The following is a 72,089-nucleotide window of genomic DNA, read 5'->3' as shown; positions in this document are numbered from 1 at the left end:
AGTTGTCGAATCATAATTACTTCATTTTAGTTCTATTCATATAGGAGCTTTCTTCTTTCTTACACATTCAACTACCCAAGTAAATGGGGTTCGGCATAAACGCTCTCAATGAGAGTTAAGCATACACATTCGACTACCCAAATAATTGGGTTTCGGCATAAACACTCTCAACGAGAGTTAAGCATACACATTCCACTACCCAAATAACTGGGTTTGGCATAAACACTCTCAACGAGAGTTAAGCATACACATTCCACTACCCAAATAACTGGGTTTGGCATAAACACTCTGAACGAGAGTTAAGCATACACATTCCACTACCCAAATAACTGGGTTTTTCGCTTTTAATCATAACTTCTTCTTTCAATCCGTATAACGGATTAAGCTTCTAGCATTCATTAGAGCATTCAAAATCACCCGTTTAAAAAACGGATGGTAGCTTATTCTTATTCGACTTGTTCGCTAGAACCGGTCGACTCGCATAACTTTTCATAACCTTCGTTAGCATAACCAAATCCGCAATGGATTTGCTTTTTCGCATTCGCTACAACATAGGCCCACCTGCTACCCAGTTCTACCGGACATACCTGCAATAATTGCCACGGTCTCACGAACGTCATATGCTTCTTGCGTACTGGCCAGGTGCGCAATTCACACACTAATTTCGTGCCTTCGTGTAATCATCGCCTTATGCCCGAGAAATGGGTTTCAGTTTCGTGCATATTTCTAAAACTTCCCCAAGACCACATCATTGTCTTTCGTTTAATAATTACCCTCCCAAGGAGACCCCTTCCTTTTTCTTTTGACATCGGTACTCATACATGTTAGTAGTGTGTACCTGGGGTTAATTTGCCTATTTGCACCTTTGCCCGCCTTAGCGTTCATCCTATTCTGCATTCACGGATCATCCTCTTCAAACTCTTAAGCTTACCTTGCACATAACATACTATTAGTTTCCTTCAAATACATAATCTAATACATACTTACATTTGCTTTTGCATTTAGGCCTCGATCGAGTCTTGGATTGTACGGGTTCTGGATTACGAGAGCACACCGGTTAGAGTTCAAGCATTTACTTTCTATTACTTGATTCTCTCAAACCAGGGCTCTGATACCAACTTGTTACGCCCTAATTCGTGTTTGTCAAAAGTCACAGCGGGAACACGTACCATAAAATTAACTTTCACTATAAATACCTCAACTTATTTAAGATTTAACTTTAACACAGTTCTTTCTCATAAATCCGTCATCCTCTTATTTACTAGTTAAAAACATAGCTTATGTTTACTACATTATGTACATCAACGTTTCCGTACAATCTCTCTAGTGACTCGATCTTCGATCTCCAATCCTTGGATATCCTCATTACTGGTACTACCTGCGCTCACCACATAAAATTTCACATCATTAGTACGCGTTATAAACATACAAGGTTTGTTCACGTTTACTTCTCGTTTCGTTAACTCTTTACATCCCAGCTTTCCCATCCTGATCACATGATCCGTAGTGAGATTTCTTTGGTATTCCTGCGTTACACTTCGTTCACCAAGCACGCAACTATTACCGTTAGTACTCAATTTCATTAGATGCATGCGTACATACCTTTCATACAAACTGATACATACCTTTACGGTCACAAATAGCAACTGTCCTACATACGTACCTGCATACATACGTACGTACCTACGTACGTGCATACCTAATTACATCCATTCCTACCTACATACATACATACCTACATTCATACATACATACATACATACATACATACATACATACATACATACATACATACATACATACATACATACATACATACATACATACATACATACATACATACATACATGCATACATATATACATACATACATACTTATTACATGCCTTCACACAAACCTACATACGTGCATACCTTCGTGTATGGATCCCCTCGTGAGCCCATATTCATCTAAACGCATACATACGTTCTACCTACCTACACACCAACATACATACATTTAGACGCAAAAGACATTCATACGTATATACCTTTCTTACATCTTTACATCCACGCATATGCTTATGCCTATCTTTATGCATACGTACATGCACCTCTACATACATACATACCCTTCCTACATCGTTACGTACATGCATACACTCGTACATATCTTTATACATGCATACATACACATCTACATACGTACATACTTTAACAAACACGTACTAGATCACGCGTACCTCTTACATAATCATACATCACTAACATGGGTCTTAGACTTAGCTTTATAGCCCATAAATATCTAAGGAACCATCAAAATCATGTTTGGAAAGTCCACCGTAGTCCACGGATATCAAACCGAAGCCCACGGTACATAAATTAACTAAAATAACAAGATTTCAGCTTTTGGGACTTGGGAAGGCCGTCGCCGACGCCCCTAGGGCCGTCGGCGACGGGCCTTGCATTTACCCGTAGCCCAAAAACCCGTAGAGAGGTAATTAACCCGTCAGCACAAAAACTGGTTTTCTAGAGCCCGTCGGCGACGCCCCCATGCCCGTCGGCGACGCCCTCTAGATTTTGCATTTTTCTGCAGCTCCGTTTCGTCGTCCGTACGCACTAAAACGCGCATAACTTTTGAACCGTTTACCCGTTTAACCTCCCGTTTCTTCCTACATGCTTGTAAATTCATATTCTAACATATGAACTTAAAATCCCACATCCGGATTAAGGAAATTCTTATCTTACGCTCTATTGACTTATTGTCATTTCCTAATTATTTGACCCGTTATGGGTATTTGCGCATTAATTGATCTAAGACTAGCAAAACCATACTTTCCACTTCCATACTTGTCCAAAACATTACACTAATCGTATAACTTGTTTCTAAACCACTTATTAAAATCGTTTACCCAAAATACCCATCAAGGGCATTTTGGTCAACTTAATCCCATCCTTTACGACATAAGACTACGGCACATATTTGACCTCAACCATCATGTTTAATTAATCAAAACGCCATATCACCTAACCGAACATAAGAAGTGATTACAGAATCACTTACCTTATACGTCCGTGCTCGTATCCGATTCCTCGCCTTTTCTTGACCCGTTATCCTTTCATGCTTGAGTCCGTCACAACGTGATTCCTATACTTTCATTTCATCGAAACCACGCTCATATTAGCATACTCATTTGTACATGTAACAATCATATCATTCGCATAATTCATACTTAACTTTCCATAGTCATTACTATCACATCAAGGTTAGCATACGTGCTCATTCATACTAACTTTCATTTCCTTCCATTCACACATTACTTGCATTTTTTATTAACCATATACCACATACATAAGGCATAGACCAAAAAGGCGTCTTGTTCCACATTCACGCAACTCAATTATCATCGCATACGACATGTAGATCATCTAGTACATAACACATTACTTCTCCACTATTATAATTTTGTCCGAAAGGCTAACCATGTTATAATTTCTCGGTTGACTTTCAGAAAGTCAACCTTCTAGCATATAACTTCTAACTTTTGAACACGCATTCATGTTGATATATTAGACCATATTAATGACATGATATTCATTTCAAACACAATGTTGTATGACACATACAACTACATGATCGCCTAGTCACATACTCGACATACAAGTTCCAAATGCATAAACTTGACTCACGCATATGTTCAACCCGAATTCTTATACGAGTTCTATCTAGAGCACATTCTTCAAGTTAGTAGACTACTAGTCATATCATTATCATATTCCATTCAAATATGTCAAGCCCTTTCCTACAATCTCACTTGCCAAGTTCACTTAAGCATTTCATCGAACACTTGGTGTGCGTACCACTATCTTAGCACAATGTACAACTAATTTATGCACAGTTCTTCTAAACTCATACATAACCCATCAAAACCAACTACTTATCATCATGTATCATACCAAATGAACATTAAACATAACATCATCATATTCCTATACTTACATCTAACAATAATTCGTCACACCCACATAATACATCATTCTTTCAACAAGAATTAAACATAAATGGTGATTCAAGTCATCATCCTCACCAAAACAAACGGGTTTCACATCTAGACTTCAAATTAACACAAACCATTCATAATTCATGTTCTATATGTTAATTGTAACACATACTCATGCTCAATTTCACTTAAACTCATGGATTAGAACATAACCCGCTTTACACATGATCACAAATCTTAGATTTAAGGCATACCTTATGATCCCCTCATGAAGGTGATCGTTAATCCGTGCTCCTTCTTGAATTTGGGCTTCGATTCACCCCTTTAATTTGATGATTTAGTGGAACTAGGGTTTGGAGCTCTTGAGAGCTCCTGAAGCTTCAAGAACACGCACGTATGTGTGTGTTTGTGTGTGTATTGACCTTTTAATTAGTAGTCAACTTTCATTTGTTCCACTCTAGTCCCTCGGGTTTGCCTTTTAAAACATAACTGACACTACCTTTATTAATCTTAGCTACACCTTTTAACTAGGTTCAATAGCCTAGTTATTTATCTCATGTTATGTCCTATAGGAACATACGACGATATAAACATTTGGGTTTTGGGGCGTTACAATATCCTTTGTTTTATGTTGATTTTATACTTTTCTACACATGCAAAAACCAACTTTGGTATGTCTCTTCAACTTCCTCCTTAAAAACATCACATTGCTTAAAAAAACAAAAGAAAAAAGAAGCGACGTTACAAATATCAACTGAACACACGTGTACACTAATGCATATTCATGCAGAAAGTCGCAATGCCTCTAAAACGAATCAACGCACAGTTTTGACTTTGGGAAAGGACGCAACGGTTCTTTCTCAAAACAGTTTCTTTTTGTTCCTACACATCCAACTTGCAAGTTCACGTCGATCACAACAAGCAACCTTCAAACTCTCGCACCCTCCAATGCAAATTTCACCACCACCACCACATACGGCGCCCGTAACCATAACATCACCATCAATTCAGATGGTTTCATTTTTTCTTCTGTTACCAACCGATCGTACGGAATCAATCAACCGTAATGCGTTCGATGCCAACACAAAACTAACCTACGATCATGTTCACATCAGTCTCTGTTCCTCTGATTTGTAATCCGACAGTCATTCGCGGAATCAGTTTTGAGATTTAGTGTTTGGTTTAGATATGATTTCAACATACCTTCGTTCCGTTCCATCTGTATGAGATTAAGTATGATTTCAACAGTTCCTCAAAACTTTGAAAATGAGTTGTTAGAATTGGATGGAGACAGAAACAGGGGGTAACCCACGATTAATCATTTTCACAAATCCAGTTGCGTTCAAATGTATTACTTGGATCAAAAAATTTGATTAGTCGTTGACTAGAAGATGAATCAATCCCAGTTTTGCTCATGAAGATGTATTCATGAACATTATATAGATGATGATAAATAATTGATATGAATAAAAGGAGTTAAACCACCGCAAAAATTTTGTTATGCATAGGGATGACAGAAATAAATGGACACGAACTGTTAAAGGTGATACCGTAAAGGACGAGGGCGGTTTCATCAAGATTTAATTGGAACAGTCCGATTGAATGTCAATTGTTATTCCATATATTGAAGATAGATATACAACTTCCAATAATTTAATACAATTTCCACTGGGTTTCTATCACGTTATCCGCACGTATTGCTCTCTTTAAGAGGAATTTCCATCGATCGTTTCATGTCGTGGAACACATCACCAATCCATCAAAATCTTTTATGCTTTTCAGATAACTTGTTCATCAATCTGGGTAATAAACATCAAATCCTCTGTTTATAATTTGGATTATTCAAATTGTTCACAAGACATTATCCTTTATATGCTTTATAAACCCACTTCTTCAAAATCATTTTTATTTTTACAATATGGGGTTAACATCATTGGTGTAAAGGAATGATACAGATGCAATATATAACATCGGTTTTTATATGTGGAATTTAGAATATACAAAACAGATTTCCCTATCTAGACTTTTCGAACACAACATTGGGTTTTTTGATCTGCACTTGTAGACACCCAATCAAAGAATAAACGTGTTCTTTTTTCTCACTCGATCAGTGGTTACTGCCGCTCCAATACACAAAAATCCCATAAGACACTAAAGCATAAATAAAAAAACAACTGACCCAGAAACCTTCCTTCCTCCGACGATTTTGCTAAACCTCCAACAAGAACTTGATGTTTTTCTCCATGAACCAGCGGTCACTGCCACCATGAAAACCTTCCTCCGACGCTTGTATTCAACCGCCAACCTGTTGGTGCATCCGTCTGTCGCCTACGTCTTGTATCGAGTCTTGTGTAGAATAGGCTAGATTAGGGCACGGAATCCAAGAAACTGAAATTGTATGTGATTCCGCTCCAAATGACATCTTGTCATTTGGAGCGAAACCTCATTGTTCTGATTACGCCCGAAGTATTAAGTCCTGATTTCGCTCATAATTGTATTTTCCTGATTTCGCTCCTGATGTTCTTGTATGTTCGAGCGAAATTAGAACCACTATATATAGTGGCAGTTGGAGCGAAATCAATATAGTTCTAGGTCATAGTCATTCCGGTTGCCACGAAGTGCTGCCGAAGTGTTGTCAGAGCCTGTAATCAATTCTGTGATCAATATAACAACAGTTAAAAGTGAATATGGCTGAGATTGCACCAAAACACTAGTTTCCGCCTCTTGTTTTGGATAAGAAATCTTCTGATCGACTCATTCAGGGCCGAAAAGGATCCTACAAGTGGTATCAGAGCTCAGGAGGAAGAGTTCTTGCCATTTCAGCTGTGTTTTCTGTCTTTCTACACCTTCTTCTTAAAAAATCAAAATTTTTCATTGTAAAACCGGCTCAATTTCACACACAACACTTGAAATCATGTTTTGATAAACCTGTGAAAGTTTCACAGTTAAAATCGATCTAAAAACTTGAATTTTTGAGGTTCCGCTCTAAATTTATCGTGCAAAGGATGACGTCAGCAGCACTTTTGGCTAATTCCGCTCGAATTGGATTTTGATTCCGCTCCAAAATCTAATTCCGCTCCAAAGTTCTCATTGATTCCGCTCGAGATTGCAACCTGATTCCGCTCAGAGCTTAATTCCGCTCCAAAATTAAAACTGTGATTCCGCTCCAAGCAACTGAGTGATTCCGCTCCAAATCCAATTGTTGATTTCGCTCGAATAGTTTGTAGTGATTCCGCTCCAGTTGAACATTACATCTAATTCCGCTCCAGTTGAACTTTGGGATTTCGCTCCAAACTTGATTTCGCCTGATCTTGAAAATTGTGAACTTTTAGACAATTGAACAATGGACAACGAATTTTATAATGCCTTTGCTAGTCCGATTACAATCACTCAGAATGCATTACTTGAAAATGAAACCGGGCCATCTCAGAAACCGCCTAAGCTCATGGATATTGATGATTACAATGCATGGTCCGAACGGTTTGGAAATTGGGTTGAAGCTTATCACTTGGATGCGTGGGAACATATAGAAGAACCATATGTTAGACCCACAAGAGATGGTATTCAGCAAACGATTAGAGAAATGAGTGCTGAAGAGAAAAAGAAATATAGAGATGAAAAATTGATGGTGAGTCTGCTTCAGCAAGCAATCAAAGAGGACATTTTGATTTTGCTTCAACATGATGGAACTGCTTATTCGATCTGGACTGAATTGGAAGCAAAATTTGTTGGAAGTGATGATATGCTGAAAAACAAAATGTCGCTCATGAAGAAAGAATTTAATTTATTCCGTGGTTTGAAATCTGAAAACACCAAGCAAATTATAGAAAGATATTGTAACTTGGTGAGAAATATGTCAAAACTTGGAATTAAAAAAGATACTGATGAATTGATTGAAAAACTTGCAGATGCTCTACCACATGAAATCTGGGGAACTTTTCTGATGATGCTGAGAAACAACAGAAAAGAATATAAAAAGCTAACACTGGGAGAGTTCATCAAACACCTTGAAGCTCAAGAGATAGAGCAGCGAAAGATGGCCGGGATGAAGAACTACGATGGAGAACAAGACATCAGTCTGTACTTCAAGAGTGGTGTTAGTGAAAAGACAAATTTTTCTCCAAAAGTTGAAACAACTTACAATGCAAAAGATTCTTCTGAAAAACCATCTAAGGGATCAAGCAGCACAACAGGATTCTCTTCATTTCCAACATATGATCCACAGTTCACTACAACAAAGAGCGACAAAGTTCTTCAATGCAACATTGCCTTAAAGCTGGAAAATGATCAGAACTATACTGAGGAAGTTGCTAAAAGCCACATGTCTTTGTTGGTGACCGTGCTTGAATCCTACGGAGGCTTAGTTGCAGGGAGGATCAGAAATCCAATGCTCACGAAAGAGGATTACGATCAAATCGATGCCGAGGAGATGGAATTAATGGATATTAAATGGTGCATGGCTAGTGTGTTGAGACGGGCTGAAAAATTCAAACAAATTACAGGCAGAGATGATTTTCGCAAGGCTCATGTGTCAACTTTAGGTTTTGATAAGTCTAAAGTTACTTGTTTTCGTTGCAGGGAAAAGGGGCATTTCAAGAGGGAGTGCACTAATCGTGAAGCAAGTGGAGCTCAAAACCCTTTTGGAAACAACGACTATCACAAAAAGGCGATTTATCATCAAGTCACAGCACAACCGTATCAACAACAACAAGCACCGCATCAGGCACAAACTGCACATGGAAGAAGTGTGATTGAAGATTCAAAAAGAGCGTATCTAGTTAATCAGGGCATGGATGAAGGTTTCAGCTGGGATGTGTTTGGCAGATCAAGATGATGAAAAGTTGGCTGAAGGATTTAGTTGGGACAATTTCTGCCCAGACCAAGAGTTCATGGCCAAAGAAATGTCAAAAGAGACGTCAAATGTTAAAGCTTTTATTGCTAATGCTTACGATCTGAAATGGGCAGAAAAATGCAGAAAAGTCAGGGAAGCTGCAGAAGAAAAGCAGAGAAAGATTGAAGAAGAGGAAGAATAAGAAGAAGAAGAAGAAGAAGAAGAAAGGTTAAAAGCTGAAGCGGAAGCCGAGAGAAAGAGAAGAAATGAATTTTTCCAATCAAACAGAACAGTCAAAGACGTTCCAGAGTTTGAAATCAAAGTTGATACTGAAGCAGTCAAAGTTCCTGAAAAGTGCCTGAATTGTGATTCTTTGATCAAGCAAAGCAAAACAATGAACTGTTGCACAATATTAACAGATTAAAAGAATCATATGATACAATGAACAGAGAGATCAACAAATACACTGAGTCAAACTGCGAACAAGCTGTAGCAATGAATACACTCAAAGGAGCTTATATAAGACAGCTTGATGATGTTAACTTTTACACAAAGAAATGTGCTGATCTAGAATTGAAGCTGGCAACACAAAGAATAGAAACTGAGAGAGTTAAAAATTTATTGGATAGTTACTCATGTTCTACCTTTGTTGTTGACAGGATTTATCCGATTGTGGAGAGTTTGAAGACTTTTGAAGAAGTAAAGACTTCGAAAGAAAAGAAATCCGTGACGAAAGATGAAGATGAAGTGAAAATTTCTGGTAAGAAACCAAGTGTGGTCTACAATAGATGTCCGCCCCCGATCGAAAATGGATATTCGCCTCGAAATCCAAATTCCGGAAGAGTCAAAAAGGCAATTAACTTACAATGGGAGTTTGGGCTATCAGATAACTTGCCAGAAAATATTGATGTCACGTACACGTCGTCCGACACTGATCATGAGTCCAAATTGATAAAAAGTGTGGTCGATCAGGTGTTGGATAAAGATGATAGTGAGGAGTCAAAAATGGAGTCCAAACCCGAGTCAAAGTCTGAATCCAATGCGTCAAAGCCAACAATCAAAAAGGACAAACGGGTTTATGATACGGAATTTTTGCTATCAAAATCTAATTTGAATGACGAACCGGTCAAAGTAGCATATACTTTGAAAGATTCTGACAAATTATATTCTGATGAACAAGGTTTTCAAAAATTACAGAAATCAATATTTCTGAAATAAAAGATTTAAATCTTTCTGGAAAACCTAAACAATACAATTCAAGAGAACAACAAAGAATCAACAAGAAAATGGGTTACAATTGTGGTTATAGTTTTCAAAAGAAACCAAACCATAATCGTAATTTCAAAAAGAAAGGTCTTGGATTTAATCAAACAAAAAATTATAAAAATGAAAAAGTTTATAAACCAAAAACTGTGTTTGTTTCAGGAAAAACAAAAGAGGTTGAGAAAGAGCAAGCTTTCCGAAAGCAGACGAATCAAGAATTCCTTGCCGAGAAGCAAGAGAAAAAGAAGAAAAGAGTTGCTCAAAAGCCTGCAGAGACGAGAACCTGTTTTCAGTGCAAGACTGTTGGTCATGTTGCTAGGAATTGTCCTAAAACATTCAAACCAAAACAGGAAGTCTCTTGTAAACTAAAAGAGAAAGTTGTTGAGAAAACTGAACTTTCAACCCGAAAATTTACAGGCTTTGAAAATTCAACCTTTGAGGTGGGAGAATGTTCAAAGAATGTTTTAAAAGGAAAAGAAAATGTGAAATATCAGAAATGGGTTGTTAAAGGTTCAGGTAACAGTTCTGGTGATGAATCTGGTTCCACAAAACCAGAGGAGCCACGTGTTGAAAGAAAGGTAGAAAAATCAGTTTTGACAGTGGATGATGAGAATTTTCCACCACTGAATGGTAAAAATTGGAAATCTACAGTTAGGAAAGTTGAAATTTCAAATCAATTTTATTCTGACAAGAATAAGTTTGATGTTGAAAAAGCTTTCAACAGTAATGTGAAAAACATTTTTGGAAAAATGGTCAATGGTAAGGCCAAAGGAGTCAAAGAATTTTATGTTTCCAAAATGAATGTTCACAAGACTGTTAAAAGCAATGATGAAGAAGAGATTGTTACACCCAAGGCTGGTCAGACTTGGGTGGATATATTCTTCAAAGAATAGAAACCTGACTTGCCGGAGCTCCCAGGTTGGTAATCGCGGAGGATGAATCGACATCTTTCTTGAAAATGTTTGTTAAAATTTGTTTTGAGAAGTATGAATTGCCGGAACTCCCAGGTTGGTAAGTGTGGAGTTGGTATCGGCACTTTGAGAATTCAACCAACAAGAGGGTAATTGGTTGAAAAACAGGTTTGAAATGTTTGATTTTTAATCCTACAAGTGGATCACTCATCGTTTATACAAGTGGTTAATCAAGGTCATTAAGTTGAACTTGATTTAACTATCATTCAAAAGATTGGTAAACAATGTGATGAACTGACCCCAAAACCTACTAGTGGTTGATAAACGAACTTATTTTCCGGAAAAACCATTCTGATTAAAACAAACTTAAGTGTTTTAAAATCTTAATGGGAAAATAGTTTGTTGTGAGGAGGAGTTCTGATTGTTTATGCCAAGAGGGTGGAGAATTGAGGCGATTCATATCAGTTGTCATATTTCTGTATAGTTTGTTTTCAATTTCTTTAAATGTTTTTGAATTTTAGGGGGAGTAAATCTGAAAAATCCAAAAACATTAGAAAATCTGAAAAATCCAAAAACATGATAAAATGAAAAATGAGTTTTTGCTGCATAAAAGAGGAAATGATAGTACATCAGTGGACTATCACAACACGCTAAAGATATGTAAAGTCAAAAAGTAATAAACAATCTCACTGCGGATGTGTCAGTAGGTTTTTACACATTTAGTAAATTGTGTCGAGATATAAACCTAAAAATTCAAACTTGCTTATTCTGTGGGTAACAACTTCTTGGATATATAGGTAACCCCTGAAATCTTGTTTGAAAGGTCCCTTATTCTGAGATACTAGGTCTTTATACTCAGTGATATCTGGGGTATTATACCGGGACTTCTGCTGAATGGAAATTCTGACCTAGTCCCCGTATAATACTTTCTACAAAATGCTTGAAATACAGCAAAAGCCCTCAGCAAAAATGATTAAACAATAAAATTGATAATCATTGCTGTTGAAGAAAAGATCCTCTAAAGGGGACACACAAAAAGTCGAAGCCGTCATCTCTCTGCGTATACGGAAGTATCGACCTGAGCTCTCACGGCCCTCGCAATTTAACCCCTTTACAGATATCATCTGTGGTATACTCACCTGTAAGACTGAATAGTGGGATCTGGATACGGGAGTATATTCAAGTAGTGGGACACACGAATAAGTTTAAGTAATTAAAACATTAATTGCATATCTCAAAACAATTGAAATTTGTGTGAAAATTTAAGTGGACAAACGTACTGACAATCTAGGTGAATTGTTTAGAACTTAAAATGAAATCAAGCTTAACGGTGTTGGTGATATGTCTCAAAAACTGATATGATCCTCTTGCACGAACTCACAAAAATATTGTCTGTAAATATTTTGTTTCTGCATTTACTTTTATTAAAAAATCCAAAAAGATTTTAGTGTGTTTTAGCATAAATTTTGAAAAATCCAAAAAGATTTTCGACAACTGTTGTTGAAAAGCTGATTTTCGAAATTCCAAGTGCTAAACATGAAAAACATGTTTGGATAAAAGAGTGTGAATGAAAATGATTGAATACATTTACAAGTCGTTTTCAGTGGATAAATCGTTTTGAATGATTATCACAATAGTTTCTAAATTTTTAAGAAGATTTAAACTTTGTAGAAACTTATGTGTGTGGTAGAGAATTTGCAGGATAAAGAGCCGGGCAACTATCTTGAATTTGTAATTTCCAGACTACGATCCCAGCAAACTGAGAGGGGGAGTCTGAAGGCAAAGTTGAGGAAGCAGTTAGAGCCAGTGCTGATCCTGGATTTTCTGATGCTGATAAAGTTTAAAGATTCAACATTCGAGGAAGAGGAGTTTGTTGATGATAAAGACTGAAGGTTGACAACCGAAGACTCAACACTAAAGACTCCGTCAACATCCGAGGGGGAGTTTGTTGGTGCATCCGTCTGTCGCCTACGTCTTGTATCGAGTCTTATGTAGAATAGGCTAGATTAGGGCACGGAATCCAAGAAACTGAAAATGTATGTGATTCCGTTCCAAATGACATCTTGTCATTTGGAGCGAAACCTCATTGTTCTGATTCCGCCCGAAGTATTAAGTCCTGATTTCGCTCATAATTGTATTTTCCTGATTTCGCTCCTGATGTTCTTGTATGTTCGAGCAAAATTAGAACCACTATATATAGTGGCAGTTGGAGCGAAATCAATATAGTTCTAGGTTATAGTCATTCCGGTTGCCACGAAGTGCTGCCGAAGTGTTGTCGGAGCCTGTAATCGATTCTGTGATCAATATAACAACAGTTAAAGGTGAATATGGCTGATATTGCACCAAAACACTAGTTTCCGCCTCTTGTTTTGGATAAGAAATCTTCTAATCGACTCATTCAGGGCCGAAAACGATCCTACACAACCGTTCTATTAGTATTCAAGTGAAATAGCAACGACTTGCTTAGTGACACTAACCGCTCGTTAGTGGTTCCATCTTGATTAGTGGTGTTACCGGATCCCGTCGATTTTTTCGTCCTCCGCATCTTGTCGGATGGAAGATAAAACCCCCCGTTAATACTAAAACTTCTACATAGGGAAGATGATAGAAATATTTTCTTACATAATAAAAATATACCTCAAAAGGGTTTTGCATAAATGCCATTCGTCAACCTATTGCGATATTTTTATTAATATTACTATTATTATTATTATTAATATATTATTATTATCATCATCATCATCATCATCATCATCATTATTATTATTATTATTATTATTATTATTATTATTATTATTATTATTATTATTATTATTATTTTGTAGTACTAATACTAAAATAAGTTACTGATACTAAATAACTAATAGTATTATTCTTATTATTTTATTGTAATCAAATATTAAATCAACACTTGCATACAACTGTATGCAAGTATTATCAGTTTTTTTTATTGTGAAAATCTAATTCTTGATAATAAAATTATCATAATCAAAGTCAATCTATAACTTACAAATCGCATCTACAGATGCACACAGCCAATTCCCATAATTATATACGGTTCTCATTCATTTACGCATTCTGATATTCACATCCATAATTATATACGGTTCTCATTACACAATAAGATATTTTTACAAACATTTTAAATTCCTTTTCGATTATATAGAACAGTCTTAAAAACTACCTTTATGGTATAGAACCCGTAGTTTTCACTAAACAGAACCTGAGGTTCTCATACAAAATACACTTTATACACAATTCGGATAAAATGTTGAACATATTAAAGCTTGAATTCGTAGCCCTTGAAATCTCGGGTAACAACTATCTCTCGTGGACTCTTGATGCTAAAACTCATCTAGAAGCAAAGAGTCTAGGGGAGACGATCATTGATGGGAATAAAACCTCCTTTCAAGAAAAAGCTAAAGCAGTGGCATTCCATCGTCATCATCTTCATGAAGACCTGACGTGGGAATACCTTACTGTTGAGGACACTCTCGAGTTATGGAAAAACATTCAAGAACGATTCGACCACCTGAAGTTTGTCTTACTTTCTAAAACTCGCTACAAATGGGTTCCTTTAAGGCTACGAGATCATAAAACTGTTAATGAGTACAACTCTGCCCTTTTTTCGCATCACCTCTTAGCTTAGATTATGCGGTGAACAAATTACCAAGAAAGACATGATATAGAAAACGCCCTCAACGTTCCATTCATCAAACATGCTCCTGTCGCAGCAGTACAGGGAACGTAAATTTACAAAATATACTTACCTAATATCATGTTTGTTGGCCGCGGAGCAAAATAATAAGCTCCATCTACAAAATCAGTAAATGCAGCTCGTTATTTGATGGGTTTTTTAACGACTATGTTTTTTTTCTATTCCTTGTTTTGATTTTGTTCACCATCAAATAACGGGCCGCATTTACTAATTTTGTAGATAGAGCTTGTTATTTTGCTCCGTAACCAACAAACAAGATATTAGGTCAGTATATTTTGTAAATTTACGTTCCCTGAACTACTGCGAAAGGAGTAGGTTTGATGAATGGAACGTTAAGAGAGTATATATCATGTCTTTCTCGGTGATCTGTTCACAGCATATTCTAACCTCAAAGGTGATGCAAAAAAGGGCAGAGTTGTACTCAATGACAGTTTTATGATCTCGTAGCCTTAAAGGAACCCATTTGTAGCGAGTTTTAGAAAGTAAGACCAACTTCAGGTGGTCGAATCGTTCTTGAATGTTTTTCCATAACCTGAGAGGGTCCTCGACAGTAAAGTATTCCCACGTCAGGTCTTCATGAAGATGATGACGATGGAATGCCATAGCTATAGCTTTTTTTTGAAAGGAGGTTTTATTCCCATCAATGATCGTCTCCCCTAGACTCTCTGCTTCTAGATGAGTTTTAGCATCAAGAGTCCACGAGAGATAGTTGTTACCCGAGATTTCAAGGGCTACGAATTCAAGCTTTGATAAGTTCAACATTTTATCCGAATTGTGTATAAAATGTATATTATATGAGAACCTCGGGTTCTCTTTAGTGAAAACTACGGGTTCTATACCATAAAGGTAGTTTTTAAGATTGTTCTATATAAACGAAAAGGAATTTAAAAATGGTTGTAAAAATGTCTTATTGTGTAATGAGAACCGTATATAATTATGGATGTGAATATCAGAATGCGTAAACAAATGAGAACCGTATATAATTATGGGAATTAGTTGTGTGCATCTGTAGATGCGATTTGTAAGTTTTAGATTGACTTTAATTATGATAATTTTCTTTTCAAGAATTAAATTTTCACAATAAAAAAACTGATAACTTGCATACAGTTGTATGCAAGTGCTGATTTAATATTTGATTACAATAAAATAATAAGAATAATACTATTAGTTATTTAGTATCGGTAACTTATTTAGTATTAGTACTTCAAAATAATAATAATAATAATAATAATAATAATAATAATAATAATAATAATAATAACAATAAAAAAATATCGCAATAGGTTGATGGATGGCAGTTATCAAAACCTTTTTGAGGCATATTTTTATTATGTAAGAAAATATTTCTGTTATCTTCCCTATGTAGAGGTTTTATTATTAACGAGGGGATTTATCTTCCATCCGACAAGATGCGGTGGACGAAAAAATCGATGGGATCCGGTAACACCACAAATCAAGATGAAACCGCTAGCGAGCGGTTAGCGTCACAAAGAAACTCGTTGCTATTTCGCTTGAAGAACTAACAGAACGTAACCTCGATGATACACAAGGACAGGTTGGCGGTTGAATACAAGCGCCGGAGGTGATGCGAAAAAAGGGCAGAGTTGTACTCATTGACAGTTTTTTGATCTCGTAGCGTTAAAGGAACCCATTTGTAGCGAGTTTTGGAAAGTAAGACCAACTTCAGGGGGTCGAATCGTTCTTGAATGTTTTTCCATAACTCGAGAGGGTCCTCGATAGTAAGGTATTCCACGTCAGGTCCTCATGAAGATGATGACGATGGAATGCCATAGCTTTAGCTTTTTCTTTAAATGAGGTTTTATTCCCATCAATAATCGTCTCCCCTAGACTCTTTGCTTCTAGATGAGTTTTAGCAACAAGAGTCCACGAGTGATAGTTGTTACCCGAGATGTCAAGGGATACGAATTCAAGCTTTGATAAGTTCAACATTTTATCTGAATTGTGTATAAAATGTATATTGTATGAGAACCTCAGGTTATCTTTAGTGAAAATTACGGGTTCTATACCATAAAGGTAGTTTTTAAGACTGTTCTATATAATCAGAAAGGAATTTAAAAATGTTCGTAAAAATATCTTATTGTGTAATGAGAACCGTATATAATTATGGATGTGAATATCACAATGCGTAAACGAATGAGAACCGTATATAATTATTGGAATTAGTTGTGTGCATTTGTAGATGCGATTTGTAAGTTATAGATTGACTTTGATTATGATAATTTTCTTATCAAGAATTAGATTTTCACAATAAAAGAAATTGATAATACTGGCATACAATTATATGCAAGAGTTGATTTAATATTTGATTACAATAAAATAATAAGAATAATACTATTAGTTATTTAGTATCGGTAACTTATCTAGTATTAGTACTTCAAAATAATAATAATAATAATAATAAAATAATAATAATAATAAAATATCGCAATAGGTTGATGGATTGCAGTTATGCAAAACCTTTTTGAGGTTTTACTATGTAAGAAAATATTTCTATCATCTTCCCTATATAGAGGTTTAGTATTAACGGGGGGTTTTATCTTCCATCCGACAAGATGCGGTGGACGAAAAAATCGACGGGATCTGGTAACACCACAAATCAAGATGGAATCGCTAACGAGCGGTTAGTGTCACCAAGTAAGTCGTTGCTATTTCGCTTGAAGAAGTAACAGAACGTAACCTCGATGATACACAAGGACAGGTTGGCGGTTTAATACAAGCGCCGGAGGTGATGCGAAAAAAGGGCAGAGTTGTACTCATTGACAGTTTTTTGATCTCGTAGCGTTAAAGGAACCCATTTGTAGCGAGTTTTGGAAAGTAAGACCAACTTCAGGGGGTCGAATCGTTCTTGAATGTTTTTCCATAACTCGAGAGGGTCCTCGATAGTAAGGTATTCCACGTCAGGTCCTCATGAAGATGATGACGATGGAATGCCATAGCTTTAGCTTTTTCTTTAAATGAGGTTTTATTCCCATCAATAATCGTCTCCCCTAGACTCTTTGCTTCTAGATGAGTTTTAGCAACAAGAGTCCACGAGTGATAGTTGTTACCCGAGATGTCAAGGGATACGAATTCAAGCTTTGATAAGTTCAACATTTTATCTGAATTGTGTATAAAATGTATATTGTATGAGAACCTCAGGTTATCTTTAGTGAAAATTACGGGTTCTATACCATAAAGGTAGTTTTTAAGACTGTTCTATATAATCAGAAAGGAATTTAAAAATGTTCGTAAAAATATCTTATTGTGTAATGAGAACCGTATATAATTATGGATGTGAATATCACAATGCGTAAACGAATGAGAACCGTATATAATTATTGGAATTAGTTGTGTGCATTTGTAGATGCGATTTGTAAGTTATAGATTGACTTTGATTATGATAATTTTCTTATCAAGAATTAGATTTTCACAATAAAAGAAATTGATAATACTGGCATACAATTATATGCAAGAGTTGATTTAATATTTGATTACAATAAAATAATAAGAATAATACTATTAGTTATTTAGTATCGGTAACTTATCTAGTATTAGTACTTCAAAATAATAATAATAATAATAATAAAATAATAATAATAATAAAATATCGCAATAGGTTGATGGATTGCAGTTATGCAAAACCTTTTTGAGGTTTTACTATGTAAGAAAATATTTCTATCATCTTCCCTATATAGAGGTTTAGTATTAACGGGGGGTTTTATCTTCCATCCGACAAGATGCGGTGGACGAAAAAATCGACGGGATCTGGTAACACCACAAATCAAGATGGAATCGCTAACGAGCGGTTAGTGTCACCAAGTAAGTCGTTGCTATTTCGCTTGAAGAAGTAACAGAACGTAACCTCGATGATACACAAGGACAGGTTGGCGGTTTAATACAAGCGCCGGAGGTGATGCGAAAAAAGGGCAGAGTTGTACTCATTGACAGTTTTAGGATCCCGTAGTGTTAAAGGAACCCATTTGTAGCGAGTTTTAGAAAGTAAGACCAACTTCAGGTGGTCGAATCGTTCTTGAATGTTTTTCCCTAACTCGAGAGGGTCCTCGACAGTAAGGTATTCCTCGTCAAGTCTTCATGAAGATGATACGATGGAATGCCATAACTTTAGCTTTTTCTTGAAAGGAGGTTTTATTCCCATCAATGATCGTCTCCCGTAGACTCTTTGCTTCTAGAGGAGTTTTAGCATCAAGAGTCCACGAGAGATAGTTGTTACCCGAGATTTAAGGGCTACAAATTCAAGCTTTGATAAGTTCAACATTTTATCTGAATTGTGTATAAAATGTATATTGTATGAGAACCTCAGGTTCTCTTTAGTAAAAACTACGGGTTCTATACCATAAAGGTAGTTTTTAAGACTGTTCTATATAATTGAAAAGGAATTTAAAAATGTTTGTAAAAGTATCTTATTGTGTAACGAGAACCATATATAATTATGGATGTGAATATCAGAATGCGTAAACGAATGAGTACCGTATATAATTATGAGAATTAGTTTTGTGCATCTGTAGATGTGATTTGTAAGTTATAGATTGACTTTGATTATGATAATTTTCTTATCAAGAATTAGATTTTCACAATTAAAAAAATTGATAATACTTGCATACAGTTGTATGCAAGTGCTGATTTAATATTTGATTACAATAAAATAATAAGAATAATACTATTAGTTATTTAGTATCGGTAACTTATTTCGTATTAGTACGTCAAAATAATAATAATAATAATAATAATAATAGTAATAATAATAATAATAATAATAATAATAATAATAATAATAATAATAATAATAATAATAGTAATAAAAATATCGCAATAGGTTGATGGATGGCAGTTATGTAAAACCTTTTTGAGGCATTTTTTTATTATGTAAGAAAATATTTCTATCATCTTCTCTATGTAGAGGTTTTAGTATTAACGGGGGTTTTGTCTTCCATCCGAGAAGATGCGGTGGACGAAAAAATCAACGGGATCCGGTAACACCATAAAGCAAGATGGAATCGCTAACGAGCGGTTAGCGTCACCAAGCAAGTTGTTGCTTTTTCGCTTGAAGAACAAACAGAACGTAACCTCCATGATACACAAGGTCAAGTTGTGTCACAACCCCCGATCCCTAGTTCCCGGGAACGGGCGGCCGTGAGCCAGTTTCGGTGGTATCACGTTTATTTATCCAATTTGGCAGCGGAAATTTTCATCAGGATCGTAGTTAGGAAATATTTAATCAGAGTAAACCACCTCGTTTAATAATATTAAACATATGGGTAAAACCCAAGTTTTCAATACACACATTTTATAGGAATAAATCCTATTTATTTAATAAAAACATCCATTTTATCCTTAGGTAACTTTATTGCCACTTTTCCAAGCCTTCAGTGCTGTCCAGCTGGCTTCTATTTGGCTTTCACATATTGTTACCTGAAACGCGTTTTAAAAACATTTTGTCAGTGGGAAATACTGGTGAGTGAATCCCATTTTAATGAAATTTAAATAAACCATTTTCACAGTGTACAGTTTTGAGGGCGCATCCGCAATTACATTTGTTTACAGGTAATACCAATTAACATCCATGGTACTGTCATCTGACTTATGGTCATGTTACTCCTCTCCCCAGGTGGTAACAAATTTTGTATACAAAACCCCAAATATACCATCATAATTGTACCCTTACAAATACTCAATAACTGTCTTTCACATGAAGAAATATTTAAGGTTTTGTAAAAACAGTTAACAAAAAGATTTACAAAAAGTGGATCAACTCATAAAAATGAGTATATAAAAAGAAGGATCACTCACATTGCTGTCTTAGGTTATTTTTTAGGGTTTCCTGATGAATATCTATAAATTACACAAATGCACGTGTGTTAGTACAATAACCCTTTTTAACATTAGTAATACCCTCCCCGAGACGGCATTCCAACGACTACGTCGGGCAGAACCACGACAGCCGTTACGGAACCCTAGATCAATCGGGCAGCATATCTAATACGTCTCCAGGGGTTATAATACTTACATCGTAGCAGAACCTCGCTATTTTAGGGGGGGTATAATGCCCGGGTATAGTAACGCCACAACAAAAATTAAGAGAAAGAAAGAAATTTGAACGATCGGAAAGTGAAACTGATGCGTTCTATTTATAGTTGTGAAATCAAACTTCCTCGCGGCCCGCGTTAAATAAGGCCAGGCTTTACGCGGCCTGCGTCAACATGCGGTCAATGCGTAGCTTGGCCCGGTCATCGCATAGACTCGCCACGCATCGGACACGTGGCCACTCCGGGCTGTGCCAGATTTTAGGACGCTCGCGGCCCGCATAAACTTAAACGAACTTGTACGCGGCCCGCATGAGCTAAAGAATTCAGCGGAGTCCAATTACATCCTAATGCGGCCCGCGTTAAGTTGAGGTGAGGTCATACGCGGCCCGCCTCAACTTAAGATTTACAGTTTTTAATTTATTTTATGTATTATATTCTACTTTGGGCTCGGTTTTCACATACGGGGTGCATATAAAAACATATTGAGACATTTTAAAATATATTAGGGTGTCGAAAATTTATGAGGGTGTTAGTTTTACCGAGGGTTGTTATATCCTCCCCACCTTGTTTTAGAGCTCGTCCTCGAGATCTACTGAAACAAGTGTGGATATTTCTTTTGCATTTCTGATTCAAGCTCCCATGTGTATTCAGGTCCTCTTTTGGAGTCCCACTTTACTTTGACCAGAATTAATCGCTTATGCTTGAGATTTTTAATTTTCCTATCTTCAATTTGTAGAGGTCTCTCTACAAATTTGAGTTGTTCATTAACCTCTATATCCTTGAGAGGTACTACGAGTGATTCATCAGCTAGACACTTTTTGAGATTAGATACATGAAATACATCATGTATTCCTGCCATTTCCTCTGGCAGTTGTAGCTGATAGGCTACAGGTCCTATTCTTTTAAGAATTTTGAAAGGTCCAATATACCTGGGACTAAGCTTTCCTCTTTTAATGAATCTTACCACTCCTTTCCAAGGAGAGACTTTTAATAATACTCTATCTCCTACTTGAAATTCTAATGGTTTGCGTCTGTTATCAGCATAGCTCTTTTGTCGATCTCGTGCTGCTTTCAGTCGTTCTTTGATTTGAATGATTTTGTCAGTTGTTTCTTGTGCTATTTCAGGTCCAGATAATTGTTTTTCCCCAACTTCTGCCCAACAGACTGGGGTTCTGCACTTTCGTCCATAAAGTGCTTCGAATGGTGCAACATTGATACTTGTGTGATAACTGTTATTATAAGAAAATTCTATTAAAGGTAAGTGTTCGTCCCAATTACCTCCGAAATCAATTACACAAGCTCTAAGCATGTCTTCCATCGTCTGGATTGTCCTTTCGCTTTGCCCGTCTGTTTGAGGATGATAAGTTGTGCTTAATTTTAACTTGGTTCCCATTGCTTTTTGGAAACTTGACCAAAAATGAGAAGTAAAACGGCTATCTCTATCGGAAACAACTGATAAAGGAATGCCATGTAAAGAAACGATTTCTTTTACATACAATTTGGCTAATTGTTCCATACTAAAGGTTTCCTTCATTGGTAAGAAATGAGCTGATTTGGTTAGCCTATCTACAATCACCCAGATTGTATCATTACCTTTTTCTTGTTTTGGGTAATTTGGTAACCAAATCCATTGTTATCAATTCCCATTTCCAGACTGGCATTTCTAATTGTTGTAACAATCCTGAGGGTTTCTGATGTTCAGCTTTAACTTGCGAGCAAGTTAGACATTTAAAAACATAGGCTGCTACATCCTTTTTCATTCCTATCCACCAGAAATTTTTCCTTAAATCCTGGTACATTTTATCACTTCCTGGATGCATCGTATATTTAGACTTATGAGCTTCTTCTAATATACGGTGACGTAAATTTCCTAATTTAGGTATCCACATTCTCTTTTTATGGAATCTCCAAATTCCATCTGTTCCTTGTTCTAATTCCTTAATCATTCCTTTTAATCTTTCAGTATCCTCCTTGATTACTGATTCTTGTGCTTTTCTAATCTGATCGTTTAAATCTACTTGTAGATTTAATTTAAGAGAACGTACCCTTTTTGGCTTTTCGTGATACTTTCGACTTAAAGCATCAGCCACCACATTGGCTTTTCCTGCATGATACTGGATATCACAATCATAATCACTAAGTAACTCCATCCATCGTCTTTGCCTCATATTCAGTTCTTTTTGCGCGAAGACATATCTTAAACTTTTATGATCTGTAAAAACGGTAAACTTACTACCATAAAGGTAATGTCTCCAAATCTTAAGGGCAAAAATTATAGCTCCTAATTCCAAATCATGGGTTGAATAATTTTCTTCATGACTCTTAAGTTGTCTGGAGGCATAAGCTATAACCTTTTGACGTTGCATTAATACACATCCATATCCTAACTTTGAAGCGTCACAAAAGACTACAAAGTCTTCATTTCCTTCTGGTAACGCTAATATGGGTGTATGGGTTAATCTTTGCTTAAGGATTCTAAAGGCTTCTTCTTGTTTTGGTCCCCATTCAAATTTAACAGATTTACAGGTTATCTTTGTTAAAGGGATGGCTATTCTAGAAAAATCTCGGATAAATCTTCTATAATAACCGGCCAATCCTAAGAAACTTCTAACCTCAGTTGGTGACTCTGGGGTTTTCCATTTGGTAATTGCCTCGATCTTTGTTGGATCTACATGAATTCCTTCATGGTTAACTAAATGTCTGAGGAATTGCACCTGTTCTAACCAAAATTCACACTTTGAAAACTTAGCATAAAGCTTTTCTTTTCTCAATAAACTTAAAAGTAATTGCAAATGCTTTGCATGCTCCTCTTTACTTTTAGAGTAAATTAGAATATCATCTATGAAGACAATTATGAATTTATCCAAATATGGCTTACATATTCGGTTCATCATGTCCATAAATGCAGCTGGGGCATTGGTTAAACCAAATGGCATGACAGTAAATTCATAATGACCATACCTCGTTCGGAATGCGGTTTTAGGAATGTCCTCTTCCTGTACCTTTAATTGATGATACCCTGATCTTAAATCGATTTTAGAGAAAAATCGAGCTCCCTGAAGTTGATCGAACAAATCATCGATCCTCGGTAATGGATACCGATTCTTAATCGTGACTTTGTTTAATTCACGGTAGTCAATGCACATACGCATTGATCCGTCCTTCTTTTTAACAAATAAAATCGGCGCTCCCCATGGCGATGAGCTTGGCTGTATGAATCCTTTCTCCAACAATTCGTCTAATTGTTTCTTCAGTTCCTGCATTTCAGCGGGTGCTAAACGATAAGGTGCTTTGGCAATCGGTGCTGTCCCTGGTAACAGATGGATTCTGAATTCAACTTCTCTATCTGGCGGTAGTCCTGGCAATTCTTCAGGAAAGACATCTGAAAATTGGGATACTACTGGAATATCTTTTAACTCTTTTCCTTTAGTGTTAGTGATTATAGAAATCAAATACACTATTGATCCTTTCCTTATATAACTTGCAGTTTTCATCACAGAGATGAATTTAGTGGATCTAGATGGTTTATCTCCTTTAATTGTGATCTTTTCACCTGTTGGTGATTTTACTTGAATTGACTTTTGATCACATAAGATATTGGCTTTATTGGCTATTAACCAATCCATTCCTAACACGACATCAGATCCTACCAGATTCATTGGGTAAAGGTTTGCAATAAATTTTTGATTAAAAATTTCTATTCTTGCTCCTTGCAAGATTTCAGAAATCTTAACGGTTTCTCCATTTGTTGTCTCTACTAGACATTCTTGTGGTAGTTTAGTTAATGATTGATTTAGGAGTTTGCAAAGTGAAGTATTAATAAAACTTTGGTTTGCACCAGAGTCAAATAATACTTTAGCAAAAATATCATTAACTAAAAACGTACCAGCAATGACGTCCGGAATTAGTCTAGCTTCATCTGCAGTTAGAACGAATGCTCTAGCATTTTTAGTGTTCTTGTTGTTTGCAGCTGGAGCTAACTTTGGACAGTTTGTCTTAATATGACCTTTTTCTCCACAGTTGTAGCAGAATCCATTACTGGATTTCTTCTTGCAATTCTCTTCCTTGTGTCCTGGGGCCTTGCAAAAATTACAATAAATAGAGCATCTTCCAGAATGCTTTTTCTTGCAGTTTCTGCAGTATGGTGTAGAGGTAGAACCTATATTCCTACGGTTGGAATTCCCCGAACAGAATTCTTGAGTAAGCCTTTGGGTTAGGTTTCTCCTCTGGTCTTCTTCTCTAGTTCTCACTAGTTCATCAGTCAAGGTATTGGCTAGTTCTACAGCTTCCTCTATGGTTTGGGGTCTAGCTGCCTTGACTACATGTCTAATCTCTCCAATTAATCCCCAGATGTAACGGGAGATTAACACTGGTTCAGGTGATGCAAGGGTAGGTACTATCCTAGCATATTCAAAGAATGTGGTAGTGTAACCCTTACTGTCTACCCCGACCATTCTAAGTTTCAGAAATTTATTTGCTATTTGTTCCTTTTCATTAGGAGGGCAGAATTTCCTTTCTACCATATTTTTGAATTCCTCCCATTCCATGTTATAAATTCTATCACTTCCTCTTGTCTGGAGAATAGTGTTCCACCATTCTAAGGCTGCGTTTTTAAACAGATTTGAAGCAAACATTATCTTATCTTCTTCAGCACACTTGCTTATTTTCAGAACGACCTCAGTTTTCTCTATCCAGCGTAGGGCTGCAATGGGTCCTTCATTGCCCGAGAATTCTATTGGTTTACAGGACCAGAATTCTTTGTAAGAACAACCATGTGGCATGGTTCTTCTTCTTTTGGGAATGGGCGCTTGAAGTACGGGTCCATTGTTCACGCTGTTTTCCAGTTCACTGGGTCGTTTACTGCTATGCTTACTTTTATTATTTGCTTCTTGAACTGTTTGAATAATAAATGGCATTGCATCTATAATTCCTTGTGCCACTATGTGTTGAACGGCACTATTATCCATTTGATTTCCATTGTTGTTTGGATTCTCATTAACCACGTTATTGTTACTCTGGTTATCGTTATTCAGATTATCCTGATTTTCCTCGTCGGCCATATGAATTTTACACAATTACCAAATATTAATATCACAAATAATATTTGAATATAGCCAATCACATGACACGCACTTTTAACCAAAAGCGTCGAGCATTGCGACTTTTACTCTATTTATATAGTATGCATCATCACACACTAGTACTGAAATTTAAATTACAATACCGACTGAAATGTAAAGCTACAATACTAATAGTAGGCATCCGTATTTTTTTTTTCTAACACATACACACATATATTATTTTATTATTATTATTACTACTACCGTTCCTGTCATCACATTCACTGATATGGATTCATCCAAAAATCCATATTACGCTCATCGTATTTCCATACGAGGCGGTCTCCCACCTGTCGCATTCTATCACTGCTTTCTAAAATTTCCTCCCCAAAAGTCCTAAGTTCTTGGACATTTTCTGCACTCATTGGGGGTGCAGGTTCTAGGACTGGGTTTGGAATTTGTGATGCGGGTTCCTGATACGGAGGCATAGGGGCCTTGTACGGGTATGGATTCTCTAAAATTTCCCTAACATATGCATCACTAATGTTGTAGGGATCTTGAGGATCTAACCCTGGGTAAACTCCTATGTTGGGTATTGGCACATTTTCCTGTATTGGGTTTTGTTGCACGTAGTCCCTAACATTGTCCCACCAGGGGTCATAGTTGTTTGGGTCTAGGGGATCTGGTGCAGGTACCCTAGGTATCTCCTCCGGGTTGTAATCAGGCATTTCTATCTGGTTTTCTACTTCCATGGGTTGGTCAGGATTTTGTGGTTGGGGTGCTAGCATTTGTTCCAGATTTGGGTCAGCAGCAGTGGTTGCTAAAATATGGATATTAGCGATACCCCTATTGAGCATATCCTGATTATAAGCATCAGTCTCTCTTTTTGCTGCGGCTAACACTCGCTGCTCCTGCAACTTTTTCATTCTTTTCCTACGCTCGTGCGCTCCCCTACTGAACAATCCCCTCTTTTTCTGAGGAAATGGCTCTTCAGACTGAGCCTTAAACACAAAGATTCCTTCTTCTGTGTCAGCAGAATACCCTGAGAGGGCAGGCTGAGAAGAGGAGGTGCCTTCGCTCCTAGGCGAACCAGACAGTTGACGATAGGCATCAGAAGGTCCTTGGTCGCTCATACTGTAAACTAACAAATAGTCAGATAACACATAGCAAGAAATACAATTATACACGTATTTCCATAATTTATTTCCTAACACTTTGAATTTTGATGTCAGCAGAACACTTCTGTGGCTGAATCAGTGGCATATCTCTGATACCACCTTCTGTCACAACCCCCGATCCCTAGTTCCCGGGAACGGGCGGCCGTGAGCCAGTTTCGGTGGTATCACGTTTATTTATCCAATTTGGCAGCGGAAATTTTCACCAGGATCGTAGTTAGGAAATATTTAATCAGAGTAAACCACCTCGTTTAATAATATTAAACATATGGGTAAAACCCAAGTTTTCAATACACACATTTTATAGGAATAAATCCTATTTATTTAATAAAAACATCCATTTTATCCTTAGGTAACTTTATTGCCACTTTTCCAAACCTTCAGTGTTGTCCAGCTGGCTTCTATTTGGCTTTCACATATTGTTACCTGAAACGCGTTTTAAAAACATTTTGTCAGTGAAAAATACTGGTGAGTGAATCCCATTTTAATGAAATTTAAATAAACCATTTTCACAGTGTACAGTTTTGAGGGCGCATCCGCAATTACATTTGTTTACAGGTAATACCAATTAACATCCATGGTACTGTCATCTGACTTATGGTCATGTTACTCCTCTCCCCAGGTGGTAACAAATTTTGTATACAAAACCCCAAATATACCATCATAATTGTACCCTTACAAATACTCAATAACTGTCTTTCACATGAAGAAATATTTAAGGTTTTGTAAAAACAGTTAACAAAAAGATTTACAAAAAGTGGATCAACTCACAAAAATGAGTATATAAAAAGAAGGATCACTCACATTGCTGTCTTAGGTTATTCTTTAGGGTTTCCTGGTGAATATCTATAAATTACACAAATGCACGTGTGTTAGTACAATAACCCTTTTTAACATTAGTAATACCCTCCCCGAGACGGCATTCCAACGACTACGTCGGGCAGAACCACGACAGCCGTTACGGAACCCTAGATCAATCGGGCAGCATATCTAATACGTCTCCAGGGGTTATAATACTTACATCGTAGCAGAACCTCGCTATTTTAGGGGGGGTATAATGCCCGGGTATAGTAACGCCACTACAGAAATTAAGAGAAAGAAAGAAATTTGAACGATCGGAAAGTGAAACTGATGCGTTCTATTTATAGTTGTGAAATCGAACTTCCTCGCGGCCCGCGTTAAATAAGGCCAGGCTTTACGCAGCCTGCGTCCACATGCGGTCAATGCGTAGCTTGGCCCGGTCATCGCATAGACTCGCCACGCATCGGACACGTGGCCACTCCGGGCTGTGCCAGATTTTAGGACGCTCGCGGCCCGCATAAACTTAAACGAACTTGTACGCGGCCCGCATGAGCTAAAGAATTCAGCGGAGTCCAGTTACATCCTAATGCGGCCCGCGTTAAGTTGAGGTGAGGTCATACGCGGCCCGCCTCAACTTAAGATTTACAGTTTTTAATTTATTTTATGTATTATATTCTACTTTGGGCTCGGTTTTCACATACGGAGTGCATATAAAAACATATTGAGACATTTTAAAATATATTAGGGTGTCGAAAATTTATGAGGGTGTCAGTTTTACCGAGGGTTGTTATAAGTTGGCTGTTAAATACTAGCACCGGAGGTGATGCAAAAAAGGGCAGAGTTGTACTCATTGACACTTTTATGATCTTGTAGCTTTAAAGGAACCCATTTGTAGCGAGTTTTAGAAAGTAAGACCAACTTCAGGTGGTCGAATCATTCTTGAATGTTTTTCCATAACTCGAGAGGGTCCTCGTCAGTAAGGTATTCCCACGTCAGGTCTTCATGAAGATGATGACGATGGAATGCCATAGCTTTAGCTTTTTTCTTGAAAGGAGGTTTTATTCCTATCAATGATCGTCTCCCCTACACTCTTTGCTTCTAGATGAGTTTTAGCATCAAGTGTCTATTAGAGATAGTTGTTACCCGAGATTTCAAGGGCTACGAATTCAAGCTTTGATATGTTCAACATTTTAGCCGAATTGTGTATAAAATGTATGTTGTATGAGAACTTCAGGTTCTTTTTAGTGAAAAGTACGGATTGTTTTTAAGAGTGCTCTATATATAATTGAAAAGAAATTTAAAATTTTAGTGAAAATATTGTATATCATTGAAAAGAAATTTAAAAATCTTAGTAAAAATATCGTATTGTGTAATAAGAACCGTAGATAATTATGGATGTAAGTATCAGAATGGGTAAACGAATGAGAACTGTATATAATTATGGGAATTAGTTGTGTGCATCTGTAGATGCGATTTGTAAGTTATAGATTGACTTTGATTATGATAATTTTCTTATTATCAAGAATTAAATTTTCACAATAAATAAAAATGATAATATTTGCATACTGTTGTAGTTGTATCTGAGTGCTGATTTAATATTTGATTACAATAAAATAATAAAAATAATACTATTAGTTATTTAGTATTGGTAACTTATTTAGTATTACTACTTCAAAATAATAATAATAAACACTAATAATAATAAGAATATAGCAATAGGTTGATGGATGACACTTGTGAAGAACACCTTTTGAAGCATATTTTTATTACTTAAGAAAATAATTCTATAATCTTCCCTATGTAGAGATTTTAGTATTAATGGGGGTTTTATCTTCCATCCGACAAGATGCGATTGACGAAAAAATCGACGGGATCCGGTAACACCCCAAATCAAGATGGAACCGGTAACGAGCGGTTAGTGCCACCAAGCCAATCGTCTCTATTTCGCATGAAGAACTAACAAAACGTAACCTCGGTGATAAACAAGGACCGGTTGGCGGTTGAATACAAGTGCCGGAGGAAGGTTTTCATGGCGGTAGTGATCGCCGGTTCATGAAGAAAAACATTAAGTTCTTGTTGGCGGATTAGCAAAATCGCCGGAGGAGGGAAGGTTTCCGGGTCAGTTGTTTTTTTATTTATGCTTTAGTGTCTTATGGGATTTTTTGTATTTAAGCGGTAGTGACCGCTGATTGAGTGAGAAAAAAGACATGTCTATTCTTTGATTGGGTGTGTGCAAGTGCATATTGATGCGCGTGTGGTGTTATAAGTTTTTATGTATATTTTTAGCTCTTTTAAACCACTTTAGTCAAGTTTTAAATTTATAAAACACGATATTTACTAACACCAAACACACATATGGGCAAGTGCACCCATCGTGAGCGTAGTATAGTGTTGGTAAGATACCGAGGTCATCCAAGGACACAAGAGCTTTTAATACCGGTTTATCCTCAACGTCTAATCAAATCAAAAGTTTAGAAAAAAGTTTTAGACTAGGAAATAAAAACTAAAATGCTAAAAACAAAAATAAAATAAAAACAGATAGACAAGATAAATCACTTGGATCCGACTCGCCTTTAGTGTAACCTTTGATTATTTCCGCACTTTTGCACTTTTTAAGAGATTATCTGAGTTATTGTAGTAAGGCCCTCTTTTGAAGGTGATGTTACCCTCAACCCAGTTGTTTGAGTCAGCAAGGATACAATCCTAAAGGGTTGGATTATTGAAAGATAATTAATTAAGTTATTAATGCGAAATGTGGTAGGCCCCTCTTTTGAAGGTGACGTTACCCTCGGCTAAGTAGTCTGAGTCAGCAGGGATACAGTCCTAAGTAGCCGGGTTAATATATTAATAGTAGTTTACATATGAGAGGATCAAGAAATTCGGACTCCCGCCATCCAATACAAGTGGGTATTGAATGAGATCCTACTAAGCTTGACACAGGTCCTTACAGGATCTATACACTGAACAAGGCAAGACTCTTACCAAACCATTCCCTTAACCCCCGACCAGGTAGCCAACATATCTCCATATAGACCGTGGAGATATGAATGGTGTAAATCTTTTATTTTATATAGACAGTAAAATAACGTCAAGACACCATGGACAAATGATAAGGAAGACTCACCTTCAACATAAGAAACTAGTTATTAAAATCATTAATACATAACCAAATAAAAAGTGCGAAAAGATTAAAAATAAAAAGTATTACACTAAATGCTTGTCTTCACCAAGTGATGTAACAGACTTAGGCAAACATGGCCTTTGATTGTCAAGAACTCTTACGATCAATCTTGGATCCCGAGACTACTACACACACTCTATGATGGATAATGGATGATGGTGGTGGATGATAGTGTTGTGGTGGTGGTGGAGTGTGGGTGAAGTGTGAGGGAGGTGGTTTGCCAAGGGATGGTTTGCAAATGAGCCAAGCACCCCTATTTATAGCCTGCACAGAAGCACGGACACGGCCCCGTGTCCACCCGTCTTCTCTTTCTTCATTAAATGCAGTTTGTCTGCATTAGTTGACCACGCCCCCGTGTCCGCTGGGCATGACCCCGTGTGCAGAAGCGTATCTGTACCATCAAGATTTCCCTAGATTCTGCGAATCTTAGAGTTGACCACGGCCCCGTGTCCGCTGGGCACGCCCCCGTGGTAGGTGATAGAAGCTTCTACAACTTTGTCTTTTCTACAGACACTTGGGCACGCCCCCGTGCTCATTGAGCATAGGGCGTGTTCAGCCTTCTGTTCTCTTATTTTTGCTTGGGAGGATGCTATCGAAGGGGTTGGGCATGCCACGTTTATTCCTTTTCTTGTATTTATGTTAAATTTAGCTGCCTTTTTACTTCTTTTGTTCATTTGAGCTCATTTAATCCTGAAAATACAAAAAGAAGAAAAAGCACACTTTTTCCAACATTAGTACTAAAAAAGGGTTAGTTTTATGCCACAATTGATGTAATTTATATGTTGCATTTTGCAGACATCAAATACCCCCACACTTGAATCTTTGTTTGTCCTCAAGCAAAACTCTTTATAATGTGGCTTTACACTCCCAAATGGAATAGGTAGAAGAGGAGGTTTTTGGACTTGTCATAGAGTGTCGGGATTCCAAGATTTTTATTAGGTTTTATTTTTATTTTTATTTTACTTACAATCCTATTCGTCGTGATTTATTTAGAACATTACATAAGATAAATTACTTATTTGGGCATAACATGCCTCTTTAAAATTCCATTTATATACAAGTTCACATACCTCACGGGGGATCACTCAACACTCGGCCGAATGTGTCTTTTAGTGAAACACTCGAGAGCGGCGTGGAACTTACTCCTACCATAAGCTTGCCAAGCAATCAATCCTCCTCCTTTTTAACTATATACCTTTGTAAATATCAAGAGGACTTTTGGGGGAACGGTGAGGCTTGGGTTAAAGGTAGGTGGTTGGGTTAGTGGTCAGTAGAAAAGGGCGAAAGGCGTAAAAAGCATCGGTTTTCGCAAGACTTTTATTTTTTTCCATAAATTTTATTTTAGTGAAGCAATTCTTTAAACAAAGTTCTTTTTGATGAACTTGTTTGTTTTATTTCTTGGCTTCATCATCATTTTTTTTTTTTTTTGATAAGAAGTCATAAGAAAAAACCGAGCTTTGTTACTAAAATAAAGGGTTTAAAATGAAAAAGGATTTTGGTAGGTAAAAGGGTATTTGTTTTGGGTTAAGAAATGAAAAAGTTTAGGCTCAAGGGGTTTAACTAGGGGGATTTTGGGTAGGTGGTAAAAAAAAAAGAAAAAAAAATTGCTGTTGAAATAAAAAGGGTTAGTCCTAATGCCTCCATCATTTACTTACTCAGGTTTAAGTTGGTAAGGACCGGCAATGTATCGTCATGGCAAGTTCTGGAGTCGTAAAAACCAAACGGCTATTCACACAAGAAACAAAAAATGAGCATTTAATTTAAAGATGTATATTTGTATGCTCAATAAAGGCTCAAAACTCACTTTTTGTGGGAATGGGTTTTTATGTGATCAAGTATATATAATCAAATTTTAACTAGATTTGTCATGTCGTTTCATAATTTTCTTATGTTGGTTCTTTTTATCACGACGTTATCGGTTGTAAATTTGTAAAAATATAACCTTTTTAAAACTTGTAATCCCCAAATTAAACCGAGACAAGTAAAAAAATGAAAAATTTTTGAAAAAATTTGGGGTGATTTGCGGTTACAATAGAGTTTTGTGTAAGGCTTGTGATTAGGACTTGCAAAAATTCAAGGTTTTAGCATCCCCCCGCACTTAAATTACACATTGTCCTTAATGTGTCCCAAAAATAATTTTTTAGGTTGATTGAATGTGTAAAAAGATGTGAAAAAGCAAAAATTTATGTTACTGGGCGTCTGGACACGGCCCCGTGGTGTCCGGGCACGACCCGGTGTTCAGATTGCTAGTAACAGAAAATAAAACAAAGTAACAGAAGGCTGTACACGGGGGCGTGTTCAGTGAGCACGCCCCGTGTCCAGGTACCTGAACTGGGCATTTTTCTGTAGATGGTTGAGCACGGGGCCGTGTTGGCGGGACACGGCCCATGCTGAACTTGCTGTAATAAAGAAAATTTAGCGGGAGGCCCTGTTTTTGTGCATGGGGTGCTGTTTCAAGTTTCACTTGGTATCCTTCACCATCCCGAGTGTGTTTTATCCCTGAAAATTAAAACTAAACTATAAAACATAAAAATTAATCTAAACTAAACTAAGGATAGTTCTGCGGAATGCCTCTGTGGTGCGCCACGTTTATAAGGGTCCTTGGCTAGACCTAAAGCCTGGTCATATACCCAAGTGGGATTTTTTGCATCCCATGTTGCACCGTCGGAGAGCATCATCCAAACTCGAGTCTATGACCTTCATGTAATTGACCGGGTCGTCGTCTTCTACTCTCTTTCCAACTCCAAACTTCATTTCCTTGTCCCCAATCCTCAATGTTAGTGTTCCACCATTCATGTCTACCACTGCTTGGGCCGTAGCTAGGAATGGCCTCCCTAAGATGAGTGGTACTTCGGTATCTTCCTCCATATCTAGTATAACAAAGTCGGCTGGGAAGACAAATTAGCCGACTTTGACCAGTAGATTTTCAGCGACACCTTGTGGATATTTGACGGACCTATCGGCGAGTTGTATGCTTATTTTTGTAGGGCTTGTTTTCCCTAGGCCGAGTCAGTTGAACATTGATGCGGGCATGAGGTTGATGCTAGCCCCGAGGTCGGCTAGTGCATTGCGAATGGGGGATTTCCCAATCGAACAAGGAATTGTGAAGCTTCCAAGGTCAATCTTCTTTTGCGGGAGTTTGTTGATTAGCAAGGCAGAGCATTCTTCACCTAAATTAACTAATTGCAATGATTCAATTTTCCTTTTATGAGTGAGGAAGTCTCTCATAAATTTTGAATATTTAGGCATTTGAGTTAGGACGTCGATAAATGGAATATTAACATGCAATCGTTTTAGCAAATTTCAAACTTTGCGAATTGCTCATTGGTCTTTTGGCGAATTAACCGACTGGGGTACGGAACCGGAGGATTCTTGGTGGGCTCTTGATTTGGTGGAGAAGCCGTCTCTTGTTGGAGTGTGGGTGGAGTTGTGGTTTGGCTAGATCGGCTCTTTTCAGTTGGAGGCAGTGGAGCTTCCTCGGGACCTACGGTACGGTTTCTCAATGTGATGAGATGTACTTGCGCTTTTGGGTTGGTTTCGGTATTACTTGGTAACGCGCCTTGTGGTCTCTCGAAGAAATTTTGAGCTAGTTGATTTAATTGTTTTTCAATGTTTTGAATACTAGCTTGTTGATATCTAAAATTCGATTCCAATTGTTGAAATCGATCCGAGTTTTTCTTTTCGGTGTCGGAGATGAGGCGAGATACGGTATCTTCAAGCCTTTCTCATCCCCCTTGTTGTTGAGAGAAATTTTGTGACTCGTTTCTTGGTTGTTGAAAGTTTGTTCGTTGGTTTAGATTTTGTTGGTTACTACTATTGCCGGGTTCTCTCCAACCAAGGTTAGGGTGGTTACGCCATCCTTGGTTGTAGGTACCAGTTGGAGGACCCGACGGCCTAGGTCTATTATCAATGTAGTTTACCGATTCTATTTGATTATCTACTTCTTTCATACTACTCCAATTTTCATGTGGTCCGCCACACCCCTCGCAAGCCATAACCGAGGCCGTTTTTGCCATTTCTAGCTTTTTGCTTTTTGAAGAAAGGGCCTCGATTTGAGCTTGTAAAGAAGTGCTTTCATCAACCTTATGGCGCCCGGGGCAATAGATTTATTGCCTTGGGGAGTGTGCCACTGAAAATTGGTTTGAGCAATTTCCTCAATTTGATTATATATTCCATTTGGGCGACGGTTACCTAAAAGTCCCCCGGAGCTAGAGTCAAGTGTCTGTCTTGTGTGTGGTAACAACCCATTATAGAAAGTGGATACTTGTTGCCATACCGCAAGACCGTGATGAGGACACTTTCTTAGTAGCTCCTTGAACCTTTCCCAAGTTTCATATAAGGATTTCCCATCCTCTTGTGAATATGTATTAATTTCAGTCATTAATTTAGCCGTTTTAGCAGGGGAAAATACTTATATAGAAATATTTGGGCTAGTTCGTCCCAGGTGTTTACCGAGCCAATTGGGAGGGTATTAAGCCAAGCCTTAGCTTGGTCTTTTAGTGAAAATGGAAACATTCGAAGGCGGATGGCGTCGTTTGATGCTCCATTGATCCGAAAGGTATCACATATTTCTAAGAAATTAGTAATATGTAGATGGGGATCCTCGTCCGCAAGCCCATGGAAGGTTGCGGAGTTTTGAAGCATTTGTATCAAATGCGGCCGAAGTTCGAAGTTGTTGGCTTCGACATTCGGTGCATTGATAGCGGCGCCGAGATTACCTACGGTGGGTCGTAGGTAATCCATGAGGGTACGTTGGTCCACCAGTGGAAGTGGGTCCCCCGAAACTTTCTCTTGGTTTTTAGCTTTAAGTCTTCTTCTTAGAAAGCGTTCGGGTTCGTCTAAGGGTTCTTTTATGTCTCTACTAGAACTGGAGCTCATACACTACGTGAAAAGTTCAGATGTGGCGCCTGGGTTCCAAGTCCTGCAATTAAAACAAAAAGAACGTTGGTCAGAAGCTTCACCACGGCCCCATGCTCAGATGAACACGGCCCGTGGTCGGAGATACAGTGATTGTTTTCCGGATCCCTGTTACTGGGGAGCTCGACACGACCCTGTGTTGCACCGACACAACCCCGTGCTCAACTCTCTATAACTCGGAGAATAAAAACTGCCAGTAACAATGTTGGGCACGGCCCATGTCCGACCAGGCGCGGCCCGTGCTGAGCTCTGCAGAAGCTGAAAAATTAAGAAAAAAATCCTAAAAAAATAGAAAAATAAGAAAAACGATTAGGCCGTTGATTCCTCACTTTCTTAAAATCCTTGTGTCCCCGGCAACGGCGCCAAAAACTTGGTGCGCGTGTGGTGTTATAGGTTTTTATGTATATTTTTAGCCCTTTTTAACCACTTTAGTCAAGTTTTAAATTTATAAAACACGATATTTACTAACACCAAACACACATATGGGCAAGTGCACCAATCGTGAGCGTAGTATAGGGTTGGTAAGATACCGAGGTCATCCAAGGACACAAGAGCCTTTAATACCGGTTTATCCTCAACGTCTAGTCAAATCAAAAGTTTAGAAAAAAGTTTTAAACTAGGAAATAAAAACTAAAATGGTGAAAATAAAAATAAAATAAAAACAAATAGACAAGATAAATCAGTTGGATCCGACTCGCCTTTAGTGTAACCTTTGATTATTTCCGCACTTTTGCACTTTTTAAGAGATTATCTTAGTTATTGTAGTAGGGCCCTCTTTTGAAGGTGACGTCACCCTCAACCCAGTAGTTTGAGTCAGCAAGGATACAATCCTAAAGGGTTGGATTATTGAAAGATAATTAATTAAGTTATTAATGCGAAATGTGGTAGGCCCCTCTTTTGAAAGTGACGTTACCCTCGGCTAAGTAGTCCGAGTCAGCAGGGATACAGTCCTAAGTAGCCGGGTTAATATATTAATAGTAGTTTACATATGAGGGGATCAAGAAATTCGGACTCCCGCCATCCAATACAAGTGGGTATTAAAGGAGATCCTACTAAGCTTGACCCAGTTCCTTGCAGGATCTATACACTGAACAAGGCAAGACTCTTACCAAACCATTCCCTTAACCCCCGACCAGGTAGCCAACATATCTCCATATAGACCGTGGAGATATGAACGGTGTAAATCTTTTATTTTATATAGACAATAAAATAACGACAAGACACCACGGACAAATGATAAGGAAGACTCACCTTCAACATAAGAAACTAGTTATTAAAGTCATTAATACATAACCAAATAAAAAGTGCGAAAAGATTAAAAATAAAAAGTATTACACTAAATGCTTGTCTTCACCAAGTGATGTAAGAGACTTAGGCAAACATGGCCTTTGATTGTCAAGAACTCTTACGATCAATCTTGGATCCCGAGACTACTACACACACTCTATGATGGATGATGAATGATGGTGGTGGATGATGGTGTTGTGGTGGTGGTGGAGTGTGGAGTGTGGGTGAAGTGTGAGAGAGGTGGTTTGCCAAGGGATGGTTTGCAAATGAGCCAAGCACCCCTATTTATAGACTGAACAAAAGCCCGGACACGGCCCCGTGTCCATTGGACATGGCCCCGTGTCCACCCGTCTTCTCTTTTTTCATTAAATGCAGTTTGTCTGCATTAGTTGACCACGCCCCCGTGTCCGCTGGGCACGACCCCGTGTGCAGAAGCGTATCTGTACTATAAAGATTTCCATAGATTCTTCGAATCTTAGAGTTGACCACGGCCCCGTGTCCGCTGGGCACGCCCCCGTGGTGGGTGATAAAAGCTTCTACAACTTTGTCTTTTCTGCAGACACTTGGGCACGCCTCCGTGCTCATTGAGCACGGGTCGTGTTCAGCCTTCTGTTGTCTTGTTTTTGCTTTGGAGGATGCTGTCGAGGGGTCGGGCATGCCACGTTTATTCCTTTTCTTGTATTTATGTTAGATTTAGCTGCCTTTTTGCTTCTTTTGTTCATTTGAGCTCATTTAATCCTAAAAATACAAAAGTAAGACAGAAGCACACTTTTTCCAACATTATTTAAAAAAAAAAGGGTTAGTTTTATGCCACAATTGATGTAATTTATATGTTGCATTTTGCACACATCACATATCAAAAAACCCAATGTTTTGTTCGAGAAGTGTAGACAGTGTAACAACTCTCACTAAAAATAATATTTAGTATGATAATTATCCAATAAGGAAACCCTAATTGAGACACCCAAGTAATTCTGCACAAACTCTAAAAATTTCAGAACAATCGGAATTAGGATCAGGGCCCCTAAAACACAAGGGGGGTTAAACCCTAGTGATAATTATCCATAAAATTCGTTGTACGGATTATATTTCGTTTTATAAATGAGTCAGCAAGGCTAGTCCCGAACCCAGCTAGCCTATATAATTAGACTGTATCCCTTACGGACCGTAAGGGGAAATGGCATACGGTCCGTAAGCATGTCCCAAAAATCAGTATAAATAGCAGACATTGGGACTTGCTTTCTGTTGTTAATTCGACGAAGAAATTCGTTGTGTAGAGTACGTTATAAGCAGAAACAGTCCCAAAACACACACTAATATCGAATTGCTGCCGCAAAACAGGGTAATCACTCGATCGCTATTACGATTCATTTTCCGACTGATCAATATATCCAATGGATGTTCAAGTGCCGCCCACATTAGGGTGATACTTTGTCGTTCGTCGTTAATTCGATGGATGTTTAAGTATCGCACTTTGTCGTTCGTTGTGAGAATTTGATCTCGTGAGTTATCGTAAATGCTGTATTGATCACTAACCCGGTTTTGTGTGCATTATTATTTAAATTAGGTTAACAAGGCATACTTCTTACCTATAAAGAGGAGCCTAGGATTTCATTCTTCCTTGCTCATTTCTCTTCTTCTTCTCTCTATACGTTGGTGTTCTAACCAATAATCACCGATGCGATGTTCTGTCCGATCGATTCAAGAACCATCTAATGAATGCCGAAGTGTTGTGCTTTGTGAATTTCGTTAAACGGAATCCAAAGTACTATACTTTGTAAGTTCATTAAATGGATACCAAAGTACTGTCTGAATAAGACTATACTTTGTGAAATTCGTTAAGGTTCGAATCTCGTGACTACCGTTAAGGTTTGATTTGGGTTTTACACAAATACGTATTCCATTCTGTTAAACTATATGTTTAACTACCATAATACTCCCAACCACACACTCACAATCAAACAAACTATTAAATCATCAGAAGATCCAGAATAATAAAGTGCATGCTTAATTATCGGAAGAAGTAGAATCAAGAAGCTTGATAACTCAATCTTACATAAAGTGAGTCATTCTCTTTTTATCAACTGTTTTACAATACTCCAAATTATTTTCAGAATTATAATTACAGTGATTAAGTTTATGTAATCACCAAATTACAGCCAGTATGTGGGGTATTGTGCACATTACTACTGTTTTTATCACTTTAGGTGGGCGAACCTAAAATTAAGTGATATACGTCATTCATTGGGGCAGCCAATGGTGATATGACCATAGTCACAGATCCGGTCGAGTGACAAATACTGTGGGTAGTTGGTAGATATCAGAAACATATGTAAAAACTCTTAATACTGTAAATTATAATAAACGAGTCATTTTAAATAAATAGAATGATTCACTCAGTATTTCCCGCTGACAAAACCTTTTTAAAACGCGTTTCAGGTAATTACAGTATATTGGAGTAAGGATTGGATCCAACACTGAAAGGACTTCAAGAAGTGGCTTATTTTATTAATTAAATCAACTTAAGAAATATTGTTTTTGGGGTTTATCCCGTATTAAAAGCTACCTTTGTAAAACCTGGAATTTATTCCATCTATTTAAATAAAATCCGGTGTTTCTAAACTCTGATATTTTTCCTAACTCACGGTCCTGATGAAATTTCCGCTGCAATGTTTTTCAAAAATAATCACTGGTACCACTGGACTGCTCGCGGCTCCCGATTCCGTCCAGGGTGGGGTCGGGGGTCGTGACAGTAAAGGTGGTATCAGAGCCACTGACTTAAGCCAATAGGTGTTGTGATAATAATACCTAAGCTTAAATAAAAGAGTTAGGAAATTGCTAGTAACTGGTAGCATACATGATAGCATTTAGACTTGAACATAAGAAAAGATGCCTTAGTATAAGCTAAGCCACTTGTTTAAGCAATTAGGTGTTGTAAAAATACCTAAGTTAAGCAGAGAGTTAGGGACTTAATATTATCTGGTAGCACTCAGGATAATATTTAGACTTGAACTTACGAATTTTGCCTTAATATAAGCTTCAAGATAAATTACTTATATAAGTATAATGTGATGAATATTGGTATGCCATAAGAATGACGATTAGCAGGCAATAGCACTTAATTGCTATTTATTCTTGTTTATTGATATTATTTGGTCTAGAATAAAGATATGTTATGGAAATACAAATTTCCTTGATTCCGGGTAAAAGTCCTAATAAAAGAGGCACTTTTAAAATCTTGAAAAGATACTATTTATGGGAAATAGAAAATTTTCTCCGGCAAAACGGGGTATAGAGTAGCAGACTCTCCAGCTTGTCCGGATATACTGAGATTACCTCTCCGGCGCAAACCGGATAAGATGGGGTAAATAATATGTCAAACCAGTGACAAGATTTCCCTAAAATAATATCATGACCAATTATCTGACTGGTTTTTGGAAATATGAATCTATTATATACATTGAACCCTATGAAAGGTATGTATATTACAACATGTGAAATATATAATATAGATATGTATATCTATAAGAAATTCCAAAAGTCATAACAATTGATAATTAAGAATAAAGCACAAGTATATGTGTCAATAACAAATCTAGATTCCTTTATCAAGAATCTCTTACATATATTGATATAAAACATTATTTCGTTTGATCATCCACCTCGTAACTCGAGCGTCAACATAAAACAGTGGAAACTCTATAAACTGGAACACCATCAAAAATATAAGAATTTCCAATACATTACCATAAACTATTAACGCCAGTAAGAAGCATGTAAAGTTGTGATAATGCACAAGAAAACACATGAAACTTAAAATATACGTCCACAGACGTTGAAATATATCACACACGACTTCCAAGGCAAGACCTTTGGTTAACATAAATTGGGCATGATAACACCAATACTAATTCTGTCCGTAGAAGAACTACTAATAAAAAAGAAGCACTTTGCCACAAGATCCTACAAACCATCTGAATATCACTAAGGTACGTTGAAACAATATTTCACAACCATAGGTGCACAATCTAATCAGAGTCATGATTATTAGCACTACAAAAGAAGTTATGTACCTTTGCAATTCCCCTATTTCAATTCATTTCATTCGACATTCCTTGGTAATATCACTTAACAACAGTTATCACACGAAATTCCAGATAAAGTTCTTATATTTCTTTCGTTGCAATTCTGACTTCTGCCTATAATGAGTTGATTTTCGCGTTTCTACTCCCCCAAATGGTCATCATACCATGAGGATTCCTTTCATAGTAGCAAATATTGATCCATTTCGTTTCTTGGTAAATCCACACGTTACATATGCTCTGTTTGTTGCACATATGATTCGCTTGCTTTGTAAAAACCACTGGAGGGCTTCATTCCGAATTATTATTTTATCCAAACTTAAAATTTTATTATAAACCGCATTATTGCAAAACAATAATTCGTTGATATCAAGTCAATAATTTTTGTTAAATAATTGAAGTAAATACTTATATATATATATATATATATATATATATATATATAAATTATGCTGAGGTATACTTTCATTTTAAGTTTATGTTTAAGCTATCTATTAATAATTTTATATATTAATAATAATAGTGTTAATGTTATACTATGATTATTGTCTAGGGCAGATATTGAATAGTCGAGACTTAGTTAGGCATGGACTGGCCACCTATGCCTAAACAAGGTAGGGCACTAACCAATATCCAACCATGATAATAACTATTTAATATATATAAATTAAGTCATCATACTTATTTAGTAAATTTCAATTATATATAAAAATATTTTTATTATATATAGAAATATATATACTTTGTACTATAAAGAGAAGACATATTTTCATAAACCAATTAAAAGGGACGAATAAAATTATCTAAATAATTTTCTAAGTATTCATGAACAAGACATATTATAAATAAATGTTCATCTTGATTAATATTTCACAACTATTAAATACTTATAGAAATATTCTTTTATAATAATATATATATATATTAAAATATCAAATGTCATTTACGCAAGCCAATATTTAAGTATGCTTGATATTAAAATAAACATTTAGTATTTTACTTTTATGATTTAAAATACCCTATTATAAAATCTTATAATTAAACATACTTGATTTAAAAAAAAAATTGATAATCGTGAGTTCTAGAATATTGGGTAAACATATTTATAAAACATATATCATTATTTTGTCAAAATTACCACGGGTTTTGATATTTTAAACCTATCTATATTTATTTGTTATTCTATTTTATGATAACATAAAAGGAAAAAGTATTTAATAAATCAAAATATCACTTATCTTTAATCAAACATTTTGATTAAAGTCATCTGAATACAATTATGTATTAAGACAAAAATACACTAACTTTATTGTCTTTTCATGTATTCTTACAAAACACCCATCTCAGCACATTAATTTTCTCATATCATAATTCAATATTTGACAAATCATTTTTCATGTTTTCATTTCATTTTGAACCAGTCAATCTTAAGTCTTCCTTAGGTACCAATCAAGGTAAGTTTTCTTCTGACAAAGAATTTTACTAATTCCAAAAATTTCTTCACAGTCATACTAAAAATCTATAGACCATATATCTTTTGGCTTAAACATAATCACCTTGGAAACTATATCATTTCATCAGAATGTCTCATCTTTTGAAATATCCAGATTCGCTTCCTTAAAACTCTCAAATTCGAAAACGATAAATTTATTTGGTCATCATTGAATTCTTTCAATCATTACAAACACTTTGTAGCGTCCGAATAGATTTGTAGCCTGTGCTAAACCCTATTCATACGCCATTCGTTTGAATTGTCATATTCTTGGTACAATTATGTACTCAAATTACGATACATTGTTTCTCTTAATTAAAAGAAGAAACATAAAGAAAATATCATAGTCCAAATCTCGAGGACGAGATTTTTATTAAGGTGGGGAGGATGTAACAACTCTCACTAAAAATAATATTTAGTATGATAATTATCCAATAAGGAAACCCTAATTGAGACACCCAAGTAATTCTGCACAAACTCTAAAAATTTCAGAACAATCGGAATTAGGATCAGGGCCCCTAAAACACAAGGGGGGTTAAACCCTAGTGATAATTATCCATAAAATTCGTTGTACAGATTATAATTCGTTTTATAAATGAGTCAGCAAGGCTAGTCCCGAACCTAGCTAGCCTATATAATTAGACTGTATCCCTTACGGACCGTAAGGGGAAATGGCATACGGTCCGTAAGCATGTCCCAAAAATCAGTATAAATAGCAGACGTTGGGACTTGCTTTCTGTTGTTAATTCGACGAAGAAATTCGTTGTGTAGAGTACGTTATAAGCAGAAACAGTCCCAAAACACACACTAATATCGAATTGCTGCCGCAAAACAGGGTAATCACTCGATCGCTATTACGATTCATTTTCCGACTGATCAATATATCCAATGGATGTTCAAGTGCCGCCCACATTAGGGTGATACTTTGTCGTTCGTCGTTAATTCGATGGATGTTTAAGTATCGCACTTTGTCGTTCGTTGTGAGAATTTGATCTCGTGAGTTATCGTAAATGCTGTATTGATCACTAACCCGGTTTTGTGTGCATTATTATTTAAATTAGGTTAACAAGGCATACTTCTTACCTATAAATAGGAGCCTAGGATTTCATTCTTCCTTGCTCATTTCTCTTCTTCTTCTCTCTATACGTTGGTGTTCTAACCAATAATCACCGATGCGATGTTCTGTCCGATCGATTCAGGAACCATCTAACGAATGCCGAAGTGTTGTGCTTTGTGAATTTCGTTAAACGGAATCTAAAGTACTATACTTTGTAAGTTCATTAAATGGATACCAAAGTACTGTCTGAATAAGACTATACTTTGTGAAATTCGTTAAGGTTCGAATCTCGTGACTACCGTTAAGGTATGATTTGGGTTTTACACAAATACGTATTCCATTCTGTTAAACTATATGTTTAACTACCATAATACTCCCAACCACACACTCACAATCAAACAAACTATTAAATCATCAGAAGATCCAAAATAATAAAGTGCATGCTTAATTATCGGAAGAAGTAGAATCAAGATGCTTGATAACTCAATCTTACATAAAGTGAGTCATTCTCTTTTTATCAACTGTTTTACAATACTCCAAATTATTTTCAGAATTATAATTACAGTGATTAAGTTTATGTAATCACCAAATTACAGCCAGTATGTGGGGTATTGTGCACATTACTACTGTTTTTATCACTTTAGGTGGGCAAACCTAAAATTAAGTGATATACGTCATTCATTGGGGCAGCCAATGGTGATATGACCATAGTCACAGATCCGGTCGAGTGACAAATACTGTGGGTAGTTGGTAGATATCAGAAACATATGTAAAAACTCTTAATACTGTAAATTATAATAAACGAGTCATTTTAAATAAATAGAATGATTCACTCAGTATTTCCCGCTGACAAAACCTGTTTAAAACGCGTTTCAGGTAATTACAGTATATTGGAGTAAGGATTGGATCCAACACTGAAAGGACTTCAAGAAGTGGCTTATTTTATTAATTAAATCAACTTAAGAAATATTGTTTTTGGGGTTTATCCCGTATTAAAAGCTACCTTTGTAAAACCTGGAATTTATTCCATCTATTTAAATAAAATCCGGTGTTTCTAAACTCTGATATTTTTCCTAACTCACGGTCCTGATGAAATTTCCGCTGCAATGTTTTTCAAAAATAATCACCGGTACCACTGGACTGCTCGCGGCTCCCGATTCCGTCCAGGGTGGGGTCGGGGGTCGTGACAGATAGGGAAACCTGTTTTGTATATTCTAAATTTCACATATAAGAACCTATGTTATGTATATGTTACCCCATATTGTAAAAATAAAAACGATTTTGAAGAAGTGGGTTTATAAAGTGTATAAAGGATGATGTCTTGTGAACAATTTGAACATTGCAAATTATAAATAGAGGCTATAATTGTTGATGAATGTCTGGTAGATAGCGGCCGTACTAACACCATTCTCGAGCATATGAATTTTTTCTCTGTGTTGTCTTTGGCAGAGACACCGATCGGTACTATATCTGGTGTCAGTAACCTTATCAAAGGCTCTGATAGAGCACACATAACATTATCTTCGGGTACCCGACTTATTATTGGTAATGCATTAAATTCTAGTAAATCAAGAAGAAATTTACTTAGTTTTAAATATATTCGTAAAAATGGTTACCACCTTAAAGAATATCTAAAATAATATTGAATATCTTCAAATTACTTCAAACAAAAATGGCCAAGAAACCATTGCTAAACAATTAGAAGCCTTATCCTTTGGATTTTATTGTACTTATATTAAGCCTAATACAATCCGCTTTTCGGTTACCATGTCTAACCCGTCAAATAAAAAGTTAATGAATAGGATGATGTGTTCAACTCGTTTAATTAAACTGATCAACTAGTAAACCCATTTGAAATAAGGTCACAAACCAACCCTTTATGCCATGTTTAACCCATTTATTATAACTCCTTTACAACTAGAGATGGGCATAATCGGGTATTTTTAATACCCAGAACCGGGTACTACCCGTACCCGGGTACTGATAATAGTCAGTGGAACCGGGTACACTGAAGAACCGGGTCCGGGTTAAACCCGGGTAGAAGTCAAAAAAAGTGTAACCAATGTAACCGGTTACGGGTATTGTGGAACCGGGTTCGGGTAGTGTTTGGAACCGGGTATGTCGGGTACTGTTAGGAACCGGGTCTGTCGGGTATTTGAAATCAAAAAGCTGCAAAACACTGTTTGGAACCGTTCCAACGGATATAAGAGCGTTGGAAACCGATTTAATATTAAAAAATCGGTTTTTTCGTATAAAACCCCCCAATTTTTACCCTTCACTCCCATTATTACCCAAGTTCTTCATTACCTTCAATTACTAGTCCAAAAATTCATCAAACGAAGAGAGAATGGCATGCAACAACGAGGTTGTGATGGTTTTGGAAACCAAACGAAACACGGCTATTTGGAATGTAGGATCGTGTTTTGACCCGAACGAGTCGTTCAGAGGCGTTCTCCTATGTTTCAGGTGCGGAATAACAAGAAACGTAGGTAGAAATAGCTTGTTCTTCACTTTAATCTACTGATTTATTGATTTGACAATGTTTACACTTCGATCTTCACACCGGCAGCACTTCGGTATGGAATTGGCAAAGTTACAAATGAGATTCGCTCAAGGGTATTTATAGTGAGAGGAGGTTCCCATATTCGTACAGTACGAATAAGCGAACCTACTAGGTTCCCATATACAAACATGATAGGTTCCCATATTCGAACATAAGAGGTTCCCATATTCGGACATGAGAGGTTCCCATATTCGGACATGAGAGGTTCCCATATACGAACATAAGAGGTTCCCATATACGAACATAAGAGGTTCCCATATACGGACATGTACGTATAAGCGGACCTACTCTCTAAAACACCTATACTCTCCAATTTTCTCGTAAAACGCGCCCTAATCTATACAATACAATGAAAGACTCGATCCAAGACGAAATCAACAGATGTGGTGCACCAACAGACTCCCCCTCAGATGTTGATGGAGTCGACTATCGAGTCACAACAATGCTGTGTCTTCACATCTTCAGTCTTGATCAGTCTCTGGGCTTTTCTCTCTCTCTCTGTCTTCAGACTCCCCTTCTCGATTTACTGGCATTCCTTTGTTCTTCAGTAACATCTTCTGGATCGTTGTCTGGCCTTCACAAGTTCAAGATTGATTTCGAGGATTGAAACTTGGCTTTCTTCAATCAGAGGTCTTCAGGAATCGAGACTTGGCACTCTATCTTCAGATCCAAGATCGAAACCTGGCTATTCCTGCACATTCTTAACCCAGAAATAAATTTTCCAATTTTAACAATTTTCATGCACCAATACTAACATGTGCATCAACTACAACTTTCCCTCAAATTACTTTCTCTATGATGAACCACTTGTTGATTAATCAAAACAAAATTATTTTGACGATTTAGACACACTCCACTCCCCCTCACAACAAGATCATCATGTTTAGCACTCGAAATTTTGAAAATCAGCTTTCCTACATCAGTTGTCGAAAATCTTTTTGACTTTTTCAAAAGTTTATGCTAAAACACTCACAAAATCTTTTTGGATTTTCTAAAAAAAGTAACTGACACCATTTGTAAAAACACGAGAATGTAGAAATGAAATATTCACAAACATATTTTTGTGAGTTCGTGTAAGAGGATCATATCAGTTTATGAGACATGTCACTAACACCATTAAGCTTGATTACATTTTCAGTTCAAAAACAATTCACCTAGATTTTCAATATATCGGTCCACTGAAATTCTCACAGAAAGTTCAATTGATCCGAGATACGATGTTAATGTCTTAGATACTGACTTATTCGTGCGTCTCACTACTTGAATATACTCCCGTATCCAGATCCCAATATTCAGTCTTACAGGTGAGTATACCATAGCTGATATCTGTATAGGGGTTAGATGCGAGGGCCGTGAGAGCTCAGGTCGATACTTCCGTATACGCAGAGAGATGACGGCTTCGACTTTTGGTGTGTCCCCTTTAGAGGATCTTTTTATTTCAACAGCAGCGACTATCAATTTTATTGTTTCATCAGCATGCTGAAGGCGAAGCTATGTTTCAAGCTTTTGCGGAAAGCATTATCCGGGGACTAGGTCAGTACTTCCATACAGCAGAAGTCCCGGGATAATACCCCAGATATCACTGAGCATAAAGACCTAGTATCTCAGAATAAGGGACCTTTCAAACAAGATTTCAGGGGTTACCTATATATCCAAGTTTGTGTTAACCCACAGAACAAGCAAGTTTGAAATTTAGTTTATATCTCGTCACAATCTACTAAATGTGCGAAAATCTACTGGCATATCCACAGTGAGATTGTTTATCACATTTTATCTTTACATTTCTTTAGCATGTTGTGACAGCCTACTGATGTACTATCATTTCCTCTTTTCTCAACAAAACTCATTTTTGAATTTTATCATGTTTTTGTATTTTTCAAATTTTCAAATGTTTTTAGATTTTCTGAGATTTCCCTACTCCCCCTAAAATGCAAACATATTTCAAAGGAAATTTGAAAACTACTAGACTCTTGACCCACTAGAAACATGAAAAGTAAAACAAACTGTACAGAAACTTGACAACTGACATCGAATCACATCAAATCGCCATTCACTAGGCATAAACAATCTGAACTCCCCCTTTCAACAAACCATTTTCTCAATTAGATCTCAAAACACGTAAGTTTGTTTTAATCGAAATGATTTTTCCGGAAAATGAGTTTGTGTTTACCACTTTTAAGTTTACCACTTATGAAGCATGGGGATATGGTTCATCATCTTTTTTATCAATCTCATATGAATAGTAAATCAAGTACAACTTAATGTCCCTGATTTACCATTTGCAGTGCAGAAACCTCTGTATCACTTGTAAACATAATCTCTTCAGAGTATAACCAACAAATACCATTTGTAAGTAAACCAAATAATACCACTTGTAGGTTTTCCTGTAGGAATGAGACATCTACAGAAACCTCTTTACCACTTGTCGAATTAGACAGAAAGATGCCGAGTCCTGCTTCTCAATTACCAACCTGGAAGCTCCGGCGTAGTCCTTTCACCTGTTAAACATTCAAACACGATTCAAAATCTTTCAAACAAACTTTTCAAACACTAGAATGATGCCGATTCCTGATCCACGAAATAAACTTGGGATCTCCGGCATAGTCCTTTGACTATCATGGAAAGCAAACTTCCATCCAAGTCTTTTCAGACTTGATGGATTTCAACTCTTGCGCAGTAGGGTTGTATGTTGCCTTTTTAGTTGCGTAAAAGTCTTTAACCCCCTTCGCTTTCCCACTTAACATTTTACCAAAAATCTTTTTAACATTCCCGTTGAATGTTTTCTCGACATCAAAATCTTTTTTCCAACTTTCTTTTTAACTTCCTCAAACTTCAGTGATGGAAACTCTTCATCATTCACTGAAATTTTCTCCTCAACCTGTGGCTCTTCTGGCTTTGTGGAACCAGATTCATCACCGACATTTTCATCATTCTTTTTAACAACCCACACTTAGTTGTCTTTTTCTTTCTTTTTGTAAAAATTCTTCTTCGAACACTCACCAACCTCATATTTTGAATTTTCAAAAATTTTAAGTCTATTGGTTGGTGGTTCAATATCAACAACTTTGTCTTTTAATTTCTGAGAAACTCCCTGTTTTGTTTTTGCATTTGTCGAACAGTTCCATGCAATGTGACCAGCTTCATTGCACTTGTAACAGGTTCGAGTCTCTCTTTGATAAAACACTTCAGTTCCATTCTTCTTTCTTTCAGCAAGAAACTCTTGATTTGACTGTCTCCAGAATGGTTTCTTCTGTTCATCTTCTGAGCTTCCACCTGACACAAATTCTGTTTTTGTTTTAGAATTTTTATCATTTTTATAATTTTCTGGTGGAACAAAGCCTAATCCTTTCTTTTTGTAGCTACGATTTTGGTTAGGTTTCTTTTGAAAACCAGAACCAGAATTGTAACCCTTTTTCTTGTTTAGACGTTGTTGAACTCTTGAAGTGTATTTTTTAGGTTTTTCAGTAAGATTTAAATCTTTTATTTCAGAAATATTGATTTCTGTTATTTTGAAAACCTTTTTGATCATGTCAAAGCGAACACTTTTTATTGGAAATTCTTTGTCATAATATAATTTGTCCGAATCATTTAAAGTATATACAACTTCAAATGTTTCATCATCCAAATTTGCTTTCGATAACAAAAATTCTATACTGTAAGACCGTTTAACCGACGAATTTTGACTGTTGACTGACGAATTTGACCCTCCAGACTCAGATTTTGACTCGGACTCCTCATCAGTATCCAACACCTGATCGACCACCTTTTTAATTAACTCAGACTCATGATCGGTATCGGACGAGGTAAACGTGACATCAATGTTATCTGGTAAAACGTCAGTTGTGTCGGTTTTTAGCTTTATATTGACTGCTTTCTCAAGTTGCTCCTCGTTTGGTTTTCTAGGAGAATACCCTTCCCAAATTGGAGGCGGACACTTGTTATAGCTAACAGTCGGTTTCTTACTACAATCTTTCTTCTTCTTTGGCTTCTCGTCTTGAAAAGCTTCCATTCCTGCAACAGTTGGGTAAATACGATCAATGAGATAATCAGAACTAGAATAACTTTGCAGTAAACGTCTAATTCTCTCATTCTCAATCTTTTCCGTTTCCAACTCTTGCTTCCATTTGGCACTTTCTTCAATGTAGAAATTGATAGCTTTTTGCTTTGACATCATGACTGCATTCATCATCGTCAGTGCCTGTTCTCTTTCAGTGTTTGTCTTTTGGAGACCAGTTACTGTTTTGTTCAAGACATCGTACGATTCTTTCACGTAGTTGAGGTTGAACAGTAACTGCTCCTTCTTCTTCTCGTACTCAGCTATTATGTCATCTTTTGCTGCACATTCCTTGCAAGCTTCCAAACACTTTGTGCAAGGCTTGACGACTTCAACAATCTTCTCAACCTCGATTGTTTTCACAACTTCAATCACCTTTTCTTCTTCTTTCTCAACTTCGGTAATCTTCTCAGCAACACTTTCAACATTTTGAACATCATCTTTAGATTTCTTTTGTTGTTCTTTAGCAGCTCTTTTCTCCTTCAGTTTTTCCAAGCGATCTGCAAAATAGAAATGAAAACTTTCAGGAGAAAGATGAGATTTAGCAACATTAATATGTTTCTCTTCCTCATCATCACTGCTACTATCAACTGGTGATTGATCAAATTGTACAGATTTTTCAGAATCAACATCTGATACACCAGAATCAGACGGTGTTTGATCAAATATAACTTCCTTTTCTGAAGTAACATCATTCTGTGCACTCTCATCCGAACTCTGTAAACCTTCATCAGCACTTTCTGAGCTCTCATCAGATGTAACAGACTGCTCCTCCACACTTTTCACTGTCTCTCCAATAGACTTCATCCACGTGGCAAACATGTCTGGTTCTTTAACAATCTTAGCAATGAAAGCTTTAAAATCTCCATTTTCATCCATAAACAAATCCCAACTAAATCCTTCAGGTAGTTTCTCATCATCTTGATCAATTATGCATGCTGCTTTTCCATCAGATGATATATAATTCTTCCAGCTGAAATCTACCAAACAAGCTCTCTTTGAATCTTCAATCTTTCTACCATGAGCCGTCTGTGAGTCTTGTGATTGACCAACTTGCTGATAAATGGCTTTCTTGTAGTAATCGTCTTTACCAAACGGATTCTGAGCACCGCTAGCTTCTCTGTTCTTGCATTCCCGTTTGAAATGGCCTTTCTCCCTGCATCGAAAATAAGTAACTTTAGATTTATCAAAACCTAAAGTAGATACATGAGCATCAAGAAAGTCATTTCTCCCGGTGATTGTTTTGAACTTTTCAGCACGTCGAAGAACACTTGCAAGACACCATTTGATATCCATTAATTCCATCTCTTCGGCGTCTATTTGATCGTAATCCTCTTTGGTGAGCATAGGATTCCCGATCCGACCAGCTACTAGGCCCTCATAAGATAACAAAACAGAACCAAGTAGAGCCATGTGGTCTTTAGCAGTGTCTTCTGAGAAGCTTTGACCTTCTGGAAGATTTAGTGCAATGTTGCATTGAATCACATAACCATTTCCAGTTTTAGTACTCTGAGACTGAAAACTTGTGTTTAATTCTTTAGGATTGACACTCGGAAATGATGAGAATCCACTGCTGTTTTTGGTCGAACTCTGATCAGCTTTTTCTGATGAATCCCCAGCACTGAATGCGGTTTGGATTTTCGGACTTCTCTCAGATTCTGGAACTGGAATGCTACCCTTGTAGTACATCTTCACATCCTGTTGACCACTCGAACTATTCATCCTCGCGATCTTTTGCTGTTCCAGATCCTGACTCTCGATCTTTTCGATAAACTGAGAAATCGTTAACCCATCATAAACACCCGTGTTTTTCAGAATCATCAGATATGTTCCCCACTCTTTCTGTGGTAGTGCATCAGCAAGCTTATCCACCCACTCTTCACGATCTTTTTCAACACCCAACATCGACAATGATCGCGCTAAGTGACAGTATCTCTCAATCAGCTTCTTTGTATCCTCTCCCGGTAAGCTGCTGAACAAATCAAACTCTTTCTTAAGCAGCGCCTTCTTGCTCTTTATCATGTTCTCGCTTCCCTCAAATTTAACTTTAAGAGCATCCCATATCGACTTTGCAGTTTTGTCGTGCTATAGCAGAATGAATATATCTTCTTTGATCGCTTGCTGCAACAAACTGATCATCATCTTCTCGGCTTTGTACATCACCCGTTCCTGATCCGTGAATTCAGATAACTGTTTGATAACTTGTAATTCTGTTCGAGGCAACACATACTTCTTCAATATACACTCCCATGATCTAAGATGATTTACCTGAACCCAGTTCTCGAATCGATCTTTCCACCCATAATATTCTTCGATACTCATCAATCTCGGGGGCTTTTGGGTGGTTCCCGTCTCGTTCTCTAAATTCATGGCCTGAGCAATCGCGGCTGGAGTAGACGGTGTTGCAAATGCGTTGTAGAACTCGGTATCCATGTTTCACACCTGTATCACCTGATGTACACAAACAAACAAAACACAATCAGTTTAAAAAACACTTATCAAACCAACTGAATCAAACTGATACTCCATGCGAACTGAATCACTCGAACTGATGAATATTCTGTGCGAACTGAAGGTTGACACGCTGTGCGAACTGCTATGACCCGGATTAAAATCAAACGAACAGACTCTTTCGTACGAACTGATGGACATTTGACAATTTTGAACTCCAACCCGTAAGAACTGAAACTAACTTCCAAGCGAAATAATGACTTTCAAATGAAATGGATCTTTTCACGCGACTTGACCATACTAAACGACCTTTACCGAGTTTGAAATCAAATGAACTGAACCACCTCTTGTGAATATTATACATTGAACTTTGAACTTGGGCCGTGATGAATGATGGGCTGGCAACACTTGATCACAAATGTGATTAGATCTCAAATTCCACTAAAACGACAAATGATTGGGCCATTTTATATGAATTTCATGGATTAATGAAACTGACAACAACTATTTTGAAAACATCATTTCTCATTGGACCGATTACATGTAGTAGACAGTCAAATTGATTCATATATAATACTTCAGTTTGAAAACATGGGCCGGCTAATTATCTTTTAAACATCTTTCATTGGGCCGCAAACACTACACATAATTGCTTTTAATAATAATCAACAATGGCAACAACTCGATTTTTGTGATTGGGCCGTGAACCACTAGCTGACAATTTCTTATTTGACAATTACTCAAAGATAATTTGCTAACAACCGTTCCTATTTTTTAAACTACTCCCATTGGACCATAAACCCACAAAACAATTGAACCACAAATCTTATTATTGGACCGCTAACACTAACTAATGATTGGACCGTAAAATCACTAACACTTTTAAAATCACTAACGAATGATTGGGCCGTAAAAACTAATGATTGCTTTTAATAATAACAACAATTTCAACAGGCAACTTGATTTTTGTTATTGGGCCGTCAGATACAACTATTAATTCAATAAATTCTTGTTATTATAGGTGAATATGGCCGACAAACATGGAATCAAGTATGTTTAGTGATCTTATATGTGAAACAATTGATTGGACCTCAATTCTTGAAGTCTATTATTGGGCCGCCCACTAACTGACAACCTTGAAATGTATTATCTGATTGAACCGATGACTAACACAACCGACACACATCCACTTCCGACAATTTTAGTACCAAATTGATTTTATTGGACCTTAACTTTGAGGTGGCCGACAATTGAATTATCAACAATCAAGGATTGGACCGTGAATCTTGAATCACATGCACACTATTCCAAATGAATTCACATGCAAACCTAAAGGTAACACATGACCATATGAGCGGACTTGAATTTTGTCAGAAAAGCGGACCAGATTATCCTGAAAAGCGGACCTATTGATAACGTGACAAATGAGCGGACCCCCAGAATTATGTGTCACAGAAGCGGACTTGTTTGGTCAGAAAACGGACCTAATGAGCAGACCTATCACATTTTGGAGCGGACCAGTTTTTTTTAAGCGGACCTATGATGAACTTTGGAGCGAACCTGTTGCAAATGTGTCCAAAAAAGCGGATCTATATGTAATTTGAAGCGGATCTATTGCAATTTGGAGCGAACCTACTATATGTTCGAAAAAGCGGACCTACTTCCGAAGATGATTTCACCCATTTTTCATCCGAATCTCAAACTCAAACTCTCAAGGGTTTATCTATGAACAATTACCTACAACCTGTGAAATTTTGAGCGGATTCCGGCCGTTAAATCTCGTTCTGATGAAGAAAGAAGGTGTAGAAGTGAGAAATGATGATGAATTCTAGCTATTCTCTGTAGAAAACCTCCTCCCAAGCTCTGATACCACTTGTAGGGTCGTGTCTTGACCCGAACGAGTCGTTCAGAGGCGTTCTCCTATGTTTCAGGTGCGGAATAACAAGAAACGTAGGTAGAAATAGCTTGTTCTTCACTTTAATCTACTGATTTATTGATTTGACAATGTTTACACTTCGATCTTCACACCGGCAGCACTTCGGTATGGAATTGGCAAAGTTACAAATGAGATTCGCTCAAGGGTATTTATAGTGAGAGGAGGTTCACATATTCGTACATGTACGAATAAGCGAACCTACTAGGTTCCCATATACAGACATGATAGGTTCCCATATTCGAACATAAGAGGTTCCCATATTCGGACATGAGAGGTTCCCATATTCGGACATGAGAGGTTCCCATATACGAACATAAGAGGTTCCCATATACGAATATAAGAGGTTCCCATATACGGACATGTACGTATAAGCGGACCTACTCTCTAAAACACCTATACTCTCCAATTTTCTCGTAAAACGCGCCCTAATCTATACAATACACGTTCTCCTATGTTTCAGGTGCGGAATAACAAGAAACGTAGGTAGAAATAGCTTGTTCTTCACTTTAATCTTCTGTTTTATTTATTTGACAATGTTTACAGCTTAAACGTCACACCGGCAGCACTTCGGTATGGAATTGACCATGTTACAAATGAGATTCGCTCAAGGGTATTTATAGTGAGAGGAGGTTCCCATATTCGTACATGTACGAATAAGCGAACCTACTAGGTTCCCATATACAGACATGATAGGTTCCCATATTCGAACATAAGAGGTTCCCATATTCGGACATGAGAGGTTCCCATATTCGGACATGAGAGGTTCCCATATACGAACATAAGAGGTTCCCATATACGAACATAAGAGCTTCCCATATACGGACATGTACGTATAAGCGAACCTACTCTCTAAAACACCTATACTCTCCAATTTTCTCGTAAAACGCGCCCTAATCTATACAATACAATGAAAGACTCGATCCAAGACGAAATCAACAGATGTAGTGCACCAACATGGAAGCACTTCGATTTGTGTTTGATGACCGAAAACCATGAGATGGATAGTGCAAGGGTTGAGGAAAGTTTATGAAAGCGGCCGCCAACTCGACGCTAAAGAAACACACCGAACGCCATTGGCCCATGACTAAGGCGAAAAACGAAAAGGGTGAAGGATCCGGGACCGGTTCCTCAAATGTTTAGGGTGTTTGATGTAACCGGTTTGTTTAGTTAAGTCGGGTGTGTTATGTTTAGTTAAGGTTGTTGTGTTATGTTTAGTTAAGTTAGGTGTGTTAAGTTTAGTTAAGTTATGATGTAATCGGTTCGTTTAGTTATGATGTAATCGGTTCCTTAGAAATAAACAAACAGTGTGTTTTAGTAACGGGTTATATAAAAAAACTCACATTAATAAATCACATCAAGATCAAGTTCTTAAACAGTAACCGGTTCTACAGTACCGATTTACAGTAACCGGTTTCCAAAATTAAAAAAAAAACGGTTCAAAATTTAAAACAGTAATCGGTTCTACAGTAACCGATTTATTTCCTTTGCCTTTTGCTTGTGTCGGGTGCGGCACTTTAACATGCGCTATGCTTTGGTGCGGGCACTTCGGTACAATCATCTTCGGAATCATTAGTCTCTACTTCGTCTTCCTCCTCTTCATCAATAATCTTGTGCTCTAACTCAACTTCGTCTTCTAGACTCGTTTTATGTTGAACACGGTCAACGGTAGCCAAATGATCCTTTAGGTAAATTGCCATCTCTAGCGATTCCAGTGTTAGTCTTGTTCTTCGAATGGATAATACACTACCACTAAGAGAAAAGACACTTTCCGAAGCTACCGTGGAAGCTTGGACCGTTAGTATATTACGAGCCATGGTGGCTAGAATCTGGAATTCCGATTCTTTTGATTTCCACCATGCCAAAATATCAAAGTTGGTATATTCCTCGGCGGTCATAGTACGCGAATAATCAAATATTTTATATCGAATGAGTTCACTTGATGGTTTGTTACCCCTTTGTTGCTTGGCCGTTTCGTCTCTAACGACATTTAACATGGTTATGATCGGGTCTCCAATTGTTTAATCGTTAGAGGCCGACGACCTAGATGCAAACAAATTGCTTTGTTGTTTTCCCCATATTTTTTAAATAATGATCATAAAGCTTGGACAAATAGTTGTTGAATAGTTTTTTCGTTTTATCTTTCAATGTTGGATCCTCCTCATGCATATCCAACTTGTCATAAATTTCTTCAATTAAAGCTTCAACACCCGGTACGTTTAAAATTGGGTTTAAAGCAGCGACACATAGAAAACGGGTGGTAAATCCAACAGTAAAAACGGGACGATCACTTACCTTTAATAGAATTTTCTTATAATAACAGTAATCACATAAGTATCAATGCCGCACCATTCGAAGCACTTTATGGACGAAAGTGCCGAACCCCAGTCAGTTGGGCAGAAATTGGGGAAAAGCAACTATTTGGACCTGAGATAGTGCAGGAATCAACCGACAAAATCATTCAAGTCAAGGAACAACTGAAAACAACACGTGATCGACAGAAGAGTTACGCTGATAACCGACGCAAACCGTTGGAATTTCAAGTAGGAGATAAAGTATTGTTAAAAGTCTCTCCTTGGAAAGGAGTGGTAAGATTCATCAAATGAGGGAAGCTAAGTCCCAGGTATGTTGGACCTTTTGATATTATTAGAAGAATAGGACCTGTAGCCTACCAGCTACAACTGCCAGAGGAAATGGCAGGAATACATGATGTATTTCATGTATCAAATCTCAAGAAATGCTTAGCTGATGAATCATTGATGGTACCTCTTAAGGACATAGAGATAAATGAACAGCTCAAGTTTGTAGAAAGGCCTCTACAAATTGAAGACAGGAAGATTAAGAATCTTAAGCACAAGAGATTAGTTCTGGTCAAAGTAAAATGGGACTCCAAGAGAGGACCAGTATACACATGGGAGCTTGAATAAGAAATGCAAAGGAAATATCCACACCTGTTACAGTAGACCTCAAGGACGAGCTCTAAAACAACGTGAGGAGGATATAACAACCTTAAACTGACACCCTCGTAATATTTTCCGACACCCTAAATTTATTTAAAGTAGTCCCTAAAAATACCCCATACGTGAAAACGGGCCCCGAATACCTTAAATATTATTAAAAATAATTAAAAATCAATTTTTGAGTTTTGTCGCGAGCCGCGTAGCCCATGGCTACATCTTACACGGGCCGCTAGAGATCAAGAACGCGGCAAAACACTGTGCTGACACGTGTCCGACTCGTGTTGAACCTACTAGCTCACCCGGATCAGCTACGCTGTTGACCAGCGTTGACACGGGCCGCGTAGCCCTTTGTTACACTTTACGCGGGCCGCGTAAAAGTCAAGATCAACCCCTATATAATGGGAGCTCGGGCCTTCAGTCGAATTCGCTCGAACTTTTCATTTCTCTCTCAATTTTCTGATAGTAGGCATTATACTCGGGTCTAATACCCCCAAAATAACGAGGTTCTGCTCCGTTGTAAGTATCATAACCCCTGGATACGTATTAGATACTCTGCCCGATTGATCTAGGGTTCCGTAACGGCTGTCGTGGTTCTGCCCGCGCAGTCGTTGGAATGTCGTCTCGGGGAGGGTATTACTAATGTTAAAATGGGTTATTATACTAACACGTGTGCATTTGCGTAAATTATAGATTATCACCAGGAAACCCTTATGGATAAGCTAAGACAGCAACGTGAGTAATCTCCTTTTTGCAAACTATTTTTACAAAACCTCACACGATTAATTATATATTAAGCAGTTATTGAGTATTTGTAAGGATACATTATCGTTGGTATGTTAGGGTTTTGTATACAAAATTTGTTACTGGAGGGATAACTTTCCACAAGTCGGGTCTGACAGTACCGTGGGTGGTAATTGGTATAACTTGGAAACAAACGTAATTGCGAGACCGCCCTCAATACTGTACAATGGGTTTTGTTAAAACTTTATTGAACTGGGATTCACTCACCAGTATTTCCCACTGACAAATGTTTTCAAACGCGTTTCAGGTAACAAAATGTGAAAGCCAAATAGAAGCCAGCTGGACAGCACTGAAGGCCTGGAAAAGTGGCAATAAAGTTACCTAAAACAGATAGATGTTTTTATTAAATAAAAATAGGATTTATTCCTATGAAAAAGTGTGTACTAAAAACTTGGGTTTTACCCATGTGTTTAATATTATGAAAGTGTGTTATTTTACTCTGATAAAATATTTCCTAACTACGGTCCTGATGTAAATTCCGCTGCCAAATTGGATAAATACAGGATACCACCGAAACTGGCCGCGGCCGCCTGTTCCCGGGTTTGTACTAAGGGGACGGGGGTTGTGACAGAAGGTGGTATCAGAGCTAAGCCATTGATTCAGCCACAGAAGTGTTCTGGTGACACCAATATTCAAAGTGTTAGGAAATAAATTACGGGAATATGTGCATGATTGTATTTTCTTGTTATGTGTTATTTGACTATTTGTTAGTTTATAGTATGAGCGACCAAAGACCATCTGACGTGTACTGTCAATTGTCTAGTTCGCCTAGAAGCGAAGGTGCCTCTTATCATCCTGCCCTCTCGGGGTACTCTGCTGATACGGAAGAAGGAATATTCGTATTTAAGGCTCAATCTGAAGAGTCATTTCCTCAGAAAAAGAAGAAATGGTTCAGTAGGGGAGCACATGAGCGTAGAAAGCGTATGAAAAAGTTACAAGACCAGAGAGCACTAGCCGCAGCCAAAAGAGAAACCGATGCTTATGCCCAGGATATGCTTAATAGGGGAATAGCCAATATCCACATTTTAGCAACCACTGCAGCTGACCCCAACCTGGAGCAAATGTTAGCACCCCAACCACAACCACCAATTCCTGACCAACCAATGGAGATAGAAACCCTGAAAATCAAATAGAAATGCATGATTTCAATCCGGAGGAAATACCTAGGGTACCTGCACCAAATCCCTTAGACCCAAATTACGACCCATGGTGGGATGACAACAGGGACTATATGCAACGTTACCCGATACACGAAGACATGCCCATGCAAAACCTAGAAGCCTACCCAGGGTTAGATCCTCTAGATCCCTCTTTCGATAACGATGTGTACATTAGGGAAATCTTAGAGAATCCCTACCCATTTCAGGCCCCTACACCTCCATACCAGGAACCCGCACCCCAGATTCTGAACCCAGTCCTAGAACCTGCACCCCCAATGAGTGCAGAAAATGTACAAGAACTTAGGACATTTGGTGAGGAAATTTTAGAAAATAGCGAAAGGATGAGACAGGTGGGAGAGCGACTCGTCTGGAAGTACGACGAACGCAATATGGATTTCTAGATGAATCCATATCCATGAAGGGGATGGTGAAAATGGTAGTAATAATATAATAATAAAATATGTGTGTATGTGTATAAAAAAACACTACTGATGGCTATTACTAGTAGTGTAACTTTAAATTTCAGTTGGTATTGTAATTTTAAATTTCAGTACTGGTGTGTAATAGATGCATATTATATGAATAAAGTAAAGCCGCAATGCTCGATGCTTTTCACCAAAGTGCGTGACATGTGATTGGCTATATTCAAATATTATTTTGTGATATTAATTCGTGGTAAATGTTTAAAATTCAGATGGACAACGAAGTGAACCAGGAAAACCAGAGTGATAACCACCTGAATAACAATAATCTGAATAATGAGAATCCGAACAACAATAACAGTGGAAACCAAGTGGATAATAGTGCCATCCAACACATAGTGGCACAAGGAATCATAGATGCAATGCCATTTATTATCCAAACTTTTAAGAAAGCAGAAAATAAAAGTAAGCATAGCAGTAAGCGACCAACTGAACCGGAACACAGCGTAAACAATGGACCCGTACTTCAAGTGCCCATTCCCAAAAGAAGAAGAACCATGTCGTATGGTTGTTCTTATAAAGAATTCTGGTCCTGCAAACCAATAGAATTCTCGGGCAATGAAGGACCTATTGCAGCTCTACGTTGGATAGAAAAGACTGAGGCTGTTTTAAAAATAAGCAAGTGTGCTGAAGAAGACAAGATAATGTTTGCTTCTAATCTGTTTAAGAACTCAGCCTTAGAATGGTGGAACACTATTCTCCAGTCAAGAGTAAGTGATAGAGTATACAACATGGAACGGGAAGAGTTTAAAAATATGATAGAAAGGAAATTATGCCCTCCCAATGAAAAAGAACAGATAGCAAATAAATTTCTAAACCTTAGGATGACCGGAGTAGATAGTAAGGGTTATACTACTACATTCTTTGAATATGATAGAATAGTACCAACCCTTGCATCACCTGAACCGGTATTAATCTCCCGTTATATCTGGGGATTAATTGGAGAAATTAGACATGTAGTCAAGGCAGCTAGGCCCCAAACCATAGAAGAAGCTGTAGAACTAGCAAATACCTTGACTGATGAATTAATCCGTACTAGAGAAGAAGACCAGAGGAGAAACCTAACCCAAAGGCTTACTCAAGAATTCCGTTCTGGAAATTCCAACCGTAGGAACATAGGTTCTAATTCTGCACCATACTGCAAAGCCTGCAGAAAGAAGCATTCAGGAAGATGCTCCACTCACTGCAATTTCTGCAAGGCACCAGGACACAAGGAAGAAGATTGCAAGAGGAAATCTAGTAATGGACTGTGCTTCAACTGTGGAGAAAAAGGTCACATCAAGCCAAATTGTCCAAAATTGGCTCCAGCTGCGAACAACAAGAACACTAAAAATGCTAGAGCATTTGTTCTAACTGCAGATGAAGCCAAAATGATTCCGAACGTCATAGCTGGTACGTTTTTAGTTAATGATATTTTTTCTAAAGTATTATTTGACTCTGGTGCAAACCAAAGTTTTATCAATACTTTGTTTTGCAAACTTCTAAATCAATCATTAACTAAACTACCACAAGAATGTCTAGTAGAGACAGCAAATGGAGAAACCGTTAGGATTTCTGAAATCTTGCAGGGGGCAAGAATAGAAACTTTTAACCAAAAATTTATTGCAAACCTTTACCCAAAGAATCTGGCAGGATTTGATGTCGTATTGGGATTGGATTGGTTAATAGCAAATAAAGCCAGTATTTTGTGTGATCAAAAGTCAATCCAAGTAAATTCACAAAGGGGTGAAAAGATCACAATTAAGGGAGATAAACCATTTAGATCCACGAAATTCATCTCTGTGATGAAAACTGCAAGTTGTATAAGAAAAGGATCTATCGTGTATTTGATTTCTATAATCACTAACACTAAAGGAAAAGAACTAAAAGACATTCAAGTAGTGTCTCAGTTTTCAGATGTTTTCCAAGAAGAATTGCCAGGACTACCACCAGACAGGGAAGTTGAATTCAGAATCCACCTGCTACCAGGAACAGCACCAATTGCCAAAGCACCTTATCGTTTAGCACCTGCCAAAATGCAGGAACTGAAGAAACAACTAGACGAATTGTTGGAGAAAGGATTCATACAGCCAAGCTCATCATCGTGGGGAGCGCCGATTTTATTTGTTAAAAAGAAGGACGGATCCATACGTATGTGCATTGACTACCGTGAATTGAACAAAGTCACGATTAAAAACCGGTACCCATTACCAAGAATCGATGATCTGTTCGATCAACTGCAAGGAGCTCGATTCTTCTCTAAAATCGATTTAAGATCGGGATATCCTCAATTAAAGGTACAGGAAGAGAACATTCCTAAAACAACATTCAGAACAAGGTATGGCCATTATGAATTTACTGTCATGCCATTTGGTTTAACCAATGCCCCAGCTGCATTTATGGACATGATGAACCGAATATGTAAGCCATATTTGGATAAATTCATAATTGTTTTTATTGATGATATTCTCATTTACTCTAAGAGTAAAGAGGAACATGAAAAACTTTACGCTAAGTTTTCAAAGTGTGAGTTTTGGTTAGAGCAGGTACAGTTTCTTGGACACTTAGTCGATCATGAAGGAATTCATGTGGATCCAACAAAGATGGAGGCGATTACCAAATGGAAAACCCCTGAATCGCCAACCGAGGTTAGAAGTTTCTTAGGATTGGCAGGTTATTATAGAAGAATTATTCGAAATTTTTCTAGAATAGCCATTCCCTTAACCAAGTTAACCTGTAAATCCATTAGGTTTGAATGGGGACCAAAACAGGAAGAAGCTTTTAGAATCCTTAAGCAAAGATTAACCCATGCGACGCTTCTAAATTAGGGTTTGAATCGCCAACCCATATTAGCGTTACCAGAAGGAACAGAAGACTTTGTAGTCTATTGCGACGCTTCTAAATTAGGTTATGGATGTGTATTAATGCAACATCAAAAGGTTATAGCTTACGTATCTAGACAACTTAAGAATCATGAAGAGAATTATTCAACCCATGATTTGGAATTAGGAGCTATAATTTTTGCCCTTAAGATTTGGAGACATTACCTTTATGGTAGTAAGTTTACCATATTCACAGATCATAAAAGTTTAAGGTATGTTTTCGGGCAAAAAGAATTGAATATGAGACAAAGACGCTGGATGGAGATACTTAGTGATTATGATTGTAATATCCAATATCATGCAGGAAAAGCCAATGTAGTGGCTGATGCTTTAAGCCGAAAGTATTACGAAAAGCCAAAAAGAGTACGTTCTCTTAAATTAAATCTACAAGTAGATTTAAATGATCAAATTAGAAAAACACAAGAATCAGTAATCAAGGATGATACTGAAAAATTAAAAGGAATGATTAAGGAATTAGAACAAGGAACAGATGGAATTTGGAGATTCCATAAAAAGAGAATATGGATACCTAAATTAGGAAACGTACGTCATCGTATATTAGAAGAAGCCCATAAGTCCAAGTATACGATGCATCCAGGAAATGATAAGATGTACTAGGATTTAAGGAAAATTTTCTGGTGGATAGGAATGAAGAAAGATATAGCAGCTTATGTTTCCAAATGTTTAACTTGTTCCCAAGTTAAAACTGAACACCAGAAACCCTCAGGATTGCTGCAACAACTGGAAATTCCAGTCTGGAAATGGGAATTGATAACAATGGATTTTGTTACCAAATTACCCAAAACAAGAAAAGGTAATGATACAATCTGGGTGATTGTAAATAGGCTAACCAAGTCAGCTCATTTTCTACCAATGAAGGAAACTTTCAGTATGGAACAGTTAGCTAAATTATATGTAAATGAAATAGTTTTCATTACATGGAATACCTTTATCAATTGTGTCTGATAGGGATAGCCGTTTTACCTCTCATTTTTGGACAAGTTTCCAAAAAGCAATAGGAACCAAACTGAATCTAAGCACAGCTTATCATCCTCAAACAGATGGACAAAGCGAAGGGACAATTCAGACAATGGAGGATATGCTTAGAGCTTGTGTAATTGATTTCGGAGGTAATTGGGATGATCACTTACCTTAAATAGAATTTTCTTATAATAACAGTTATCACACAAGTATCAATACCGCACCATTCGAAGCACTTTATGAACGAAAGTGCCGAACCCCACTCTGTTGGGCAGAAATTGGGGAAAAGCAACTATCTGGACCTGAGATAGTGCAGGAAACAACCGACAAAATCATTCAAGTCAAGGAACAACTGAAAACAGCATGTGATCGACAGAAGAGTTACCCTGATAACCGACGCAAACCGTTGGAATTTCAAGTAGGAGATAAAGTATTGTTAAAAGTCTCTCCTTGGAAAGGAGTGGTAAGATTCATCAAACGAGGGAAGCTAAGTCCCAGGTATGTTGGACCTTTTGAGATTATTAGAAGAATACATGATGTAGTTCATGTATCAAATCTCAAGAAATGCTTAGCTGATGAATCATTGATGGTACCTCTTAAGGACATAGAGATAAATGAACAGCTCAAGTTTGTAGAAAGGCCTCTACAAATTGAAGACAGGAAGATTAAGAATCTTAAGCACAAGAGATTAGTTTTGGTCAAAGTAAAATGGGACTCCAAGAGAGGACCAGTATACACATGGGAGCTTGAATCAGAAATGAAAAGGAAATATCCACACATGTTCCAGTAGACCTCGAGGACGAGCTCTAAAACAAGGTGGGGAGGATATAACAACCTTAAACCGACACCCTCGTAATATTTTCCGACACCCTAAATTTATTTAAAGTATCCCAATATGTCCCTAAAAATACCCCATACGTGAAAACGGACCCCGAATACCTTAAATATTATTAAAAAATAATTAAAAATCAATTTTTGAGTTTTGTCACGGGCCGCGTAGCCCATGGCTACGTCTTACGCGGGCCGCTAGAGATTAAGAACGCGGCAAAACCCTGTGCTGACACGTGTCCGACTCGTGTTGAACCTACTAGCTGACCCGGATCAGCTACGCTGTTAACCAGCATTGACACATGCCGCGTAGCCCTTTGTTACACTTTACGCGGGCCGCGTAAAAGTCAAGATCAACCCCTATATAATGGGAGCTCGGGCCTTCAGTCGAATTCGCTCAAACTTTTCCTTTCTCTCTCTCTCAATTTTCTGATAGTAGGCATTATACTCGGGTCTAATACCCCTCTAAATAATGAGATTCTGCTCCATTCTAAGTATCATAACCCATGGATACGTATTAGATACTCTGCCCGATTGATCTAGGGTTCCGTAACGGCTGTCGTGGTTCTGCCCGATGCAGTCGTTGGAATGTCGTCTCGGGGAGGGTATTACTAATGTTAAAATGGGTTATTATACTAACACGTGTGCATTTGCGTAAATTATAGATTATCACCAGGAAACCCTTACGGATAAGGAGTTATTGAGTATTTGTAAGGATACAATTATCGTCGGTATGTTGGGGTTTTGTATACAAAATTTGTTACTGGAGGGGTAACTTTCCACAAGTCGGGTCTGACAGTACCGTGGGTGGTAATTGGTATAACTTGAAACAAATGTAATTGCGAGACCGCCCTCAATACTGTACAATGGTTTTTTTTTAAAACTTGATTGAACTAGGATTCACTCACCAGTATTTCCCACTGACAAAATGTTTTCAAACACGTCTCAGGTAACAAAATGTGAAAGCCAAATAGAAGCCAGCTGGACAGCACTGAAGGCTTGGAAAAGTGGCAATAAAGTTACCTAAAACGGATAGATGTTTTTATTAAATAAAAATAGGATTTATTCCTATGAAAAAATGTGTACTGAAAACTTGGGTTTTACCCATGTATTTAATATTATGAAAGTGTGGTATGGTATGGTATGTTACTCTGATAAAATATTTCCTAACTACGGTTCTGATGTAAATTCCTCTGCCAAATTGGATAAATACAAGATACCACCGAAACTAGCCGCGACGGCCGCCCGTTCCCGGGTTTGTACTAAGGGGACGGGGGTTGCGAAAGGTATTATGCCCATCTCTATTCACAACCATTATATACAGCCATCAAACTTGTCTCCTTTAGATATTGTGTTTGGGCTTATATGGTTTTAAGTGTGTACAATTTAAGATTGATGTCTTTAATACAAATTGATGTATAGGTAGTGTCTGGGTTCATCAACTTTAACTATTAACCAGACACAGTCGATAGCCTAGATATATCCCTTACAAGTCTGTCTAGATTATCTCACTATCGATGGTTGCTTATTATACCAGAGCCATCCGACTCTAATGTCACACGCGAGGCATATTTATGTGTTGTAGTTCATGACTACTCTCGAGATTGTTATAATTCCTGAGTCTATCTTTATTCCCCTGTTTCACTTTCGTTAAACATGTGATTGCACTATTTACTTTTTAGGCCTGTGTTGGATGTGAGTTCAAATACAAGGGCAATACATGTTTCAGCATTTACATTTACAAACATACAATCACAAGATGGATGACGTCAGCGGGGAACAGTGAAATCACATGGCTGGCTAAAAGTGGCGGCGAGATTTACTTTTTTTTTATAAAATAGTTATTTATAAGTCCCGTTAAATTACGATTTTATCCCCTGTTTAAAATTACGATATTACCCCAGCTCCAAATTAAATTTATACTTTGCCTCCCGGCTTAAATCTATGATTTTGCCCTCTGTTAAAAAATACGCTTTTGCTCGCCCTCGGTAAAAAAATTACGCTTTTATCCTCAGCGAAAATAACGTTTTCGCCCCAGTTCAAAATAAATTTTTTCCCCCGGTTAAAAATTACGATTTTACACCAGTTTATTATTTTATACCTACTTTAAAATTACGGCTTTGTCCACTGTTTAAATTTACGTATTTGCCCCCAGTTCAAAATAAATTTATGTTTTTGCCCACAGCTAAAACTTATGAACTTCCGCTCGGTTCAAAATTACGATGTCACCCTCAATTCAAAATTACGTTTTTGCCCCCATTGCAAAATAAAAAATTGGTTTTCCCCAAGCTAAAAATTAGGATTTTTCCCTCGGGAAAAAAAATTGATTTTCCCCCAAGTAAAAATAAAAATATGACTTTGCCCCCAGCTAAAAATCGTGTCAAAAAGCTGCCTAACACTCTTTTTACTATTTCTTTCTAGCAAAGCTATAGTACTGTTTTTTTAATTGATTAAGAATTATTCGGCTATCGCCCCGCAACGCGGGCGGCGCATCACCTAGTTACAATACAAGCACCAAAACATATTAAGAAAATTAACAAGAAAAGGAAAGCATATAAAAACCCAAATTCATTGACCAAAAAACAAAGGAATATGTTGTTAAAAAACTGGTTTTTAAAGTATTTACACTGCTGTCTCCTGTTTCTACAAGTTCTCTGTATGTCACGGACTCATCTTGCGAGCACCCAGCTGTATCCTTAAACATTTGGACCGTCAGGTAGCTTTCTTAGTTCTTTAACAGAAGAGGGTCTTCACCAACTTTATCTTCCTTATGAGAAAAAATATCAACAGGTGCGGTTGTGAATCCTAAATTGGCATGTTTTGATGCTTTCTCGCGATCAAGGTAGATTACTATCACAGATATGTCATCATGGAAATGACGCCTAACGCCCCTTTCTATTTTCATTACATCCTTGTATCTCAACTCGCGTTTCTTTGTAGCCTCACGAATCGCAGCTCCTACCAATCTTTTTGCTATTCCCTGAAACAACAGGCACGTTCAGATAATATGAAACCGTTTATCCGAACACTGAAAACGAAGAGGAGTGCGTTAGCGCGTATGTGAACGTGTGTTTGTAACGAGTGAAAATGTTTACCGCTCTTGGATTTCTGTAAACAATATCCACCGCTGCTTCATCGCTCAAATGCTCCCAAAGCCCATCGGAAGCAAATATCAAAAACAAATCTTGTGATCTAAGTTTTCTAGAAATGATGGAAGGTTCCGCAGTCAATACAGGCTTTTTCAGTGGAACATTGTGTCCGTATTGCAGAAAACGTGGGTCCCTGTGAAATTCGGGCTTCTTTAAATAGAAATCGCCTATAGATCTTGATACCTGAGAAGCGAAAGATAATTGGCATGTTATTAAAACTCATCCAATATGACCCACGACTTATGAGCCATAAGGATAATGTAGAAAAAAACATATCATATCTAGAATGGTGACACGTTGAGATGATATCTCCATGTACGAAATTCTTGCCCGTTAAGTTCTTCAACTGCACGGGATGATGAAAAAGTATGTAGGGCATAATCCCTTTTAGATCAAGGGTGGCATAATGCTTCTCGGAAAAGCGAAAGGGAAGTGACAAAAATGATAGAGAATGAGATGCCACATTTAAAAAAGCATATGCATATAACTCAGCTCCAGGATTTGCAGAATATTTATCTTTTCAAAAAGCAAAGGCGAAAGCGGTCTAAAAATGAGGTGAAGATCAGAGTTGAACTGGAAACCGAAATGTGTTACAAGTTAGAGAAAGCCATATGTCCGCGTCCTTTTATAAATGATTTGTTATAGGAAAATAAAGTCTTCAAAATTTAACAATGATTTTGGCAGAACATGTTGATTAGAGACACGAGGATCTCTGATAATCTTAAACGTATCTTGTTCTACACTCACGTGGATGACCAAGGCACCTACAAAATGACACGTTCGCAAGTTCACTTTTGCAGGGGGAAAGGAACATGCCTACTGATACAAGTTGTATGTCCAAATCAAATATGGCAAACGGGGGAGTGAGGCCATAGTTTTTAAAAGCCATTGCAACAAGATTCCAGCCAAATTTCTACTTTTATCTAAGTAAACTACTTTTCTACACTAATACATTAATATTTTAGAACTTTTGGTAGATATTAAATGACATATAATAGCTTTTCTTTATTTTATTTGAAGAATACTATTATTTTTCTAGTATATAATATAATTTTTATTTTTTTTATTGTGCACTTTTTTTCTTCGTAGGCCCTAGCTTTTTTTGCACTTTGCGCATAGGCCCCAGGCTAGGCCTATGCGCCTAGCGCCTTTAATCATGGGCGCAGGATAGTGTATCTCCGGGGGGCCGCCCGCCCCCCCCCCCCCCCCCCCCCGAACTTTTCGATGCGTAGTGTTATGAATAGTACTTTCGCATAGGTATATACGTTGCCGCCCCCCGGTTTCGGGAAAATTGGGGGGGGGGGGGCGGTGGCTTCGCCAATGCCTTGAATGACTGAGTGAGGCCCATAATCGTATATCTCCTCATCAATAGTTAAGCAACCATCTTATAATAGTTCAAGATAAATGTTGTTTAGATTTGATGCTTCACATCAAACAGACAGCCTAGATTTAGTTCATTGATCAACACCTGAATCATTGAGTAACTCATAATACCTGAATTATACCCTTGATTCTCCAAACTCCACGACAATATACAACGACATGTGAATCACCAGGATGCTGTGCTTCAACCTCCTTCCTCACCTCCTCGTACGAAACATTATGATCTCTTGACAGTCGCTCTGCGACCACTCTAGCCTTTCCTCCAACAGAAACTTTCTGTCCGAGCACTACTCGTGAGTCTCCAAGGTTAGCAACATGTAATTCACCATCGGAAATAGCACCAACAAGACAGCACGACCCAACCGATGTGATTTGCGGTCTGATAGGCATTTGATGCTTCACAAACTGTAAAAACTTCTCCTCGGTAGCATTGAACGCCTTCTTAATAACATCTGCAGATATACCCCCTTGTTCTGTTGCATACTCTGAAAAATAAGAACAAAAATATGAGTCATAATCAATGACAAACTCCGTAACAGAGACCACAATAGCGTATCATATAACTAATTAATCACTCAACTGATCATTAAACAAGTGAATCACAAATCACAACAGCTGATTCTGAAATTCAATTTACAAAAAACACACATAATAGATCATCATATAACCACTCAATTCATTAATAAACAAGTGAATCATAATCAATAATGAACTTCTTAACCGAATTAACCACTCGATTAATCAATAAAATAGTAAATGCCAGTGTTGTAAAAATTGGGACTAGTCAGAGATTAATCGCTAGTCAGCCGCCACCGGTCACAGCGTAATTTTTCATTAATCTGTCCATTATTCGGTAGTCGGCCTTAGTTGGCAATCGCGGCCAGATTCCAGCCAAAAGCTGTAAATTATGGCTAGTTTCCAACCAAACCACCTAGATTCAGGCGATTAATTAATCCTGTATACTTAAAGAAAATGGGTCGAGGAGGAGTTAAAACCTGTCAACTTAAAATACTTACGTGTGTATATATAAAACTAAAAATTACATATAAATTCCCAATCCGATTAATCGCTAGTCGGGACCCACTGGCCGCACCTAGCGATTTTTAACTAAATCACAATCCACAACACCTAATTAAAAAATGGGTCGAGTATGAGTTAAAACCTGTCTACTTAAAATATTTACGTGTGTATATATACAACTGAAAATTACAAATAAAATTCCCAATCTGATTAAATCGCTAGTGAGGACCCACCGGCCACGCCTAGTGATTTTTAAGTAAATCACAATCCACAACACCTAATTACAAAATGGGTCGAGATACGAGTTAAAACCTGTCAACTTAAAATATATAAAACTGAAAATTACATATAAAATTCCCAATCTGATTAAATCGAAAAGCTTACTATGAATAAAGGGGAAGAGATTATTGTTGACGAATCGAGAAGCTTCAGGGCCACCATGACCATCATAAACACCAACATAAGTAGCAGAAGGTGACGTATACACCTGACTTTGATCCTCAAGGTTGGAATTCGCCTGAACAACGGCGATCGAGAAGTCACCGGACGCATGCGGCTTCAAATCGTTGTGCCACAGCAACACGTCACCGCTCCGGCGACCTATACATCTCTCCAAAGGCTTCACACACAACCGTAACATCGTTAATATGGTCGCTAAATGTGATGTTATATTTTGTGACGGTTTTTGTGTTTGTTATATATGGTTTGCTTTTGAGTTTTTAAATGTAATGAAACAAATTTATGTTTCACTTTATGTATGATATGGTGTAATATAAAAATCTAGTGTTTACGTCAAGTCATCAACATGATATCTTATTTTATTTTATGTTATACACGTGTCACTACACTTTTTTGGTTGGTTTAGACGGATTAGGATCAAAATACAAAATATAAATGAAAAAATAAATAAGAAGGGTAAAAATAAAATAAAAAATTTCATTTTTACTGGTTTTTTTATTTTTTTTATTTTTTTTGCATTGTGTTAAAGGTTCAGATCAGATCATTGTATCTTTTAATTGGATTTCGTTCATTACATTTTTACTATGACTTCTATGCATTGTGTTATTATCACAACTTATAACACGATATTAATTTGGGTTCAGGACACTGTGTTTTTATTAAAACTTATAACACAATTTATGACACAATAAAGATTGTGTTATATTTGGGTAATCTATATATTGTGTTATAGGTTCTAGTCGTTGTGTTTATTCTCCTATCCATTGTGTTTTAATCTGTTATTCATTTTGTATTAGTTTCTGGTCTATTGTGTTTTGGCTTGTTGTCCATTGTATCTTTTAATTGATCTCACTTATTGTGTCTTTTATCTGTCGTCATCAATTGTGATTTTAGTCTACTTTACATTGGAAAGTAGACTAAAACAAGCTAAACTCGAATTTTCAAAATTATATATGAGATAAACTCAAGTTTTAAGTAAGTAGTTTGAAACAATACGAGCTATATTTTACGAATAGTACACAATTAGTGGGTTACATCCGTACTTTGTGGCAGAGGCAACCTGATTTTTAATATATTTTTAACGGGAATGTAGACATAGTGTTAAAAGTTACATTAATGGCGGGATTATGGTTGATATTGGTTCAGTTCATTATGATATAGATAGAGTACATGCCTTAATTATAGCAATTAAAAGAGAAAACTTA

General features: G+C 37.2%; 2 protein-coding genes and 1 non-coding gene across 3 annotated transcripts; 2 read left to right on the top strand and 1 right to left on the bottom strand.

Annotated features, from left to right (window-relative positions):
* The first annotated feature begins 14,253 nt into the window (after positions 1-14,253).
* Positions 14,254-14,634, top strand: LOC110919571. The gene has a single exon (XM_022163843.1). It carries the CDS (start codon positions 14,254-14,256, stop codon positions 14,632-14,634), a length of 381 nt encoding a protein of 126 aa, XP_022019535.1.
* A 20,610-nt stretch (positions 14,635-35,244) lies between these two features.
* Positions 35,245-35,351, top strand: LOC118488546. The gene has a single exon (XR_004885090.1). It is a non-coding gene; the product is annotated as a small nucleolar RNA R71 (small nucleolar RNA).
* Positions 35,352-67,422: 32,071 nt separating this feature from the next.
* On the bottom strand, positions 67,423-71,141 carry LOC110917448 (probable protein phosphatase 2C 63). Its single transcript, XM_022162000.2, has 4 exons — positions 70,810-71,141; positions 69,517-69,890; positions 67,969-68,205; positions 67,423-67,853 (listed from the first exon to the last, which is right to left on the bottom strand). The coding sequence occupies exons 1-4, from the start codon at positions 71,063-71,065 to the stop codon at positions 67,599-67,601; spliced, it is 1,122 nt and encodes a 373-aa protein (XP_022017692.1). The 5' UTR covers positions 71,066-71,141; the 3' UTR covers positions 67,423-67,598.
* Between the last annotated feature and the right edge of the window lie 948 nt (positions 71,142-72,089).

The sequence above is a fragment of the Helianthus annuus genome, chromosome 16 (assembly GCF_002127325.2).
Source record: "Helianthus annuus cultivar XRQ/B chromosome 16, HanXRQr2.0-SUNRISE, whole genome shotgun sequence".
In the NCBI taxonomy this organism is placed as follows: Eukaryota; Viridiplantae; Streptophyta; class Magnoliopsida; order Asterales; family Asteraceae; genus Helianthus; species Helianthus annuus.
The sequence above is the reverse complement of the archived record's forward strand: the minus strand, read 5'-3'. Positions and strand labels throughout refer to the sequence as shown.

Bases quoted from the DNA above. Each gene is read 5' to 3' on its own strand.
- LOC110919571 (XM_022163843.1), top strand. From the start codon at position 14,254: ATGTTGAACATATTAAAGCTTGAATTCGTAGCCCTTGAAATCTCGGGT.
- LOC110917448 (XM_022162000.2), bottom strand. From the start codon at position 71,065: ATGTTACGGTTGTGTGTGAAGCCTTTGGAGAGATGTATAGGTCGCCGG. The intron at 69,891-70,809 runs GTAAGCTTTTCG...CTTATTTTTCAG, and splicing joins TCTCTTCCCCTTTATTCATA to AGTATGCAACAGAACAAGGG. The intron at 68,206-69,516 runs GTATTATGAGTT...TTCGCTTCTCAG, and splicing joins GAATCAAGGGTATAATTCAG to GTATCAAGATCTATAGGCGA.